The following is a 72,089-nucleotide window of genomic DNA, read 5'->3' on the forward strand; positions in this document are numbered from 1 at the left end:
ATGCAAAGCAATAACAGGATTTTTTCCGTTATTGTTTTACATTTAGAGTAATGACGGGATTTTCCCGATGGCTAGGGCGGGAGTTTCTCAATTAAAGAAATTTACTGACAGGATTTCTTTAAGCTTATGTGACCTCTTCCAGCATAACCCCGTTGTTGCATAATAACACCAAGGCAAAACAAACTTATTTCTGTCAATATGTAATATAAATACATAAAGCAAAATATCTAAACCCAAAAAAACCTGGTTTAAACCAAAAAAGCCTAGTTTAAACTCCCCCCGAAAAACGGGTTTTTGGCATTTTCAAAAACAACCATGGCTCTTGCCAACCCTTCTTACTTTTGTATATAGGAGGTTAAAAAATCTTATTATATACATTGGTTAATCCTTTGGAATTCATAATGTAAATATGTTGAGAAGTAAAACTGTTTGAAATATCTTTTCGAAATTCATGGTTTATTTTCGAGGTTTTATATTATTATCGGTATCAACCACTAATTAAATGACTTTTTGTGTTGTAGAGAAGCGAAACAAAATCTGATTTATCAATTTAAAGCAGATTTGCAAAAAAGCCCAAAATTTCCCAAGCAAAAAAGCGAAGCAGAAAAAACCGAGTTTTTTCCAAAAAAGCCGGTTTTTTCCGAGCCCTTGCATCTCTAGTTATAGGTGGTCTTTGACCGTAAGGTCACAGACAGGATCTCCAACAGAGCCCCGTAGCAGGCTAAGCGGCTGAGGTTAGGATTCCCAGAAAAAGCCCTGTAGCAGGCTAAGCGAGGAGATAGGATAGGCTTAGTCCCGTAGCAAACTAGGGGCCTGGGGTTAGGTTACTCCAAGAGTCCCGTAGCAGACTAAAGGAGGGTCGCCAGAAAACTGGTGTCGAGTTGCCTTCGTCCATCCAATTTATAGGGTCCTTTGGGAGGCGGTGGCGCTGCTGCTCCGATGTCGTCTTCTGCTCCGTGGGAGGGGCCAGAAGCCGTCGCCTGCATGTGGTTATAGGTCCATCTGGTGGGAGATCCTCTTGCCGAAAAATGTGGTGGTGTTCGTAAACACTGATGCGTGGAATTGTTTGTTTATAACATCACATAGGATATTACAATATACAGAAAAATCGGAATTTCGAAGGGGTCTGGAGCCCCAGAACCCACCACTTGCGTACCCCTTCATGAATAGGCCACGACCTAACTTAGGTTTCTATCATGTCACTTTCGTTAAAGGGTCTATCCTAAGGGAGGGATGGGGTAAGTCAAACTTCATGCGAAAACTTGAGTACTTCATGAGTTTGTAAACTTAAGAAGATAAAAATTAAACAGACATTAAATCGTCGGTGAAGCAGCAAAGTGGCGTAGCTTGATTTCTAAGATTTTTCAAGAGAGCGATTAGAGGTTATTTGTTAACAAGACGAATGGGTTCATTTGGTATATCCGGTGCTATACCTCTGGAGCCAGTGGAAATTCAGCCACGAACTTTTGACAGGTAACAAAGGAAATGAGTCAAACACGAATGGTAGTCACAACTTAAAAATGCATATTTTCGAGATATGTCGGAGGCCCCTTCACCGAGATATGTTGCAGGCTCCACCGGCAGGGGGAGGGAAAATAATATGTCCATAGTTTTCGGGGTCGCTAGGCTGATTGGTGAAATTCTCAGTGCTGTTAAACTCCAAGTTCAACCCCGAACCCCTAGCAGCTCCAGGAGGCTGATAGGAGTCAACATGTAAAAGTAGTCTAACTGGATTGATATTACTGTCGTATCCATAGTTTTCGGGGTTGTTAAGCCAATTGTGGCAAATGCAATGATATTTAAGCACAATTATAGCCCCCATCGCCGTGGGAAGGCGGTGAATAAACTTACAAATTGATCCAGATTAGTGTCGACTTTATGGTTTTTTGATCGCTAAATTGATTGATGACCCCGTCAAGTTGAATTCTAACATTAAGAATCCTAAGCGGGAAGAAAGTTTTAAAATTTCTGCCAAAGTAGATTATCTAATAGCCTTTTATCATTTTAATTTCATCAAATGCCTATGGGTTCAGTATTTTGTTACACCTATTTCCACTGTGCAAAGAACAAGCATTCCAGCTAGTATTTAATATAGGCTTGATATAATGTAGGTCTTGTGTATACTACAAAGAACTATAAAGTAGATGGCACCTCCCCTTCAAACTTTCTTATAGGTGTGACGGGGGTGCACTGGAATAAGTTTTTCTAAAGGCCGTGCTCTGTACAACAGTTATATGAATAGCAATCGCCCCCACACTCTGCTTATATGAACTCCCCTGATTTCTTCTGTATTTGGTTTATGAGTTTAATATCCATTTCTGGGGCGACTCTGTATGAAACATGAAGATACATCTTCCTCCGCGAATATAACCCGTGACTCTTGTATTGACGGGACGTACACTGACCATATAGCTGTGCGGACAAGACAATCATCTTCAAGATTTTTATGGGTATAAAATTGATTAGAAAATACTGAAACTCAGGGGTGGACCAATTGCTCCCCTGCTTTCCTATATCTATATGACACCCTTCTACAAGGGAGACCAATACTTCTTTCGTAGTTACTGGTATTACTATTAGAATAAATAGTAAGATAATGTGTGTGTGTTTTTTTAACAACTGTTTTGGCTTTTAATAAATTTATGTGAGAAGAGGTTGAGAAAATAATAATAATAATAATAATAATAATAATAATAATAATAATAATAATAATAATAATAATAATAATAATAATAATAATATTAATAATAATAATAATAATAGAAAATATGCTTCTCTTAACAGCTTCAACATACACTCGTAATAACATCTTTGATTAAATGTGTATAGTATTATCTGTATCAGGAAAAATGGAACATTCTGCACATGATTCGAAACAGTAGTCATATTCTGTCCTTGTATGCTTCCACTATTTCACTCACAGTGTGTTTCGTAGTGGACGAACACCGTGTGCGTGGGTTTCCTCGGCGTTGTTCCGTTTCCTCCCACTTCTTCATCCCACCATCTCCCTCATTTCTCATCATCACCGTCTCCTTTAGCCTCGGTGCATAATTGTGGGACGTTCAACTGAATATTTAATTTCATTTCATTTCACTCATTCTAATCCAGGCCAGTAGCCAGCCATAAAATGTAGGGGGTGGGGGGCGATCCAAACATATTATAGTTAATCAAACAGTAATATCTACTCTTCCAATCCTATCGTGAAAGTTTTGGGGGGGCAGTAAAAATAAAGGGAGGCCCTACCCCTAGCCCCCTCCCGCCGTAGATACGGGCCTGTTCCAATCTTCTTTCCCACCGTAGAAAAAGAAAAAAAAACTGCCTGCAATGCCTCCTCAAACGATAAAAATAGTTTGACCACTTTTGATAAAATGATGAATAATATTGGAGAACCATATGGGCTATCGGAATTCCTCAAATTACCGAAACAAAAAGATTCGATTCAGAAAAGAACGAATCCTTTCTTGGAAGAACCAAATCGGAAACCTATTAACTCGGAATCATTCAACCTTTCGAAACGAGAGGATTCGATTCACAGGAGCGAGTCCTTGTTTGGAATGAATTGAAAAGAATGGATTCCAGGAAAATAACCAAACTGCCCATCTCTAGCACTTTCCCCCGACAGAGCAAGTAAATGAAAAAATAAAATTACATGGAAAATTAAGCAATTCCCTATAATATTAGTATGTCAAAGTGTGTAAACTAACTAATCAATCAATCTTGCGATAATTTCAGAATTTGACGAATCATACTAAAGTCTAAAAGCAATAAAAGAAACTAAGAAAAAATAAATTCAAAGGGGAGATAAAATCAGCTGGGATTAATTTCTTGCCAACAATATTACTAATAATACTAGTAGTAAAAATAAAAATGTTCTAAAATCCTCTTTAACAGTTGCATATTATGAAACTTTATACAATAAAGATGAATTTTAGATTTAGAAATTTGCGAATATAAACCGTAATTCCTCTGTAACAAGTTAATTATTGAAATTGTAATTTAAATATCTTTAAAGACTAAAATTGTTTCCTTTTAAATAAATATGATTTATATTCAGAGCTCAGCAGACATAGATAAAGAAGATATATAAAAGGTAGGTTTGATACAATGTACCTGTCAAATCTGACTAAATTCAGTAAAACTTCCTTTATAAAATTAACGAAATTCTATGAGTAAGTACAATGAGTAGAAACATAATGAATTCCTATATACTTGCTTTGCATACTCTTTAAGTAATAAAAATGACTGAAACATAATGTTTTCAAAACTGACAACAAACTCTAAATTGTGTACAATTTAAAGGGATTTTGATATACAAAGTGATCAGAGGTGGTAATTTCTAACCCAGACCCTGTCCCTACGTAACGTATATTCATACCCCTAACACTATTTAATTGCAATCATTCTACGAACCCACATAAAAAGAAACCGCGACAGAACATTTCTTAAACACAATTTCAGAACATTTCCGAAAAGAAAGGAAACAAAAAAGACTACCGAAACTGAATATGGTTTCGTCTTTGTCTCCTAGGCCTACGGTCTCGTAAAGTATCACAAGTAACTGTTGTTGACTCAAACTCCCGGTCCTCTTTCGATTTAATTCAAATAGCAAGTTTCTCGTGTGAAACAAGGCGAGACACCCATTCGAATTCAATCATATTTTGGAAAATAAAAATGTAATATCCGCTATGTGATTTAGGACTCTTTTTATGATACGCTGCGTTGTAGGGTTCGGACCAGATAACGAAAGAGCAAGAATTACTGGTATTTCCCTTTAAATATAATGTTTACCGTGCCGTTACGATGTAAGACACGCTTTCGATTCCCGGCGGGAGCTCATGTGGTTCGGATTCCACGTTAATCAGTAGGTCCACGTCTCATATAGCCTCGCTGCTGAACGGGACGTTAAACTCAAAATCACCTCACCTCACCTCACGCTTTCGATTTTTCTTATATTTTGGAAAATAACAGTGTGATACCCGGTCTGTGATTTGAAGCTTTTTTGATGATGCACTGCGTTGTAGGGCTCAGAGCAGATAACGAAAAAAGCAAGAATTACTTGTATTTTCTCTTTCAATATAATGTTTACCGTGTCGTTACGATGTGAGACACAGTAGAGGTATCTGTAAACGTCCTTTTTTGACCTTGAAAGTACTTACACTTTTGGTACATACTGTCGTTGAAGTAATGAATATTGTAATTACTCTAAGTACTCTCATTGAAGTAATAAATGTTTTAATTGAACTTGAATTATTATCGGTACTTTAGGTACAATTACTGACATGTAATTACGCATGTTGTTCCGAACTTTAGTCTCATTACTTCGCGTATGTAACATTGGAAATATTTAGTTTTTGTACTAACAGTTTCATTACTGTTATTTTTTTTATGTATATATGTAACCTTGTAGATATATACTCTCATTACTTGTATATAACCTAGCATTCCGCGTATGTAGTTTCATTCTGGACTGTAATTGAAGTATGAAAGTGTTGTAATATACCCTTTTATTTGAATCAAAGTTGTGATATTACGTTACATACCTATTGCTTATGATAATAATATACGGCTGAAGGAAACTTACTCATCCTTTATACTCACCCTTTCCGGATGTGCCGTGCGGAACTTTCTTATTTGAGAGTGATTAATTTTCATGTCCAAACCTGCTTAGTTTAACCGCTTCGTACTCTCTTATATTTATTTGTGGAATTGGTTTTTATTAGTTATTCTTCTTTGTAATTGTCTGGTAGGAATGATCGTATTTTATATGATCTTTACGTAATTCCAGAATTATTTTGTGCGATGTTGACCTCTTGCATAAATATATATATTTTTTAAATGAAGAATCATTTCGATTTGTATATAGAATTAGAATAAATTGTTTGAAAAATCATATAAATGAATGAGTATTATGAGGTTGAAATAAATAAAACAATATTTTAGAAGCTTCATTTTTTTATTAAAATTATATTGTTAGAAAGTAAAAAAAAGGAATTTCATATGTAGTTATTCAAACAATGAGTCTTATTATGAATCATTACGTTTATGAAGTATATAAGTTTAGTAATTAATATTATACAATATGTGTTTGTCATTTACCATTATGAGTACAATTTAAGGTACATACATTTGATATTCAATATATATATATATATATATATATATATATATATATATATATATATATATATATATATATATATAATATTTTTATACAGTTGGGGAATAATAACAAATGATACAATACACATTATTTTAATACATGAAAATGTCCATGTAATTTTATATCATATACAAAATATTATCAAGTTGAATCAACAGGTATGATCATCACAAACGTTTACCTTTTTTTCTAAAATTATATTTTCATTGGTTATAGATCATAATTCACGTATATAAATGCATTATAAGTCACTGAGCAAAGTTTAACTTTTGTATCCATAGGGTAGTGTTCTATAGTCTGTTTTACTGTGAGAATTTAACCGACGTCTCTTATTGTTTACTACTCTATGCATTTTAGTTTCAGGTCTTGTAACTATAGTAAATCCGTGCTTACGAGTAATCTTACGTGGATTCAACAATGTTTTACTTTCAATTTTTTCCTGTACTAAATCATAATAATGCTTAGAGGTAATTACTTGACGTGCCCTAGAATCTAAAGTAATTTCTCTAATTTTATACACGTAATCGAACTCTCCAGTTTGAATATTTTTCATTCTGTAAGCATAATTCTTTGCTCCACACCCTATAAAGACATCTATTTCCCACCCTTCTGGAACCTCGTTTGTTAATTCTCCTAAGTAAGATCCTATCGCAAGCTCGGATTTATCATATCGTGGTTGAACAAATATAATACTATCTGTGTCACAGTACAGTACGTTGTTAGGTCCAACGGAGGTCAAAAGGTCGTGAAGTTTAAGCCTTGCCCATGATGTTATGAATGCTGCAAGGACAACATTGGAAAATTTGTTTGGTTTGTTTTCATTTTCTCTGTCTTTATATGTTACAATTAAATGTTTCTCTTCTATAGGTATTACAGACTGCACCTCATATTGTGGTGCATATAGATACGACATAAATTTTTCGGGAGTATCGACGATTACAGATTGTGAAAGATCTGTTCTTTGCCCCCATTTCCCGTACAGCGAATTCAAAAATATTTTCGAAATATATCTTAATCCGGGATTGTACTCTATGTTCTCATAATTTAACTGTATTCCCTCATGCCTGAAATATTCTTTAATGTACTCTTCCTGTTTTTCTTTTGTAGTGCATTCTGCAGGAAAGCCTGAAGCTTCCTGTTTCATTTGAAGGAATGTATTTACATAATTACGAAACAAACTATTTGAATGCCCATCTTCAGACCCCATAAGCTCAAATTCCCAAATTTCTTTTATTTTCAGTATTTTGTATCCGCATTTCATTGCTCTATGTAATTCAGGGGTACAAAACGTACTTGTAATGGCACGATCACTTTCACAATGTGTACATTCGTCATTACTATTTTCCTGCATGCATGATCGACATAGACCAAATAATAATTTTCCATTCCATGTGTAAGGGAGGATTGGAAAATATAAATCCGAAGGTGGAAGAACAGTACATTTTACGAGACCATGGATCTTCTCAATGTCGGGAAAAAATGGTCCCTTGTGAATGTTTGGCTTACCTATTGGGAGAGGCTTACGAGCCATTACCCAAGGGTAAAGACTAGTGACATCTAGGTATGAGATAGTTTCATCATCATTACATTTATGTAGTGCCTTACAGCATTCTACACGACCACCATGGAAACTTTCTTTAGGGACAAGATGATCAACAAGATCATCACATTGATCTTTAATAAAATCTTGTATTGCTTTGTCCGATTTTACTTTGGCGTCCCATTCACATTCCCATATTTCAATAACATTAAATTTTCGTCTTTTTAAGTACTCGATTTTTGTTATCGTTGATTCATATCGATCTTGCATGGTTGTACGATGATTTGAAGATGAATCAAGACTTGTATGACGAAGATTAGCATAACAAATTTTACACCCATGCCAAAAACAGCCATTAAATTCAAATACTGTGTTTGTTTCACTCTCGTACCCATCGACTTTGTATTTACCGAACCGTCTTTCCAATCCATTTGCGGAATATTCGATTTTTGTACCTCTGGTACGTTCCATATATCGTAACCACTGCAATGCTTTTAGGCTTTGTCGATCACGATGATCAAATCCAAGGGGTGGAATAATTGGAATAGTATTTTCCGGTAGATATAATGATCGATAAGTTAACATTGAAGTACTTGCAATTGTGCTAGCAGAGATAAAACACTGGAGACCACGAGTTTTTTCCTCTATTAGATCAGAGAACTTAATCACTGCCTCCGCTAAGATTTTAACATCATTCCGGCAGTAATCGAACATTTCCTTTTGCAGATCGTACTGCATGTTGTTTTCTACGCATTCTTTGTGCCAACTTATTAATTCGTTGCGTTCTTCCGGACTTCGTGAATCTGGGTCAAAGTAATGTAACTCAGGAATCTTTCCTACATAATTTTGGTTTTCCTCTGTATTAAATAAGTATGGAAAATATCCCTTCTTTAAATTTTGATTTAACCCTAATGTCTTTGAGAGTGCAGATAATTTGATACCCATATACAGGAAAGTATCTCTAAAAATAATTTTATTTGCTAATCTCATCTCAATGATTTTGTGTCCCTGTGCTATTATTGAAGGTGAAAGATTTTGACTTTCAATCAATGTTTTAGCAGCGAAAATCATATCATACTTACTGCCGTTATGAGATAATACTATGATTAATTTAAAGGCGGGCCTATCTTTAAGCACGTGACGTATGAAGTCTTCCATGCTCTTAAAAGAAAACTCGCGGTTTCCATCTTTATTTCCGCATTTTACGCATGGATCATCTAAGGATTTGCTCTTGCAATCCGAACAAAGATGCATTACATACACTAAATTGACAGTGTGTTCTTGTTCACTTTTTTCATTCTTATCGAGTAACATCGTCTCTACATCAAATATAATATACAAAAATGTATTTACATAAGTCGGTGTTACTTTTTGAACGAAACATATTTGATCCCGCTCAACGTGTTTATAACATGATTTGCAAAATCGTTCATCACATGTATGTGCAGATTTTCGTCGCCGAATATCATAAAGAGCAGAACATTCAACACAAACTTTGACATTGTCACAAACACTTTTCCCATTCCCAATTACACTTTTGTGATTTGTATAGCATTCTTCAGTAGGAAACAGTCTGTGGCAATCTGTACATTCCCGTTTTATATTGTCTGAGGAAGACACTTCATGATATTTCTCACAATACGTACATTTGTATGCACATTTGTGATCTTGTACATGATGATAAGATTCTAAACAATGATAACAGTATCCTTGTTTCCCCAAAAGTGATCTGATATTCGTAATCAACTGATAATGTTGATCTTCATATAAAATGTAAATTTGCTTTCCAGCGTGGATCCCAGGATATATTACATTAAATTCTCGAGTCATAGCATTTTTCTCATAAACAATAACTTGGTATTCTGGTAACAGATGATTTTGAAACTTTTTCACGTCATCTAAAGTACATCCATTCTTATTTACAATATCTATATCTACAGTGGAACACAATTCTATTGCTTGTTTCAACAAAAGTTTTTGGTTTGTCTTAAGATTGTACATTTGTTTACGATCATGATCGGCCTTCGCCTTCCCAAGAATAATGCTCTTGGGAAGACAGTACACATCTTTTTTCATAGTAATCACATTTCGTTCTAGGAAAGTAATTAAATCACCATATTTCTTAGTACCAAGGGTTCGTCCTCTTCCTTTACGAGGGTCAACGATATGTACTTTAAAAGTAACTTCATTTGCGAAAAGAAACTCTTCGTTACTTTTGAGCGTCTTCTCTACTATAGAGAAAAGAACATCAGGGTTCAGTTGCGCTTTTGGACGCCATGACATGTATATGGGTTTGTTCAGATTGCAAGCAGAACTTTCAATAGTTATGCCAACATACGTGTCATTATCAACTTCATTAAGGGTATTATCAATAACGAAATCAAATAGGTTCCGAATATGCGTTTCGGGGTCTGTGATTCCTTTATCAGCACGCCGAATTGTCACTTCTTTTCCTTGTAAACCAAAGTAAGAATAGTGTTTAGATGTAATTTTGACAACATGAAATTCAGATTGTTTACCACCAGTAGCGTACAATGAAGATGTTGATGGAATCGTACCAAAAAATACTGTGTCTGATGTAGGACTAGATGAATTTACAGTGTCCTTCATATATTCAACGAAGTCGGATAGACTTAAACCAGAAATTTTATCATCCGATATGAATTGCATTACCTTTTCACGCGCTTGATCCCTTATTTCTCCATGTTTAAAAAACCCAGCTTCATGGAGATCAATAATATCTTTTGCAGTCTTACAACTGTTGAGGACAACATCTTGAGTTTCATAGTAGTGAATATATAACGCACGCCGCAATTTAAAATATTTAAGATGTCAACTCTAACACCAGTGGCATGGCATCGCGTCACAATTTCCCATGAGAAAAAGACCTCTTCAGCGTCAAAGTAGTCTCGAGCCTCTATGAAATCCAATATGGTATTGATTGTACGAATGGCGTCCATCTGTAAGAATAAATTAATCACTTACTTAAGAACAATATTTCAAAACAAATGGTAAGCAAGAAATATATGCTATATTAATCAAAATATTTCTCAAATTCGTAATGGTAATAAGAATTGAACAGTAATTAGAACGATAATAGTAATTAAAATATTTAATACAAAATGGAACAAGCTGTAATTTTAATCAAGTATAAGATTTGATGCAAAATAGAAATGTATGTCTAAAACATCAAACATTTACTTACATTAGTACTTGATACCCCTTTCTTGATTCGTAATGACAGGGAATCTAATAAGAAAAAGACAAATAATTTGTTGTTGTCGCTACATAATAATAGCGTTTAGTCAGAACATTAACATACACTAATTTAAGTCAATTCTCTTAATTACTGTATCTGCTTTATCTTGTTATATTAGATTTCTGATTTACGTGTAGAATTTAAGCTAAACACTGTATCAGCTGAATTTAAGCGTAACAAGATTGTATATTGACAGAGTATCAGCGAAAGTTCTACGATACAAAATGAGTTATTTACCGAGGATGACTGAAGTATCGGGAAATGCTCCTGAACTTGCCGATAAAGGGTAACTTTGACGTTCGGTGAATTACCAAGTATCACGGAATATAGAGTAGATACTACTCAAGCGCAGACATATACTGAAATTTCAACAGAGATGTGTCACTTTTATACCATCACAAGACCCTAAAATATCCGAACATTCCCGAAGTTAAAACCCGAACATTCCCGAAGTGAAAACCCGAACATACCCGAAGTGAAAACCCGAACATTCCCGAAGTCAAAACCCAAACATATCCGAAGTGAAAACCCGAACATTTCCCCAAGTGAAGTCCCAAACATTCTCGAAGTGAAGACCCAAACATTCTCCAGCTGAAGCTCCGAACTTTCCCGAAGTGAAAACACAAACATTAACGAAGCGAAGATACAAAATTTCAAAAAGGAAAGTTATTATCGAAGGTAATGTTTTAAATACAAAGTTTATAAGTCAAAGTAGTTGAAGTTTACCGAAGATAACAAAAGTATCGGGAAACGGACCCGTAGTCTCCGATAAATTATAACGTATTTGTTCCCGTAAAAATGCTATATGCACAATAAATATGTGAAATAGAGAAACACCAGATGACATATTCCTAATTAGTATTTATCATTCTTTAATTTAATTATAATAATAGCATTTTCAATTAAGTTAATAATAGTTCAAATTGATTAATACATTTTATTTTTAGTTTCATGTGGTTATATTCTGTTTCCTGTAAAAATGTTTCTGATTTTATAGAAAATGTTTTATTCTATCGTAAACAAAAGACAACACGAATAAAAAATTAAATGTACATTTAAAATGTAATTTTTTACACCTTTATAAATATAAATTGAAAGATAACTGAACTTCAACCAAATTAAAACAAACAGTTTAATACTAACAAAATATAAGTTATGGTTAACTGTAGTGACAAAAGTTGACTACACAAACGATAGTAAAAAATTGTTGTCAACGTTGTAACATTAAATTACTGAAAATTTTTTACACTTAGGGAAATTAACGTATATTGTAATACAAAAGATAAAACCCAAAAAGTTAATAGAAAAAATTGACATGAAAAAAAATGTTCAAACGAAAAGGGACTATTAAAAATGTTATAAAGTTTAAACAGAAAACTTAAAAGCGTGAAAACAAAAATGTAAAGTATTAGTTAAAAGAAAAAATATTAAAGATGTTAAAACAAAAAAAAGTAACAGATAAAGTGAAACAAAATTAAAACAAAAAAATAAGAAGTGAAAACAGAAAATGTAATAAGAAAAATAAGTTAAAAGGAAAAAAATGTAAAAACAAGAAAAGTTGAAAAGTGAAAATAGAAAAATTAGCAGCAAAAAGTTAGAAAAGTTAAAAGTTAAAATAGAAAATTGACCTTTATTGTACACAAGAAATTAACACTAAGAACATATAATAATAGTAATTAGTATAACAAGAAAAGTATTGTAAATCAGTTGAATGAAAAGACAAATTGTTAAATTTCATTCTTAGAAAATAATACTTGAAACTATTTTAGTTTAAAAAAGTTTAACTACATTACATGTTTTTAGACAAATCTTATCGGCAAGTTAACACATTCATTTTAAATATAAGTAATTTTGTATTGTGTTCAAAATCGAAAGATTTTTCATTTGTTTTGAAGTTACGAAAAAAATAGGAATATAATTAAATTTGCAACTACGTTCGGAATATTACTTCAATTGAAATGCTGTAATAGTTATTACGGAAGGTTATTTACCAGTAAGAAATAAGTATTAAATTAAAGACATTTAGTTAAATGTTAAGATTTAAGTTCATAGTGTTGCTACAGACGCTAAGAAAAACTAGTAACTTGGAAGAAAAATATTTTTTTATCATTTACCTATGAATTTCCATTTTTGACAGAATTTTCCGTTGATAAATTTTATTTGTAAATTGTACAAAATAAAAGTATCAGTACTGTTACTTACCAATCAATTTAGTCAAATCGTGGTTACAGGGAAACTTGATTAGAATGCAACAATCGAATATCTGTGTGCAACACTGTAATAGATTCAAAGATTATATTATGACTTCATGTTCTATTTAAATTACAATTATCTATATTTGTCTCTACCTTAATTTTATTTATTTATCATTAAAAAATAAATTTCTAAGTTCTCTTCCACAGTCTACCCTCTTCTCTTTATTCTCAGTTAATATTCGGGTGTTCATATTTAACTGTTTAGTAATCCTATGGACGAGAGTGAAAATATTCAGTTAAAGCTAAGTCAGACAAACTTTCAATACAGTTGCAATTCACTGCTTTGTATTGTTCTGGGTGTAATCATCAAAGTATATTTCTTTCAGTTTTACTCAAGATTTAGAAAGGAAGTAGCAACTATGTATAGTACAGGGCGCTGAAGAAATGAATTCGAAAAGCAGAAACATTACTATTAGTTTCTGATACATAGTTTGTGCAACTACAAGGTAGTGCTTTGGAAGTTCCAATTAATTATGTAACAGATTCTTGCTTAGATCATAATGATGTTCTCTTTTCTACTTTTCTCCTTAGTCATTAGATTTTCTCACTATTATGCAGTTTAAAGATATATAAGTAAAACATTATCTTAATTTCTGACCTTTATTTTATTGAATTATTGTTTACGCTTAAATAACATTTGTCATTTTCTTGGTCTTTGTAGCGTGTAGTAGATTAACAAACAAGTTTATCGCCTTATTTAGTTCAATGTTTAAATTATGACTTATTTCAGCATGTTATATAGATTACTCCAAACATAATTACCTTTGTAGTAATTACTCAATCACATGTTTCGGTAAAACACTATTCATAATTCAGATAATAGTAGTAATAGTAGCAATCTTAATGTTAGATGTAGTAATAAATACAATTTTGAGCTATAACAGTAAAACATTTTAAGCGTATAGATACATTTCTATGAATAAATGTATCTCCTAAGAATGTAAGAATGTAATATTTTTTTCTAACAATTATTGCACAAGAATATACTATTCTTATTTTCAATACATATATTTTATAAGATTACCATAAAAATAGTGTTGAAAGAAAAGCATAGCAGTCAAATTTATACAAGATATATTAAAAAGTTATAAAGATCAACCATAGAAATATAATCATGAAGAATATATATATATAGTACCAATAATATTCCTAATAAAAGGTATACAAGACAATTAAAATGCTATTCATATGCTTATGATATGCTAAAGAACAAGGAAAAATAAAGTGATGTAATCAATCATTGTAATAGAATTATCTAATAAGAAAGGAAACTGTTCTACAACTAATCAAAAAAACAAACGAATGTGTAATCATAAGAATTAAAGAGTATGTGAAGAAAGAGGTACAATGCATAGAACTGAACGAATTAGCTTCTAAAGGAATTCCAGCACAGGGCATTTGCAAGATACGCAATAAAACATCAAATATCAACGTAACTGAAAAAGACGGAGACAGAGAAGGGAACGTAATCTTCAATATCAGATTCACACAGTGACACATAATTAGTAGAAATTAAAGAAGACGAAAGGATAAAGAATGAAAAAGTAAAACGGTCTTATATGTATAATATGTCAATTTACATGAAGATGGTAAGTAAGAAAGAATGTCGACAATAACGAAACGTTCACCAATGACTTCCATTTCTCTATGCAAATATATTATGGACGAGTTATAATTGATAACATTGTGCGTCAATGATCTGGTCATCTTTTGATAATATATAAATTATCTCACACTATAAAAGTTTTCATCTCACTACGTTCATCTTAAGATTTTCTTTCCCGTAACCTATCGTATTGTTCTCGTCAACTTTCGCAACGATATAGCGTATGGCATTCTGTTTTCCCTGGCATTATACAGTCTCTTATTATACAGTTTCTATTCAAACAGTTTCTTCTCTGAAACTGCCTGGTTTGCGACCTAATTCTCTTTATTCTTCACCACATCCATAGTTTCAACATTGTACTCTCTTTCACGTACTAGTTTTCATATCACACGAACCATTTCTCATTATTCACGGAAGCACAGAATAAACTTCCTCCTAAAGGGTTCTTTTGCCATTTCTATCCTTGCTTTTATTCCACGTTTGCAATGTTATTATTACCTATGTATGAAAATCAAGTCATTTGTAATTGCAATGGACAACGCTCATACGAGAATTATAGTAAAAAAGTGTAAAATATGCAACTGAAATAATAGAAAATATAGTGAATTAAGTCGAATATCTGAAGCTTTTTAGTATAATCATGTATTATATGTGTTCAAAATTATATTAGAGGAAAAAAGGAATATCCAACAATACCTCCTATCGGTATTTTTAATTTAGTGCCCTCCAAAAGTGTGCAAGCAGAATTATTACTATGCCTCTTTCAAAGAAAAAAATAACGGAAAAGTGGTAATCGATTTTTTCGATCAATTGAAGAGGCTGTGTTACCTTAAGAGTAGAGCACTCAATTCTAATGCGTGAAACCCCCTGCTTCCATACTAGTATACATCAAATGGTTTTTGTGATGGCGTGTGTCCCTCAACTATTTGTTTTAATTCTCAAATATCCCACAAATCATGAACGTAAGAATAAAACTTCAAGATTTTATTGTACAGTCGCGCTTTAGAAAATGTATCCACAGAGGACAGATAGACACATATATGTATAAAACATCAATCTATCTTTTGTAAGCTATATTCTGTATGTCACAGTGTTCCTGAACTCCAAGTGTATTCTAATATTCAAGGATTTTAAGGTACAACTCATCACTTCCCTTACTGTTACATGTTATTTAACTTAGCTCCTCTCATTTGTAACTCCAACAATAAGTGATTTCAAACCAATTTGTGTCTTATCACATACTTAAGTAATGTATATATTTATTTTTCACAATTAATTTCAATTATCATCTTATTAAACGCTTGCAGAGACATAGGTTTAGAAGTGAATGCAGAAAAAACTAAATACATGGAAGTGCGTCAGGACCGGAATACAGCAAATTATGGATGCGTTAAAATATTAAATAATACTTTCCACATAGTGGATGCTTTCAAATATCTAGGATCAATATTAACATGCGCAAATCATATTCACGAAGAAATTAAATGTCGACTAAAAGCAGGGAATTCGTGCTACTATTCGGTTCAAAATCTCTTGTCGTCGCGAATTCTGTCGAAGAATTTGAAGCTTAAAATATATAAAACGATAATCATGCGTTATTCTGTATGGTTGCGAAACATGGTCACTTACTCTGAGGGAAGAACATAAACTGAAAGTATTTGAGAACAAGATCCTGAGAAAAATATTTGGACCCAAGAGGAACGGGAATGGGGATTGGCGGAAACTTCATAACGAGGAACTACATAATTTATACGGTTTACCCAACATTGTTAGGGTCGTCAAGTCTAGGAGGCTTAGGTGGGCGGGTCAGGTAGCTAGAATGGAAGAAAGTAGAAATGCTTTCAAAGTCTTGACTGGAAGACCGTTCGGAAAACGACCATTAGGAAAACCTAGGCGCAGATGGGAGGACAATATTAAGATGGATCTCGCAGAGATTGCAATACCAAGTAGAAACTGGCTGCAGTTAGCTAAGAATAGAAGTCAATGGAGAGCTTTTGTGAACGCGGCATTGAACCTCCGGGTTTCATAAGCCATAGAGTTAGTTAGTTAATTAGTTATTTCAATCATCAAAATAACCTTGTTTCAAAAAAAACTTTATGCTAAGTTGGCAACTCTGTTACCCTGATGATAATGCAAAATATGTCAAGTATGTCGGACAAATTCTAAACAGTTTTTTCTATTTACCACGGTGCACCATGTTGTTATCCTAATAATAAACAGCATGTCTCAGTCTGTATATCACATTAATAGACTTCACTATATGCCCTGCCTGCATAACTGGCAGCCTTTATACAATAGATATTGTTACCGAATTAAAACTACTATCCTTATTGTAACAGCAAGGCGTCTCAGTAACTCAGTCACGATAATTTCTAATAGGAAGGTTAAGCCAATAGTTGTTATTATCTGAGCTGCCTCGTATCTGACGGCAAACATGACGTTACTGTACAGGAAATTTACAGACGTCCTACAGAATTTCAAAGCTAGTAAATCTTGCCATAAACTTAAATAATATAATCAATATATAAGGCTAATTCTAATAATAAGTACATTAATCACACTATTAGATGCCGTTACCTGCGCTGCCGAATAAACGTTTATCTCTTATATTCCGTAACAAAAAAGGTGTCGCTACCTACCTTGTTTAGATGACACCAAGTTGTCCCTGACGTACACTACCTGTTATTACATATATATCTCCTCTTATTGGTCACTTCTCATACAAAGTCGCTCGGCGAGAAACAAATATGTTTTCTATATTTAAAAAGTGCCTTTAAACCATGCAATCAACGTGATTAATATTAGACAACTTATTATTTTTGGTTCATTTTAGCCACTGCAGTACGCAGTATTAGTACTGTGTACTAATTTCATACACAGAATTTCAATGAAGAGAATTCTTCGTTAACTAATACCATATCATATTACAATTACTTTTACATTATCCCCACCTAAAAGTTCTTGATCTAAAAATCTATGACCTAATGCCTCAATAAAATAGTATGGTTATGTCTCATACGTAATGTCTTCCTTTCATCCGAAGAAACATTATGTCTGTTTCCCTCTACCACTATTATTTCTTCCCTTCATAAATTACTTATAAGTATTGGCTTTCATCTGTCTACTTTACCCTAAAACCTAGATATATAATACTAGCGAAACAAAATAATCTCACTGATAATGTTAGTATAAAAACGTCCCAGCCTGTATGTCACATCCGCACGTAAAATTACATTCTTGGTACTAATTCTTGTTCTCCATACTGTCTAATATATTCCGATAATTTAATGGCTAGCATGGGCGCTTTTCGTACAGGAGGTCCAAGTTTGATTCACGGTGCTTCTTTCATATAAACCATAGTAATCGTTTTACTTTTTAAACTATTTTCGCATCTTTCATAGCCAGAAAGTGTAACCCTAAGACGTTAAAGTAAAAAAACCATATGCTCTATACATACAAAAGGCGCTTGTCCGGCATTCAATTAATGAAACTGAGACGTGACTTTGAGCAAAATAACATTTTCAAATACTCTCCTCCCATTTACAACACAAAATTCCTATCTATTAGTTTACGACCGCTGTAGATCACGAGGTGAATATACCGTATTTTAGTTCACGTAACGGTTTTAAACACGAATAAATCTTCTTTGTGGCTACGTGGTTAGCGCACGCGCCTTTGGCGTGGTGATTGAATTCCCTGGTGGAGCTCAAGGATTCTAATTCCACGTTAATCAGTAGGTCCATGTTCCACATAACTATGGTGCTAAAAAATGGACACTAAACTTTAAATCAAATACGATTATTTGTACCATCAAGGAACGATAAGAAAAAAATCTAAATTTTCTCATAAAATGATTACAAAATTATCACATACCAAGCTTTTATTCAGCTCCTGCATTTCACAAACTGAGCATTCTTCTAGATGCGCCTCAAAATGAAAAAGGTTGGAAACCACTGACATATGCTAACAATTATAAAAATATTATTCGTCACCGAAATTCAAACTTATGTTCAGTTCAATAATACTAAAGGTAAAAAACAAGCAAAATTCAAAGCAGGTGTAGGTTACTCAGTTCCTTTCCCCTACTATAAATGTTAATACCACACAAAAATAATAAACAATTAAAACTATATTACATAAATAATCAGTTTCCCACATCATTTAATGGTCTTTTCATATAACACTAACTTCTTATATTCTGAAGAGATGCTAGGGTCCTATGAACAAGAAAATAATCTCCTATTTATTATAAAATGTGTCCGTTTGTGTGTCTATGCAACTATTCTTTTAATATGTAAAATAATAACTACGCCTCGTCCTGACGGAGAGATCCAAACAATCCAAAATTCCTTGCTATTTTTCTTATTGTATTTGGTTTTCGGCGCGGAAGATCCTGATTCGATTTCCGGCAACGTCACAGGTTGTGTTCAATTTTAGTGCCATATAAGTAAAAAACTCCATCGAGAAAAAAAATTTAGCGTACGGTTTTCCACGTGGGAGAGCCCTCGTGGAATCCAAGTTCGAATTCAAGTGCAATGACCAATATTGAATCCCTGTAGCTTACATATTACATTACACTATACATTAGTTAATTCATAATTCCATAAAAGTACACCGAGTCATATGGTTTTCAGTGCCTGAAAATTGAGGTTCGATTCCCGGTAAAACATATCCCTCCCCTATATTCTTTCTAATACATTCAAAAAATAGTACTGTGTTTTACTTGTATTTCATTTACAATATCACTTCTCATATGGAAAGAAAACATGAACAAGTATGAAACAAGAAAAGAAACACAAAGGCAGTACTTACAGATAAATTCTTCTTCTCTGTTAACGTCTATAAAATACAATCCACCAACTCAAACGCATCGTGCTTTTATTTCTTCAAATGAAACCACTGGATTTGCATCAAAGTTTATATACCAACGAAAATAAATCCAGAAGATTCTACGAAATTCTAGAATGATTTTATTACTCTCACTCTCCGAGACTCATATATTACATCCTCTGTGTCGCCCAACGTCCCCTGCGGGCACTTAAACAGATGGTGGTCTCTTTTCTTAAAGAACCCTTGTCGTTTTGAATTAATTTTCCTGTCGCGTTGCAGTTTACCTGATCTTTTCCCAAACAATTAATCTTTAAAGGATTCCGTTTCAAAAAAGTCTATCAAAATCAAACGGTTGACATTAATTATACACTTCAAGAACCATGAGTGAATTCTTTACATTATTAATTACTTCCTTTATATTAAATTGTCCACCCTACCCAAAACTAAATTAACATTATTTTCTCATTTAAACCCAAAACAATTTATTTTCAGTAACTAATGTTGTTTTCTTTAAATCTGTCGCTATAATTCAAAGCACTACAAAGTCTGCCGATTCAATTCATCTAATGTCACACCCTCATTACAAATGCATTTACTTATCACTTTATATATGGGCGAGCTCTGTTTAGACATTCAAAATGTTACAAAGTACACAAAAATAATTAATCAACATAAAGTACAAGCACGGCCAACCATTTCGTTCAATTTCCTATTTAAACCTTTATCAAAAAATAATTCATCCTGTCACTTTAACATGCTCTACAAAGGAACGCATACAAAAAAAAGTGAACAAAAAATATGTAGGTCGTTATTACGTAGGCAAAATAATGAAACTACAGTCCGGTACAGCATAAATACATGTTAGTAATTGTTCCTAAAGTACCGGTAATAATTCAAGTTCAATTAAAACATTTATTACTTCAATGAGAGTACTTAGAGTAATTACAATATTCATTACTTCAACGACAGTATGTACCAAAAGTGTAAGTACTTTCAAGGTCAAAAAAAGGACGTTTACAGATACCTCTACTAGACACGCATTCGATTTTTCTAATAGTTTGAAAAATAAGAGAGTGATACCAATTGTGTGATTCTGGGATATTTTAGTGACGCGCTGCGTTGTAAAGCTCAGAGCAGATAACGAGAAAACAAGAATTACTTATATTTTTTCTTTCAGTATAACGTTTACCGTGCCGTTAGGGTATGAAGCACGTCTCCGATTTTTCTCTTATTTTAGGAAAACAAGAGTGGAATCTCCATTCTGTGATTTAGGACTATTCTGATGATGCACTGAGATGTAGGGTTCAGAGCAGATAACGAAAAAGCAAGAATTACATGTATTTTCTCTCAATGTAATGTTTACCGTGCCGTTACGTTTTGAGACATGCCTTCAATTTTTCTTACATTTTGGAAAATAAGAATGCGATAGAAACGGTGTGATTTAGGGCTATTTTCATGATGCCCTGCGTAGTAGCGTTCAGAGCAGATAACGATAAATGCAAAATTACTTGTATTTTCTCTACCAATAATAATGTTTACCGTTCTGTTACGATGTGAGAGACGCCTTCGATTTGTGTGATTCTGGGATATTTTGGTGATGCGCTGCGCGTTTGGGTTCAGAGGAGATAACGAAAAAGCTAGAATTACTTGTATTTTCTCTTTCAATATAATGTTTACCGTGCCGTTACGATGTGAGACACGCCTTCGGTTTTTCCTGTATTTTGGAAAATGAGAGTGTAGTACCCATTGTGTGATTTTGGACCAATTTGGTGATGCGCTGAGTTGTAAGATTAACAGCTGATAAGGAAAAACCAGAATTACTTGTATTTTCTCTTTAAATATAATGTTTACCGTGCCGTTACGATGTGAGACACGCCTTTGATTTTTCTTATGTTTTGGAAATTGAGAGTGTGATAGACATTGTGTGATTTAGGGCTATTTTGATGATGCGCTGCGTTGTTGGGTTCAGAGGAGATAACGAAAAATCTAGAATTACTTGTATTTTTTCTTTCAATATAATGTTTACCGTGCCGTTACGATGTGAGACATGCCTTCGAGTTTTCTTATATTCTGGAAAATAAGAGTGTGCTACCCATTTTGTGATTTAGTTCTATTTTGGTGATGCGCTGAGTTGTAGGGTTCAGAGCAGATAACGAAAAAATAGAATTACTTGTATTTTCCTTTTAAATATAGGCTAATTTTAACCATGCCAATGCAATTGTACTGAAGTCTTGATTATATTTAGATTTTGAATTAATAGCCCTCTATTGCGGTTTTTTTAGTGTTCGTTTCTTATTATTTTTTTCTGTTTCGTTTAATTTTTTCATAATCATTGTTGTGGTTATGCAACATTGATAATTTGTTAGCAGATGTCTGCCAAAGTAACTCCGGTACAGTAAACTATTTTTAATTTAATTTCCTATTAACATAATTCTTATTAACTCTTCACTAATATTGTTATTTTTATACTGCATAAGTACCATCGTGGGGTCTGATTTAACCCCACTGTTTGTTTTGAAATTAAAGTATGTTAATACGTATTACCATTGGCAGTTATTGTGGACAGTTTACTAGTGCTATACTTTAACACTAGAACGGCGGCTGGGTCATTTTTGACCCATTACGAACTTTACGTTTTAACAACTTTTCTATTTTCTTGCGAATCGGATCGAATTTTTGTGACTTTTACTCTTTCTCTTGAAGAAATATTTGTACCAAGTATCACTCTTATCCATACTTTGCCTTTTGAAATAACAAACAATTATACTAGAACGGCGGCGTGGGTCAATTTTGACCCAACTCTTTGGTTAGTGATATTTTGTTGTATTGTAGCAACACTGGTGGCTAGCGTCTTGCGACCGTTCTTTCTCCTTACACTCTCCCATTCCACCTCGTGTTCAAGACCAGCTTCTCAGCAATTTTGTCAGTTTAGTTGGAGTTAGTAATACTTTAGAAAGTCTGTTGATTAGGAAAATATCATTATTTTCGGGCTGATGTGCTATTTCAAACACTCATTATGAGCAAGAAACTGATGACACTGGATGAAATACTTGCAAATTTCAATTACACAAGTGAAGCCGAGTCTGACCCTGAATGCCTTGATATTTCTTCAGATGCCGAATAACAACGAATATGATGATTCGATTGAAATATTGAAAGAGGAAAGATAAGCACAGAAAACCACATTTCTGCAAATAAGCGTCGTAAAATAGTTAAGACTATTATTATTATTATTATTATTATTATTATTATTATTATTATTATTATTATTATTATTATTATTATTATTATTATTTTAATTATTATTATTATTATTATTATTATTATTATTATTATTATTATTATTATTTTAATTATTATTATTATTATTAAACACAAATTATATGTCTTACATCGTAACAAAATATTCATAATAATTTCAATCATTTTAACAAAAGAATTTGCAAACAATTTGCATGCTATTGTGAAAATATATTGCTAGTGTGTTTTGTGTTGGTATCACTATGTTGAAATGTTTCATGAGAAGACGTTTATAACACAAATAAATAGTAATAAATAAACCACAGCCATTTTCGATCCACTATTGGATGAGGCTTCTCCCCGGAGGGAGGACTTGGTCTACTGCTCCCACGCTGACCAGACGGGTTGGGATAAGGTTCCTATATACCAGACGGGTTGGCAGAAGAAATCCGAAGCTCTCATTGTGATCGCCACTATATGGCCGCCCAGTTGGTCTAGTGATGAACGTGGCTGAGCACGGATTGAGGGATCCCGAGTTCAATTTCCGGCGCTAGCAAGAATTCTTTGACTACTAGCCTGTGGCGTAACCAGAAATTTCAAAGCTACCGAAACCAAAAAGTTTAGAGGTCTAAATGGGAGACAACTTACTTTCTCTTATGTTTGTATAAATTATATGTCAACCAAAAAAGTAGAATATCTAAAGAAGTTGTTCGAAAGAACAGGTAGTTTACCATTCTTTTCATGTCAGAGCTTTCATGATTAGAACCTCGCAAATCTTATTTATAAAACAATCACTCTATACTGACTTTTTCTGGTTTGAACTACTGCAAGTTTACGACTGTGTATGCTATTTTAGGTTGTGTCAGATTATCTGTTTCCACAAATTCTAAATAGGAAGAGGAAAGTTATAAAATTGCATAGATGCGTATTACAACCATATTAGTAAAATATTTTTGAACAAACTATCTAAGAATAATATCTATCTAGGCTTTAGAATGATTATAATATAACATTACTATATAATAAACTGAAATTGTATATAATACATTCAATAATATCATTGTAATAATATTATATTCATAAAAAATAGCGTTTTGCCATTTGTATTATTGGCAAAAACATTTATCAATAAATATTAAGCTGGAGTTCAAAGAAGTTTTTTTTTTGTTTTATTGAATGGAAGTCGCGTTTTATTATCCAATAAATATAAGTGGTTTAGAAAACAAATATTTAATAAAAATGGAATGGGTCATTTTTGACCCACTCCCGCCGTTCTAGAGAGTATCAACGCCGTTCTAGTGTTAATGGATTTAACTAGTTTTGGGGACAAAAAATCTTTTCAAAATATTTTTGACTAATGGTCGTTTGGTAATAGATTACAAAGCGAAACAACATACCTAAATGAAATAAAGTTTCTTGTTATCGGAAAATAACAAAGTATGAAAATAAACTTATTTTCATGTAAGGAACGCATTCAATTATTATGCTGAGAAAATGTAACTTGTCATTCAGAAAAACTGACAGTTGATGCTTTTGTGTTTCATTAGTTGCTTGTCTACAGGCCCGTATCCACAGGGGGACTAGGGGGCCGGGCCCCCTAAAATCTTACTGTTCCCTCTAACAGGGACGTACGCAGGAATTTATTTCGGGAGGGGCCTAAAGCGTTTTGGGGGGGACAAATACAATTTGAGGCTAAATTATATGAAAATTTGTAAAATTGCCCCTAAAAGTACATTTACGAAAAAGTCGAGATTTCAGGAGGGGACGGATCCCCAGGACCCACCCCCTGCGTACACCCTGCCCCATAAAATATTCACGGTAGGATTGCAAATGAACTACTATAATATAGTAATGAACTATAATATGGTTGTATCTGCCCCCTAACTTCTACCGCCCCCCTCATATTTTTGGTCTGGCTACGGGTCTGCTTGGCTACTTATCAATACACACAATGTTTAGTCTTAAGGGGCCGTACACTCAGAGATGGGCATTTTTGCTAACCCTCACTCACCCTTACCCACAATTGACTCCCTCACTCTCACCCTCAGCCACCCTCACCCTCAGTTGACTCCCTCACAGTCACCCCAGCCATCCTCACCCTCAGTCGACTCCCTTACCCTCACCCTCAGTCGACTCCTCCACCCTCACCCTCACTCAACCTCACCCTCAATCTACACTTTCACCCTCACCCTCTGCCTCCCTCACCCACAGTCGACTCCTTCACTCTCATCCTCACTCACCCTCACCCTCAGACACCCTCACCCTCAATCGACTTCCTCACCCTCAGCCACCCTCTATCAACTCCCTCACATTCACAGTTTCTCTCATGTACTAAATAAAGAATACACTGAAAAAAAGGGCTTGGTCAGGAATACCAAATTTGTTTGGTCAGAGCATTTGGTCACTTTTTTGGTTAATTTAACCAAAATTTGGTCATTTTGACCAAACGTGTTTGGTCATGAACACTATATTTTTTGGTCAGAACATTTGGTTAATTAATTTGGTTATGCGAACCAAATTTTAACTGATTTGGTAATTATTTGGTTTTCCGGAACAAAATGTCTATTTACAAGGTCACATGTGTTTATTTGCATTCTGGATAAACATTTCGATTACGAAAGTGTGGATCGCAAAAATAAAAATACACGTAGAACAATCATAAGGGACACCACTTGGAAGTAAAAGAACTGTGTTTAAATGAGTGTAGTGTGCACTATACAACTTTCTCAACGAAGTCACAGTGATGTGAAGTGAGAAGTAATTGTTACTTTTCAACGACGTAATGGATCCATGATATAAATTTATTAAGAAGCTTGAATTTACCTCAGCTAATCGACGTGTTTCAAGGTAAGTGTACTTTTTCGTATATATTACTTTTGCTGTTAGTCCACATGTACTTATTCTATTGGCTGTAAATTTGGCGTAACAAATACGCCTTGGGTAAACTTTACAATGCACGCCCCAACTGCGCATCGATATGTAGAACCGCTTTCAAAGGTGTAGTAGATTAGAGTAGGGTAGGATACAGTAGAGTAAGGTAGTTGTACGAACGGGTTCGCTTAAGGTTAAGGAATTTTTAATCAATTTTCATAGAATTAACAGAGAGTAATTTCTGGTTTCAAAGTGAGTTTACCGCCCGGAGTGGGCATTATTAAGTTAAACCTAGGCCCTTACATATAGATAAAGGGGGTATTGACGACACTAGAGCAGGGTATAAAATTGCAGGGGCAAGAGTTGGGGTAATTTCTATTACCACTAGATACTTCCGGAAAGGGGTAAATAAAGTGACACTAACGCTAGTGGTTTGCAAAATAAATTGGTGCATTTATAGTTTACAGATGAACAAAAATCTAAAATTTACGGAAGAAATATGGGTTATTATTTAGTTTCTCCTCCAGATCATTTGATATTGACTCTTACTTACATGGTAGGGGTTACCATTCGTTATTTGTAAATGTAAAGTAGTCATGAGTATAAGTACAGTGCGAACGTATAGCATAAAAACTACACATAAAACACTAACCAACTTGTGCTATATGGACACTGAAAACCATTTATGCTATCGAACAGAGTCAGAACAGAAGCGTAGCAGCGGGGGCCCGACAGTTAGAAACGATGTGCGTCCGTAGGGAGCAAACGCGTCAGCGACGGTGGGTATTCGCATAAACGAGGTAGTTTACAACGGCTTATTCTAAGTCATAGTACTGGGTCCTGAGCCGTCGATGGATTTGGGAGAGATACTAAATGTCATCCAAAATATAGAGCATAATTTTGAAAGAACATTTCATGGAACGCAAATATAGAATCCTTACCTTTGAAATCGATATTTCTTGTGAAATACGCTGATAAAAGCGTGCATTTTTACTTTCGGTACACCACTCGAAATAATTGTTAAAAAAATATAATTTTCACTAATTTACTTCTTACTGACCCCTAAAAGACTTACGCTGGGCGACATGAAAATATCTCACTTATTACAGGTAAATATCGATGGCCCCACCGGAAGTAATTGTGAAAAAATCACAGTTCTTTTACGATTTGCGTATAAATAAAACTTTCTGATTGCCATAAATATACAGTGCATAAACGTATTTAATAACTACAATGTATTATTAATAGTATGTATTTAATAACTACAAGTGAAAATACCCGGATTCGATCTCATATAAAATTTGATCTAGGTAAACAGCATCTCTGCTCCCAGTTTAAGTTCCTAATCATAATTTGTTTGTATTTATTCCGTCTCCTTTAGCCTATGAAGCTAAACCAACTGTTGATATATGGTCGGGAAACATTTGAGTACTTTTGACGAAAAGATTTGAATGAAAAAATCTTCTCGATTTTCTTTCTTTTCTTTTAATGCGTTTATCTATAAAATTTATATTTCCTTGGAGTTAGTAAAAATAGATCATACTAAAATACCAACTTTCGTTTCTTGTCACACCAGGTCGATACACTTTAGTATTTGTTAAACAATAAACCCAAAGATTCGCGTATATAGTAATGGTGTCATTTCAAAAGTGTGTTCTATAAGAATAGTGCAATTTTAGAGCTGCACAGAGCTTATTATGTTTGAAGTGAAAACACCAATGCTGCTGGAGCTCCTCGTAAGTTAATTTCCTTAGTTTATAGAACAAACAGACTTAAACGTAATAAGGGACATTGTATATTTTAAGCAAAATTGTGTTTCTTTGAATATCAATCACCAATAACTTGTGTAAGGAATACGTGAAAAGCAGAAATTCTCAGTTTGATTTCTAGGCGTAATTATTATTTATTTATTTATCTATATATATAAAAGAGAACGCACAAATCCTTTGTTCCCTCATCACGCTAATACGGCTGAACCAATTTCTTTTATTTTTGGGGGGTTATTAGGATTTGGACCCTAGATGGTTTTTATCATATCACTTTAATTTTTAATTACCAGTGTCTTGAGATAATTGACCATTCAAGTGTCCATAACGTACAAATCCTTTGTTAGTTCATCATAGGTAAAAATAAACGTATTTATATGCAACCCGCATGACCGTGTCACTCGGCGGGTTAACATAAATGACAGGCGATATAATGTTAACATTTACTGCAATCTACTATGGTAAAAATTATCTAAGTAACAAAGTTTATTGCGTTCCGGGTTGACCGCAGCGAAGCGGGGTGAACGCTGCTAGTTTATTTATATAGTTATGTATTATTAAATATGGTTATCCTTCAACATAAGGTAATCAGCTATTAATTTATACAGAAATGCAAAATTGAAATTCTATTTCAGTGAATTTGATTAAGTGATCTTGAATGACGTAATCGTACATATAATGCTGTTTGTTTTTTCCTCAGAATCTTGAGACTTTTCTAAAACAGAGCTTAACAGGCAGGAAAGTTTGCAATGAATATCTTCAAAACAACAAATTGTCTGCTATTACTAGGAAGCAGTTAGTTACAATGTTATTTGATCATTTTATGGAAACGAATGTAACTCTTTGCAATGAAATATTTCAACATTTGGCATTACAGATAAAGGAGCTGTTTCCAACGGAATTTCAGGTATGCATATAGCTAACTAACGTTTCAGTTATTATATAGACACTTTATTCACATAACTTTCGATCTATGTTACTGCTGGACATTTGAATAGCATAACTTCGACCTTTTAATGTGGGAGAATGAGTTCGACGAGAATTTGGAGAACTATTGAAGCAAATAAGGTGGGGAAGCAAATAAGCTGACTTTATAGGGTAAATTTTATGCTGAAAATCTTAAGGTGTGCTTTGTAATGTTACCAGTCTATGTGACAATGAGACCAGAACAGTTTATCTATTCCCCCCTCCCAAATATATATATATATATATATATATATATATATATATATATATATATATATATATATATATACATGCGAGAATACCCCATGCAAAATGGAGGGTTTGTTTGTAGAAAACGTATGCTATACTAAAAGTGGAACATCACATAGAAGAGTATAAATATGATAAATTATTCTGTAATTGTCTGAAATGTTTCTTATACATAATTTAATTTATTAAGGTTATAATTCTAAATCTTACAGTAACAATGTCTTTTTTAGGAAGTGTATTATATTCCACCGAAGTCACAAGATCCAAATTAAAAGATTTCAAAAGGAAAATTCGTTGACAAATATAGAAATACACGCAAGTCGTTAAGAAAGTTTGGCATTGTTGCAGAGTCTGGTCCTTCAACAGAAAAGCGTGACACTGGAACTTCTACGCTAGATGGTAATGTTTAAAATGTAATCTAGTAAATGATTTATTCATCTCTGATCATACGTTTAAAAATGAAAGTAAACCTTTGAGTTTTATGTCCCATAGTTATGCCAGGTAGACTAAAGGAGATGATGATGATGATAAGAAATGAATAAAGTGGGAAGGAACGGGAGAACCCCGAAAAATCCACGCAGACGGTGTCACTTAGCGCGATTTGGGATCAAACAAGGTATCTCACACGTCAGAGGTGAACGTTCTACCACTGAACTACCGAGGCCCCGATCATACTTTAAAAAGTGCCAATGATTTATCTATTTTGTGCCAGGGTTTGCAAGAACCATGTTTTAAAAAATGGTTTAGTTTCGTTTAATTCTTTTTCCTCTGCTAATTGAACGTATGGAACACATTAATATAAGTCGATACTAACCTGAAAATACTCCTGTAAGATTAAAACGTGGTTCTTCAATGTTCACATGTATTCCTGGCAAAAATATCGAGTGCCTTTCATCAGGATGGCTCAAAACTTAAAGTGTATATGCGTTCAAGCTCAGTTCAAGCTGAGTATTTCAATAGTATAAAGTAATAATGGGACTGTGTAGATATTGTTACTGTTTACAACATAAAACTACAGTCGAGAAATTTTTCACCTACTCTTCAGTTAAGCAACCAACTAATCTATTAAGGATTAAAGAGTGCACTATATTAATCAATACTAAGATTCTGTGTGTTTCTATTTACAAGACTGAACAAGTCCAAATTTTGTATGCTTAATCTTCAAATCCTTCATTACAAGAGTTACTCTGTTCATAAGAAATGATAAGTAGCATTTATTACTAAATATTTTGCGACTTTCTTCGTCGTAGATAGTCATTATACTTATATAGTACCACTATTACGTTATACCATTGAAGTACTAAGCTAGAACATGTAATTTACATAAGTTCTACATATTTGAAGAATTAAACCATTCTGATGAAAGGCATTCGATATTTGTGCCGGAAATATAGATTAGCATTTGAAGGCAATTTTCAAGTTGAGCTTCACAGGAACAGTTCCAGAACAGTTTTTTTTTTGTAAATATATGTATTTCTTTTTTTCTTTATTATATATTACATATGGATATAAATACTTGTACAGAGGACTTATGAAAATTAAGACTCATTTTAACTGATATTTGAAAAATATAGAAATTTATTACTAAGTTTTTAATGTAATACAGATCTGTTTGGTAAGTTTATTCTTCTCTTTCAGAATGTGGCATAGATATTGAAAACAGCTTAGCGTGGTTAAAGCATAGTGTCGAGCCCTGGCAGGAAGTACTTGATCTTTAGAAGAAAACGTTGAAAGTTCGATTCAAGCAAGAGGGCAAAACTGTTCATGAAATAATTTCAACTTGGCTAGCATTGAAGCAGCCTTTGGGCTATACATTGGTAAGTTTCATTTAATTAACCTTCATTCTGTTTTACTACTAAGGACTGTGTTGTTACTGAATAGGCCATAATTTACAAGCATTAAATTATTCTTTGGGGCTGAGAACACTCATATAAAATCTTTTGCTTACGTCCAGAAGTTGATTGTTTCATAATGTACATTTTAGAACAGAAGTTTCCTTTAAAATTGTGTCGCATTTGTACAGAAATTAGTAAAACCCTTCAGGATAAAGTAATACTAAATATTGAAATGACATATACTAGTTTAGGTATTTGTATGTCTGAGCTAATAGACCTTAGTTCTCATAAAACCATAATAAAAATATATATAAATGATGGACAAATAAATTACTTCTTTGTCCTCTTATGTAATATCTGTTCATGAATGTTGAGATATGTTGAAGCAGGTCTGAACTGCCTGTGGGTTGGTGGTTGTCGGTTCGATGCCCGGTAGGTTTATAATTGTATAAAAGTAATTCAGATTCAACTACAAATTATAGATTCCCTCCTGTGTAGCTCCGGTGATGAAAGAGGATAGAGACAATCTATGAATCTTGAAAGTTTTTGCAGTTTCCTTTTCAAAAAGTGAATATTTTGCATTGTATTCAGATTGCATGTTTAAGGAACTAAAACATGTCTTTTTAGCTGGAAATAATTTTTCTTGCTGGTTCTTTGTAACATATTCATCCCCACACATGGAACACAAAGTGGGAAAGTATTAAGTTCAGTTTACTAGCAACTCGATCTTGCTTTGAACAACTAGATGAAATGCTCAATTGCAAGTCTGAAAACAAATACTCTAAACCTAAAATTATTGTTTCCATTTTTAAGACGCATATGATTAAGTGGCCATACATTACGAACAATTGCACTGAGTATACCTTGCAATGGAAAGAAAGGTAGTCATATTCAGTAAGATAAAAATTGAGAACTGAGTTCTTGCAACACGATGTCACTTGTTTATGAAAGCGAGATCTCAGAAGGACAATACTTACATGACTGATAAACAATCTTTCAACCAAGCATATACGTACAGCAATAGAAACTTTGACGGTGATTTTTTTAATGCATAAAGTACTTTTCGATTCAATAAGCCTTTTTCTCAGTAGATGGCAAATAGTGGTTTTATTGTCTGATAAACGCTAACAATATTGTAGAATTTTCTTCACTTTGCCCTTTGACAAATCAATATGAAACCCTAGTGGCCTTATTTCAGCATGTAGAACCTTGGCTTTACGTTCGGAAGCTTCCGGGCTCAAATCCGGTCTTCGTGAGTGAAATTTCCCTGGGTTTTTCCTCAGTCATTCCAGCAAATGCCGGGATGGTACCTGTAATATTAAGTCCAGATCAATACTTTCCCCATCCTTGCCTAATCTATCCGAGTAAATAAACCTTTGTTTATATTAAGCAATATAACCAAAAACCATCATAACACGACGAAAGCCCGTGATGCCACAACCTCAATATGGGTCTAACTGGCAGTTATCGTCAATGTAACATCTTCTTGCTCTACGTGTGTGGCTTTTGTGGTCTACTTATTTAAGCTAGCAGGAAGTCAATTTCCTCAAGATGTTGGACAACACCAGGGGAAAGCAGGTTGAATTTGAACCCAAGTCCAAGTCCGTAAAAGTGCACGCTGTAACCAGTAGTTTGTATTGAAATTGTTAGAGTTAAGAAATTTCATTTATGCACTTAAAGGAAGTTGTGATTCTTATAACAAATAGATAAAATACTGACTGAAAGGTAAAATAACAAATGGTAAGGAACACATGTTCGTGGAAGTCATCACTGAGTTTATGTAACAATTAATGATATAATGTTATCAATGTAAATGTTTTAATACAATGGAATTCCATTTCCAGATTGATCAAGATAACAAAGACTTATATCCTGATCATACACCCTTGTTCGTGAAATGGGATTCTGTCAGTAAAAAATTGGAAAAACTAAGGAAGAAACGGCTACATGACGCTTCAGCAGTCGAACTTTTAAGTCTGTTAGACACAGAAATTGTTACAGAAGGTAATATTATTTTTATGTTTTTTTATTCTTCCTTTATTTCTGTTTCATTAACTTGAAATTGTAATTACTTGTACGAATGAAGTAGATTTTTCTATCTGAATCCAGTTTTATTGCAACAAGTATGTTGTAATGATCATATTAATAGTTATACATTGGTTGTACACATACGATTGTAGCGTAAATTAAAGTCACTTGTGCCTTTCAAAGTAGTATAAAACTGTTCCCGCCAATAATTCCCCCCCCCCCACACACACACTCTTCAAAGACACACGTTGGAAAGAAAATTAAGGTTACGCCAAGAACCCTGTTTTCGGAGTGTGAAGCTGAGCTACGACGTTTCATTACGTATGAACAAATACGAACTCGATACATTTATTTAATAATAACCAAAATAGTGGCCTCAGTGGCTCAGTGATAGACCGTTCACCTCGAGTGCATGAGGTCCCGGGTTCTAACCTTGCTCCCACCAAGTGAACTTTGTGGTGAACAAACACTGTGTGCGTGGGTTTCCTCGGGGTTCTCCAGTTTCCTCACACTTTCTTCATTACACCATTTCATTCATTTCTCATCACAGTCTCCTTAAGCCAAGCCGGCATAACCGTGGGGCATAAAACTCAAAAATTTCATTTCATTTTAATAACCAAAATCACTTACTGAGGATAAATGTGATCTGTTCTATATTCTCTGTTGGTAAATGCTAGTGAGGAAGTTCTTATGTCTATTTGAGGACACGTTGTTGAGTTTTCGTAATTTAGTAGCTTCTGTCCTTGTTTGAACGTATCGTTTTTGCAGTCAGATATAAATAGCTTTAGAAAACCTTTGCAGCTTTTAAAGCATTTAATAGCTTTTAAAACATTTGCAGTATTAGTATAACTTACCAATTTTTTAGCTTCAAAATAACATATATTTATAGGCACAAAATGCATATGTCATTGTAAATGTGCAATAAATAATGCTTTCAGACTATTGAGGAAGCAGAAGTGTCGTCGTTCTTATATGTAAGAAAAATTATTTAAGTATGTAACAGTTAACTTCTCTCTGATTCCAACAGGTAATGGGTGATGTTCAACCTTTCATGGAAACGAGAGACCTGCAACATTCGTTGAGTGTTCGTTATTGGCAATTACGGAATAAGGAGCTGCTTTACATACAGCTACGTTAAATAACTTTCGTCTGCAATATAGAATTTTGTGTTTCCTCCGAAAATGAACTCTAAGTGATTTGGCCTCTTCAAAATCGCGAAAACAACCTTCATCAATACATCTAAAGACTCCATTGGAGGGTATTCTGTGTTTGAGCTTTAAATGAAGGATAAGTGTTGCTACTAGCATAAAATTTGATTTGCAAATTGAACAAACAGGCATTGTTACAAACAATTACATATAATTCATTCAATTACGTATAACGCATGGTACTGAAATAACATTTGTTTAGAGAAACGTGATTCAAACAAGCATAAAAAATCAGTAGTTGTATCTGTTTCGACCACTATTATTTACAGATATTTCATATCAGTTAAAAAAAAAGAACAATCATATCCAACAATAGTGTATCGTCTGTTTATCGTGTTTATCTTCCGCTTTTTGCAGAAGAAGCCAAAGATGTTCCCCTTCCTTAGGGTATTCTGCGTTAAACACAAAAAAGTTTTAAAACATATGTCCACACCCTTTAGCACGTTGTCTAGCTCAGTTAAGAATAGTTTATAATTTATTTGAAAGATCTTCAGTGCTGTTTGCTGGGAGTAAAATTATAACTTTTCTCACAGTTTTTTACCTTCTTTGTTATAAAGATTTATATTTGGCCTAAAAATGTTATTTTATTTTCACTAACTAGTTGATAAATGTTAATATCATTGTTTAATTTTGAATAGATTTATATTTGGCCTAAAAATGTTACTTTATCTTCAGTAAACAGTTAGTTTTGTTATGTAATTTTGAAAAGATTTATATTTGGCCTAAAATGCTATTTTATTTTCAGTCAGCAGTTGATAAATGTTAATATCATTGTTTAATTTTGAATTTAATATTTTTGTTTAATTTTGAAGTCTGTATGACTCAGTTGCTATACTCAGTTATAATAAAATTCTTGTGTAGAAAAGTATTGTATGTACATGCTTTATATCCTAAATTCGTTTATGCTTTATATCCATGAAAATGTACATGTATTGCAGCCGCTCCTGCGAACATTGCTACTGATTATCTTAAATTGGCCCCAGTTACGTAAATATGTATTTCCGCCCAAAGTCGTAGATAAACTTTTTTCTTGCATTAACATTTTAAATACGTATGCGAAGTTTTTCAGCAACTAGTTTCTAATTTATTTGAAAAATCTTCAATGTTGTTTACTGGGAGTAAAATTACAGCATAAGTTTGCTTTAAGTTCTTTAAGTTTTTTCTTGAAGTTTTGCATTTGATCTAAAAATCTTACTTTCAGTACTTTAACAGATGTTAATATCATTGTTTAATTTTGAAGCCTGTATGACTCCGTTGCTGTTTTTTTTTACGATTATTATTTACAGTAAAATGATTTTGTAGAAAAATGTTGTGTGTTAGCAAAATAATAAATTCTTTATATATTAAATAGTTTTATCTTCCTCAAAAAATTGACTTGAAACTTTGTGTACATATACATAGAATTTTAAATTTACATGTATTCGTGTACATATTTCGTATGTTGCTTCAAAGTGTATATGAAAATCTTACTTTTGAAGAAGTTCTTAATAACTAGAAGCAATAACTTCCAACTTTATATGTGGGTTACCGCAAAAGTCATGGCAACTTTTTTTTCCTTTCTTACGAAAATGTTCACGCATCAAAAACTTCTGAAATATCCAAATGGAAGGCTAGCACATATGTAAACGTTACGTGTAAGGTATTGTGTAAACATACACATCTCCATCAGAATATAGCACTAGAGAAAACAAAGTAAAAATAATTGTTCGCATTATGGGATGTGTATTTCTATCCAACCTATACGTAATATTTACATATGTACTAACTTTCCATTTGCATGTTTAAGAATTTCTTGCTTTGTTACCATTTTCGTTAGAAAAAAATTCGCATGAATTTTGTGATAACCCTCGTATTATTTTCAGTTTAGTACCTATAGCAACAGTATTTGGTAATTGCTACCAAATGGTTTGGTCAAATTCACTAAATATGGGTTTAGTATTTACAACCAAATTATTTGGTTCCAAGAACCAAATTTCGTTCATTTTAACCAAATTTTTGGTATTCCCAACCAAATCCTACTTGTTTGGTCATTATTTGGTCAAAATTACCAAATGCATATTTGGTACTGGTAACCAAATAATAGGTTCCTGCAACCAAACAATTCGTGACCAAATGATTTAGTGCTGGTGACCAAGCGTTTGGTTGGCGCTATATTGACCAAACGATTTGGTAACCAGCACCTATTTTTTGGTCAATTTGACCAAACCTTTTTTTCAGTGTAAGTAAGGGTTAATATGATTCTCACCCAAGTGATTGAAATTTATGTATTGTAATATACCTAGAATTACATTATATATTTCATATACATGTACAGCGGGGGACACTTCTAAATGGTACACCTTAGCCGTAAATCTCCATATGGCTGTACCATTTAGAAGTGTCCCCCGCTGTACATATACATGTATATATATATATATATATATATATATATATATATATATATATATATATATATAATAGATGGCCATTTTGCATTAGGATCGCTCGCGCTCGGGTTCACCAAGACAAGAAAGAATATCAAAGGGTCGCGGACATAAGCTTACTGAACATAAGCTCAATGGCAATAAGCTCACCGGGCATAAGCTCACCTTTGTTAATGCAAAAGCAGACAAAAGTTCCCCGGACATAAGCTCACCACTAATAATATAATTATATTATAAGGAAATTAATGCAATAAAGAATACTATAATGATAAATAAATACAATTATAAGTTAACTAATTTAATTGCAAAGGAAAATAAACCTAATTAAAATAAAAGAAGCAACTGAAAAATGGCAAACAGAAAATATGACAAAAATGAAAACAAGATTTTGAATATTAATATGAAGTAAATTTCGAATATTAAAATATAAATTGAAAACGGATTTGGACAAACAAAAGAGTATTACTTCCTTTTACTCCCCTATGCTGAAACTTTCGGTGTAGGAAATTTTGCAGCACAGAAATATTGGTAAACGAAATTTTGGTGAAAGGGTGTCTCTTTGTTATGTTTTTTTTTACTATAGCTGAAATGAACTCAGAAATATTTAATTTTCCTTTAGAAAAAAATGAAATGAAATCTTTTGGTTTACGTCCGACGATTATGCCGGTTAGGCTAAAGAAAACGCATGAATAACGAATGAAATGGTGGAATGAAGAAAGTGGGAGAACCCCGAGGATACCCACCCACAAGGTAGTTGTACACCACAAGGTTTACTTGGCGGGGACTGGGATGGAACCCGGGACCGAAGCACCAGATGTGATTGCTCTACCACTGAGCTACCGCTCTCGCCCTTTAGAAAAACGTATGATGGGTATGAAGAGGTATTAAAATCTAGAAGTTGACTAGTACTAGTCCTAATTCAGTAGAAAATAGAGCTAGTAATCCTATATATCAGTTGTCAGATATCAGAATAAAATAATAATGATGTTGCAGGATTTAATGTGTTAAACGTGGGTTGACTTTGAGGAACTTGTAATCAAATGCTCCAGACATTTAAATCTGGGCTTTGACTACTAGTAGGCCTACCTTCTCAATAGAAAGTAGGCTATATGATTAACGTCATATAAGAGTTATCCAGACATCAGAATAAAATATTAAGAATGCTGCAGAGTTCAAGTCTTAAGGCTGTTATTATACTTGCAGACCAATACTCATCAAATGAACATCTTTCTTATTTTATTTATTAAGAATAAAACAACAACTTATGAACCAAAAGAAAAACCTTTGTGTTAGTAAATAAGAAAGAGATTTCTTTGAGTGTTAGGTTCCAAACACGACGACAGCACTACGAAGAAAGGCCTAAAAACATCTGATTATGATGAATTCGTAAAAAAAAAAGTCACAAACCAGAATCACGAATCCCGTTAAGTAACCACATTATATTATGTAAGTATGCATGCCTAATCATGAAAATATTTCAATGCAGTGATGAATTGTCCGACCAATAAGAAAAATTTGGTTCCAAAATTTCCAGGGCAAAAATTACGCATAGTGTCGTCCATGCTTAACACATTAAACTTGCAACATCCCTATTTTATTCTAATATCTGATAACTGCTATATAACATTAGTAGTTCTGCTTGCTACTGAATTCTTAGGCCTATTTGTAATTGTAGTCAATGTCCAGATTTTAATATCCAGGGTATTTTGTTACAAGTTCCTCCAGGTCTGCCCACGTTTAATATAACACAACTCCCAGTGTTGCCACAGTCCCATCTCTGAAGTGGGCTGAAAAATAGTACCAAATTGAAACAAAAAGGGCTGAATTCATCATTTTATAAAGCGTAATACATGGCTCTATAACAGGAAACTAAAAAAGGTGAAGTTCTAGAACCCTCCCACTCCCCTCTTTCAAGAGTGCAAAGCAAGAAATTACTCTTTTTAAAGATTGCTTTTTAAAAACGTCCAAATAGGAGTAACCCGAACAACCGTGGAAGTAGATGAAACTTTTATCGCACGTAGGAAATTTAACAGAACGCAAATTAATAGGGAAAACAGTTATCATTTTCGGTATGTATTGTAAGGAAATCAAACGCGCCTTTATTTCAAAGTGACCAATAAACCAAAAAAGTACGAGGGTGGTTCAATAATTATTGTCCCTGACCTATAATGAGTATTATTTTTCCAAAAAGTCTCCTTTCATAGTAATGCACTTCTTCCACCTATGCTGTAAAGCCACCATGCCAGCTTCAAAGAAAGTGGGCTGAGCCGTGAGCCATTCCTCCACAGCTTCAATAACAACAGCATTTGAGTGAAACTTCTTCCCCTTGAGGTGCTCCTTCAACTTTCGGAACAAATGAAAGTCACTAGGGGCGAGGTCGGGTGAGAGAGAGGATGTTCCGACACATCAAACCCAGCAGCATGGATTGCGGCACAAGCAAGATGGCTTTTGTGGGCCGGGGCATTATCTTGGTGGAACAGCGTTGTTCGCTGCTACATCCCGCACCGTTTTTCCTTGATTGCTTCGTGTAACTTAGGGATTAGGGCTACATAATAGGCCCCTGTGATAGTGTGTACAACCTCCAGGTAGTCAATAACGAGCACACTCTTCGCATCCCAAAAAATTGTGGCCATAACCTTGTGTGCTGATGCTTGCACCTTGAACTTGCGTGGGGGAGGCGAACTGCTGTGCCGCCACTCCATGCTCTGTCGTTTGGACTCGGGATCATAGTGGTGGAGCCACGTCTCATCCAATGTCACAAATCTATCACATAACTGTTTCAGGTCTGCCCCCATAACCTCCAAACCAGCCCTTGAACATCGAACTCTGTCTTTCTGATTTTCATGAGATAACATTTTGGGTACCCATCGCGCTGACACCTTTCTGAATCCCAAGTGTTCATGCGCAATGGTTCCATTGAGCCTACAGAGATGTGCATGATGTCTGCTAACTGTTGCACCGTGATTCGTCTGCCTGCTATAATCGTATGCACAGCATCAGTGTTTTCTGGGGTGCATGCTGTTGTTGGAGGACCAGCACCAGGGGCCTGTTGACAGCTTTCCCTGCCGCAATGGAAGTCGCTGCACCAGTTCTTTACCACCTGGTACAAAGGAGACGCATCACCCAACACACTGATCATGTCCTCATGAATCTCCTTTGGGCTTAATCCCTTTTTCTGGAGGTACTTGATGGCAGCTCGTCGTTGTTCGGTTTTCTCCATTTTTCAAGCTAGGTGCCACCTGTCACACCTGAAACGACAAAAAAGAAATATTAATACTCGTATAGCAGCTATGGTTCTGAAATTTAGCATATAGGCATCTAAGACATTAGGCTACAATATCCCTCACCAGCCATCCCAGCTCAAGTATTTTAAATATACCGGGGACAATAATTATTGAACTTCCCTCGTATTATGGCCATATACACTGAGAAAAATCCATTCTCCGGAAGCGTTATATTGTACAAATATACGGAATCCTCTTGCTTACTACAGAAATCAATATGTAGCATGCTACATATGCACTGCCCTTAGTTGTTACACCATGCCGTTGCAGGATGCCTGACATGTAACAATTTTCCGTATATCACATGCGTATACTTATGTTACATTCCTCAGCTATATGTTATATACGTCCACTTGTATGTGAAATCCTGACCGCCTATATTGTTTCATATGGAAAGTACGTATAGATGGAACATTTATTCGAAAAGTATTATAAAACATACGTGTTCAGTTACACGTCTGCTGTACGTTGTCCAAAAATTACGGGAATTACGCATGTAATCTAGCTTTTTAAGTACGCTACCTACATTTTCCCCTCAGTGTATGAAAAAAATATAAAACTAGAAACAAATCAATCATCGAGTTTGTGTGTAAATAGTACGTAATAATAAAATATTAAAATATAAATTATTGCTCCTTATTGTCGCTCATTTCACGACCGAAGGAGGATAATAGACTGTAAGAAGAATAGAAGGTAAGTAAACTGACATCTGTAAAAAAAAAAAAAAAAAAAAGTAAAACCGGTCCAGGCACGATGGATGGGAATTCCAAGCTGGTTACCCACCGTCACTAACGGGTGTCCGCGGTCCGTCGTACAGGGTCCTAGAACCTTCCCTGAAAGAGATCAAAAGAAAGAGATGTAGGGAAAGTCTTACTGACACTTTTGAAAATGTGACAAATATTTGTTAAATGGTGCTAAATTGGGTAGAATAGTACTAACTTTGTCAGAAAAGGGGCTGAAAATGCCAGCGTGGTACCAACGGGCCGATGAATGACAAAAAGGGCTGAATTTGGTACAATTGTACCAAGTGTGGCAACAGTGACAACTCCCCAACGTAATTTATTTGACACCTGATAAGTGGTATAAGATAGTAGCTCGATTTTGTGCTTAGGAAGTAGCCAACGCCTAAATTTCAATATTCGGTGAATTTTATTAAAAGTCCCTGAAATGAGCTTATGATTGCTATCGGTGAGCTTTTGTCCGCCCCTGTAATATAAGACTACCGATGAGCTTATGTCCGGTGAGCTTTTTGCCAGCGACCTAATGTCCGACGGGCGGCGGTAATTTTGTCACCAAAATATTACCATATAGGTAATTTCGTCACCAAAAATTTTGTCACGATATTTTCGTCATCAGTGTCTTTTAGAACATAATACAAGTACAATGAATGAATCGAAAAAGCTTTTGAAATTGCTTTCTTTAATCTTCAACTGAAGCAAGTCGTAGTATATAATAATAATAATAATAATAATAATAATAATAATAATAATAATAATAATAATAATAATTATTATTATTATTATTATTATTATTATTATTATTATTATTATTAATAAATAGTTATATATTTTAGATATCGTATATGAGATAAGAGATAAAAGCTTCCAGTAATTCTATCACAGAAATAGATATCATATAGAAAATTTTGTCACGGTTATTTTTTCACCTTTCTTGAACTAAGTAGTGGCAAAGTAAGTGACCTAAACAGCTTACGTTATTTTAATCAAACTTGGAAAACAATTCAGTTGGTGTTGAACTCTGCAAAATTTAAGTTTCGGGTACTCGAGGCAGGAGCAAGCACCAGTACAAGAATATAGTGCCAGCTTCAGCAAATGTTAAAAGCAAAGGCAACGTGGGGAACTAATGGGTTTATATATCACTATTTACAAATATTAAATTTCGCCAATATGAAAATTTCAGAACAGAAAATTGCAAACAAATTTGACAAGATATGCCAATCCTTTCATTTTCCCGCCAACTAGACGAAAATTTGCATCGCTCTTGTACCGTTCTCCCAGCCCAAAATCTTGGACCTTCCTCCACATTAACTGAGTCATGTGAAAAGAGTTATCTTTTCTAGAAGCTATTGAAAGAAGAAAGTAATATTTCAATTCTGATTAAACAATGACGAATTGTTATTGGATATATAGGTGAAGGAAACACATTTATATAAAGGAAGAAAAACATATAAATATTTCTAACAGTTTCCTTTAAATATAGCCTTATGGAACTATTGAGAAGTGAAACATGGATGGTGGACGGAAACTTTTCAATGGCTCCTTAAAAAAATCACGCAGGCCCTATATGTTATTTGAGGTGAGACTTCCTTTACTAGGTGTATGGCCTAATGCAGAGCAAGACACATAATTCATATGACGAACTGTTTCGTGCGGTGTTGCATCAGTGCAGTGAATTTAATGAATACCCGGACCCTGTAACTGTGGTTATGGATTTCGAGATAGCGGAAATGCAGACTGTAAAAGCAACTTTCGGAAACGCAACTTTCGGAAACTCGTGAACAACATTACTTTTTTCACCTGACTCACTCAACGTGGAGGAAGGTGAAAGGCATTTTTGCTAACCCTCACTCACCCTCACCCTCACCCTCAATCAATTTCCTCACCCTTACCCTCATTCACTCTCACCCTTTTCCACCCTCACCCTCAGTTGACTCCTTCATTCTCACGCTCAGCTACCCTCAGTATCAGTTGACTACCTCACCCTCACACTCAGCCACACTCACCCAGAGTTGATTCCCTCATATTCGCCCCAACCACCCTCACCCTCAGTCGACTCCTTCACCCTCACCCTCAATCCACATTTTCACTCTCACCCTCAGCCACCCTCACCCTCAATCGACACCCTCAGCCACCCTCACCCTCAGTTGATTCCCTCATAGTCGCCCTTATACACTCTCACCCTCAGTTGACCCCCTCACCCTCAATAGACTCTTTCACCCTCACCCTCAGACTCCCTCACTCTCAGCTACCGAAATGAGGGTGAGTGAGGGTGAGGGCGGCCCTCTTGAGGGCAAAAATGAGTGAGGGTGCCCATCTCTGGTCCACATAGTACGTAACGCTTTTTTTGACCAATTTTTATGCTCTCCCTCTCCCTTGTCACAATTCGTAACGCAAGGCTGAACCCCTCCCACGTTCGTTACGTAACACCTTTGGATTTTTGTTTTTTCACCAGTTTTGCTTATTTTGGGAGTTATTATAACAAAAACTATTTATAATGGCAAAACTTTTTTTTTACAAAATGCTTTTATTCTGAATATATTTGTAGTGTTTTTAGCCAATAAATCAAAGTACCGGTACGTATTAGAAAATGGTAGGATGATAATAATATTTTAACCCCATAAGATTGCTTAATTAACAGGCCTAATTCTTCAAAACTGCATACTGTCGTTTTCCCAAGGATATCACACCTCTCCCTTTCGGTCAGATGATGACAATGAGGAAATTCTGACAAGGAAGATGAAGGTTGTACAGGATCTAAAGAACTAACATCTTTTTCAGAGATCCAGGATGATTCGTGCATTTGAAGTTCGCCAGTATCGAGGATGCAAAGTTCCCTTAATCGTCGACCACAGACTCAAAGTAGCTGCGCATGTGATGGAGCAGGGACATCTCATTTGTGAACAAGCTTTCCAGCATCTTTTTTGGACTTCAGTTTACCTCTTTTCATATTCTTCTTGTCCTAAATCAGTGCGAGAATGCGAATAAACCCAATTTCTTCAGAAATATTCAAATTCAAAAATCAAAAAATTTAGTACGAGATAATATCCGATGAATTAGGTTTTTTAATATCTTATTTTGATGTACAAATCCTGGATCGTTCCATCGCGGAAAATATCTTATAATTTCACGACAAAGCACTTCGTCTGCTTCCTATGCAAAACTCCTTAGAAGAATAGAGTGAGTAATGATTCAAATCAAATGTTTCAGATAATATTCTCAGAAATAGCAATACGAGTGGGAACATGAGGGAATTTTCAGGCGGTGGTTACGATCACGAACAACTAACTCCGGAAAGCGTGTTCCCCAAATCCAATGCTGCGATAGCCACAAAACGGAGTTTTATTGTATTGTAATACATGCTGGATCGCCACCATCTATGCTGATGTCTAGTGCGTCTTCGAATCTCTTCTGTATGATTCAATTTATAGAGGCTATAGTTGGCAATTTTCCAAAACAATAGAAATATATATATATATATATATATATATATATATATATATATATATAAATGAAAGTGACTATGTTTGTAACTTATTAACTTAACCACTCGACCGATCTCGTTTAAATTTTCAACATAAATGAAGTTCTGACCTCCCATGCTTTTTATCATTTCACTTTGAAGGTGCAATTAGGGAGAGGGGAGATACATAAAAATCATTGAAAACGACCGATGTTACTGTCAAATGCATAGTTTTCGGGGTCGCTGAGATTAACAGTGACACTTTCTATGCTGTTTAAATCCAAATTCACCCCGCAACTTGGGCAAAGGGGAGGATGGCATATACAAAATGTTCGAAAAGAACCGATATTAGAGTCGAGTCTATGGTTTTTTGGGGTCGCTGAGATGAACAGTAACACTATCGGTACCGTTTAAATTAATATTTGGCTATGCAACATGGAGAAGGGGAGATACATAGAAATGATAGAATATGACCGATATTTGTGTTGAAGCCATGGTTTTTAGAGTCTGTAAGTTGATGGGGACAGTTTTGGTGACCTTTATATCCAAAATGAAACGTATTCCCCTCGTATGAAAAACGGGTATTTTAGCTAATTTATAAAAAAGAAAAGAGCTGAATAAAATTATTTGTTAAATGATTGCATATAAATCTGAGAATAAAAATAAAAAATACAGCAGAAAAAAGTGCTACGTAACGAAGACCTAAAGCCCCTCCAACCCCTTGCCACTCTTCGTAACGCAGGGCCTAACCTCCTCTTCCCCTTGCCGCGTTAAGTAATTTGTGGACGACCACTAAATGTGTCTTAATCACATATCCATTAGACACAGAAAAAATATACACACTTTCGTTGTTCTTCTAACAGTCAGTACATATAGTGATTTTTCGTAATTGACCCTTGTGCATTTCCGGTTAAACATAGAACTAATGTACGAATGTTTTTTGTCATCAATTCGAGGAGAAATAGCACATCTCTACCTTCTAGCTGAAGAATGTGTTTGCGGACGCTCTTCATTGATGTTCCCATCAGTTAGTTGTAACAATGACTGCCGAAGCCTGCGAGGAATTGTCTCGCATTCGCCGCTTACTTTTAGGTGATCTTGAATGAGAGTCATGGCAATACTCTTCGTGAAGTCTCGTCTCTGCATATTTCTTGGATCTTTGGAAAGATGGTAAAAGAAACAAGGCTATTTAAGCATGAAACGCCCAGTATTCTGTAGAAAATTGCAACAAATTACCTTCTGCACGATCTGCCAGTTCCGAGTTCTGCACACATCTCTGTAACACTCCCCAAGAAAACCACAGAAAAAATGTAATGCAGAAAACGTGTAGCGCAAGTACTGTCATGGGGATAATTTCAACCCTAGAGGTCCTAAACCATCGAAACAACAAAGCGCTTGGACACGAATACCTAGTCGCTACGAGATCTCAAGATCAGCTGAAAAAATGCAACCTTTAAGTTGTACGACCCACGATTATGCCGGTTAGGATAAAGGAGACGACGATAATGAGAAATGAATGAAATGGTAGAATGAAGAAACTGGGAGGAAATTGGAGAACCCCGAGAAAAACCACGTACACCGTGCTTATCTTCGGGAGGTTCACTTTGTGCGGGCTGGAATCAAACTCAGGATCCCATGTACCAGAATTGAATGCTCTAGCACTCAGCCACCGCTGCCCCCTAGCAAGGTCAACTGAGAATGGACGACTGAAGCCTCAATGAAACAATATATATATATATATATATATATATATATATATATGTGTGTGTGTGTGTGTGTGTGTGTGTGTGTGCGTGTGTGTGTGTTTGCTGAGGTAAAATTTGATCCCACGATAGTAGTTACGAGATAAGTATATAGTGATAACTTAGGAAAAAGATAACTAAAAACTTAAATTTCTTAATAAAAATAACTTTGTATACTGTAAGTTTATATAATGCAGCAGCTGAAATGCGTGGGGCAGAAGGTATGAGCAAATTGATCACCAATCGAATGAATCTGATCCAGGGCACAGTAAACTAGTTAGGCCACTGAGCATATATCTTTCTTTCTATTCTCTCTACATCATGTCTGGAAATGAATGTTCTGATAAATAGGCTGCAGCGGCGATTTTAACAAGCAAGTCGATATACACTATCAATGATAAATGTTATGACCTTTAACTTAATATATATTTAGGTCAATAAATCGAGGAATTTTATATCGATCTTTTGCCCCCCCCCCTTCCTCTTTGAAAAAATCCTGCGGGCGTTAGTGATTATCATGCTGTTTAGTTACTGTATTATATTTTGCTATGCACGGAATATATACTTCTGTGTTTTATATAATAATAAGAACCTTATTTACATTTTTATGGTCCTTGCTTTACGACAGCGAAACATATTCACGTCCAGCGTATTCAGTTTGTATTCTCAAATAATGTCAGTGAAGCGTATGAACTAATTCACGCACACATTTAGGAAAAGTGTCCTGCGAACAGGTCGTGTTAAATTCCTCAAGAGTGAAAAGCGCTGGTAGCACTTACTAGCTCAGTAGTTAGGGCTCTGATTTTCAAATTCAAAGTTTGTGATTTCGAGTCTAGGTCAGATAGAATAGAATTTTCTTTTCTGATTTAATTCTTAAAACGGAACTGTTTCTCTCATCCCTTTATCTCGTAATCCTAGATGAAGATGATTGGATGCTGAAATAAATATACTAGAATATAAGAAAAGAAAGATAAATTACGTGATTCCTTTTCCAATTTTTAACTATATTTTCACCTTTCTAGGACGTTTCTGAAAGTTTAGATTTCTAGAAATCACTGTCATTATGTTACGTGTGTTTAACTCGGATGTTCTAATTCCTGTAGTTCCTTAGTGAATCATATAAGTCTTACAGGTGTTGTATCTTTTTCTTTCTCTTCTCTCTACATCATGGCTGGAGATGAATGTTTTGACAAATAAGCTACAGAGGCAATTGTAAAAAGTAAAACGATCTACGCTATCAGTGATAGATGTTGTGGTGTTTAATTTAACACGTAAGACAATAAATAGAAAAACTGAGAATACGAATCTCTTCAGAGATGACTGTGCATTGATGCTTCAAATCTGTGATTTTACTTAATATATCTACATTATTTAGCTAGTCAAAATAAAAACTCTTCAAAATTAATCACAAATTCTTATGCAACCATCAGACACAAATATGTGAGCATATGTATTTGAACACCTTCCATATTAGCATATTTCACACTACGATTTAGCAGGCGTTTCCAGGTCATTTCTTCAATACCTACGCAGTAAACAATAGTGATGTAAATTGCACAGATTGCTTTACTGAGTCAGTAACTATTTCTTAACCTATAAAACATTCATTGAAAAGTATTTTAAATTCGGATACATTGACCCAGGAACTAACTGAAGGATTCTTAACAGTGACGATGGCAATTTTAACTAATTAGGTGGGAGTACGGGGAAGAACAGAAAAATCGAGAGACAGCAAAATTTTGAATACGAAAAAGATAATTTTATACTACTTCATATAGTTCATAATAAATTTGTCTGCAGGGGCAGACGTCGTCACATGGGACGGACGCTTGTCCTCCTGTTCACCTCTGGTGTTGTCACTGATTCTTAACTTTCACATAATTCGGGGTATCACAAACAAGTTAGGGCATGAAGAGAGGAAGTTCATCGCGAACGAAACGTGTGTATGCAACTTCTTCTAGGAGAACTTATAAGAGTAAGACGGAAAATTAGGACAGATAACATGCTGTACTGAAGTTAGAGGTTCATATGGTAGTAAGTGCAATAGTGAAATACAGAGTGAGTTTTGAATATATATCCTAATATAATACAAATTTATTTTTCATAATATCTTACTAGAAGTTAAACCCCAAAATCCACTTGCATACTCCACAGTGTAAAGCCGGAAAAGTGTGATTATAATGTGACAACTTTGTATATATAATTCCACGTTGCGTAATAATTACGGTCATTCATATACTTTGAATTCTGTCAAAGTATTCCAATGCAAAGGTTTCTTCTTCCTTTTCAGTTCTACACTCAATATGATTATGATGATTTGGCACTGTTCGCGCTAATTTTTAAGAGTGTTGATTACATCATGCAATTTTTATTTACTTAAGCAACAATCTTACTAAAGTTCGCGATAATCACTGATATATATATACATACATATATATATATATATATATATATATATATATATATATATATATATATATATATATATATATATATATATATATATTCATCCTCACGGCATTGTCAAGGTTCTATATTTGTATTTTACATTTAAAGTTGCAACCGGGTGTTTCTGACTGCCGTATTCGGTAGCCCGATCATCACCCCTGTTCTTCGCGCGCAGAGTCATTCGAAGAACTGAAAACGTACTCTGTACACAAACAGATAATGGTTGTGAACTCGGAAAGCCTGGTACTTCTGCTTGTCAAGGTCAAAAAGTGGGAGAAAAATTGATGTGTAGAATGTAAAGAGGGTTTAACAGTGATGGGTACTTGTAAGAAACATATTCATTTGTAGTTCGTGCACATTCCGCCTGTAGCGCTACTGTGGCACAACGTATATGGTAACTATATAACTCTTGTACACCGCTTGTAGGTCTATTGGCGTAAGTGACGACCGAAACTATGGTGTCAGCTCTGACTGCGATAAGGCACTACTGTGCTAGTTTTGCTTTTCTTTTTTGTCCTTTGTCATTTGTGAGACGCCAACCATGTTGTTTTTGCTTGTTGCACGCGCTGAACGGGTTCCTGCGGAGCGAAGTATTTAGGAAGTTAACTACATATTCTTGTTTGGCGATAAAAATATGATAAGTACTTTGAATTATAATACGGTTTTAAATTCGTTAACTGTTGAAAAAAATACGAAAATAAAACTGTACTTGTAAATGTATATTAGTCGAGGACGAAGCTACTGACAGTGTTGCAGGCACGTAGCCAGGATTTCGTGAAGTGGGGGAAGGGGTCCGTGACATGAAATACTGTGGTCATCATAAGAGGGGCTCGATCACTCTAAACTATTTTACTGCAAAATATATTGGTTCGTTTAGCCAACATTTCGTAACGGTGAGGGGGAGTGACATGAAATTCTGAAGACCCAGTACCTCGATCAATATAACTATTTTACTATCAACATATATTGGTTTGTTAGGACAATAAAATGAGGATATGTTGGCAAGTATTTTAATAACAAACTATGAACAAATTTCGAGCAAAATAATAGAAAAAGTATTGAAAAAGATTTTGCAATATTTACGTTCTTCTCCTGTTTATTCAAATATAATAATTTTCCTTTCGTTATGACTTCAATTATTATAAAAAGTACATACTGAATACTGTCTTGTAAACTATCTTCTAATAAAATAAAGAGTTTGTTTGTGTGTTTGTCTCTGTCTGTCTGCGTGCGGCCTGGGGACCAGACGAGTGGACCGAGAGTTACCAAATTTTGGTCAGGGCCCAGGCCCCAGATCAAGACAATGCGATTTTTTTTTCAAATTTCGAAGCAGTGGGGTCTCAGGGGTCTTTTACCGGAACCGGCTTGGGAACCAGACAAATTGACCGAGCGTTACCAAATTTTAGTCACGAATACCTTGGTCAAGGCTCCAGACCAGAGTAAACGTTTTTGTCGAAATTCGAACCAGGGGGTCTCAGGGGAGCGTTTACCGGGACATGTAAAAGTAGTAGAAAATGACCGATATTTTATTATTTATTTATTTAACCATTTGTCACTCGCGCTGTTGGAAAAAAGCAAACAGGGGAACAAAAAAACTAATGATTTTTACGAACGGTCGCATTAGCGGAGCCACCCTCACTGCTATTTCTCAAGTGGTTGCTCCCCCTCTTCCACCTAAAAGCTCGCTAACGTGCTGCAATTGTAGTAGCTTCCAGTACAGGTTGAGGAAATAGTTTCGTCTGTTTGCTTTTTTCAAACGCGAGAGTTGTTCCGTGATAAAAGTAGCAACCATATATTTTTATTGAGTTTGAAATTTTCCAACGCGGGATCGTTAATATAATAATTACTGTTTATGAGTAAAGTTTTCTTTTTCTAAGCAATATCTCGCTTCTTGAATACAAGTGAGATACAGAAGTGGCTTGACAATACTAATGTGAGTCTTATGTTAACTATTGTAAATTAGTGGCTGCTGAAAGTGATGCAAATTTTAGTAATGAAAAGGCGAATGAAGATTATATTGATCATGATAGTGAAGCAGATAAGAACAGTGTAGATGCAGACTCAGATGTAAACGATATGGATGTGAGTTACAGTTACAGTGAAAATAGTGAAGATTGTTTCATTGGGAAAGAAAGAAAAACAAAATGGAAGAAGCAACTGGCTGCATCGGAAAAGACAAAGTGCAAAAACATTGTGAAAAAGTTGCTAGGACGGAAACTTACTGCTAAAGGTATCACTGAGTAAATTGATTTTTTTTAGTTTATCGATATAGCCGTGATTGATAAAATTATAAAATGTACTAACAAGTATTCGGAAAAATAACGAACAATTTTCGACGCAGAACGCACTGCAACTATACAGCAACTTCAAGAGCGGAATTAATGGCTTTATTTCGACGTCTTTATTTGATTGCCATAAAGAAGGGAGAAGGTGATGATGTAAGATCACTGTGGGCATGTGACGGAACAGGAATTCCAATCGTAAGAGCAGCAATGAGTTACACGAATTTTTTACTGCTACACAGGGCATTAAATTTGATGATTTCGAAACCTGACCTCAGAGAGGAGATATTGACAAGCTATAGATATACCACATTGACTTGACACCTAGTCTTCTGTTCCAAGCGCTGCTCTCGGCCGAAGGAATCCACTTCCTTTCGCCAAGGCTCTTTCGTTTAGCAACAGCTGAACCCTTATTCGCTCAACGTGTTTGTGTCGATAGTTTGATCTTTAGTTCACATTTTTGCCACGGATCAAGACATTTTAAGACCACTATAGCAGCAATTCAAAATTTTCTAAGTAATTTTCTCAACAATTGCAAACATTACTTCGAATAAATGTTACTAGATATATTGTTTGTATCTCAAAATGTCAATGTTGGAAAAAAGCAAACGCCCGAGTAGTTATGTTACTAAATTTTGCGCGAGTGACAAAAGGTTAACAATCACCAGATACAGCTCAGAGGCCATTTTGCATTGAATATCCAACAACATTAACAATGGAAAGGATTTGGGGAGGTATCGCCCAGGGCCAATTTAGTAGGTGTCATCCCGGCATTTGCCTGGTAGGACTGAGGGAAACCCTGGAAAACTTCAGTCAGGATGGTAGGCAGCGGGATTCGAAGCCACGACCTCCCGAATGCGAAGCCAACGCTCTACCACTTGACCTATAAATGTCGAATTCTTATTTTCGCGGTCGCTGAAATCAATGGTGAAACTCCAGTCGCATTAACTTCCAAATTCACGCTATTCGGCTCCGGGCCGGGGGTCACCGGAGGGGGGTGAGATACCAAGACATATAAAAGTAATCCAAAATGACCTATATTAGTGTCAAATCCATAGTTTTCGCGGCCGCTGAAATCAATGGTGATACTCCCACAGGTGTTGACTTCCAAATGCAGCCCCTGTGGGAAACATGTGTATATTCAACTAGTTTTACAATATATGCGTTCCTTTCCCTGTTGAATCAAATGCTAACAGAACTTTCTTTCAACATAACTTTTTGTTTTTATTATTCCTCAACTACTGTCGGTTCCAAATGACAGGTTAAAGGAGGGACAAAAAATTGTCCTTGAAATGACATATTTGATACTGCAAGGATGCGATGACGAAAAGTTATGATTAAAAATGTCCACGCTGTTACACAACGGCACTTACGTTTTCGAAAGCTTGAAATCTCCCTGACTAGTAGCATGAATTCTGAGAATTCCGTAACTTTTCTTGATTTTTCAAATTCTCTGACTCTTCCAGAATACCTCGCTTACCTCGCCAACATATTGCAAGTAATACAAATCTCCTCATAAGAAAGAGTAAGCAAAAGCTTCCTGTAGTTTCCTTTTTAATTTTTAACGCTGATCCTTCTTTTTGTCATTTCATTTTGTTTTAACCTTCCTTAATTTTTTCATTTCTGGTCTCGAAGGGGAGTCCGGACACCCCTGGCTACGTGCCTGAGTGTTGATTACAGATTTTCTCGTGGAAGAATTTAATTACACTATAGGTGAAAAGCAGTACGGCAAAAAGACATGAAATTCATATTGAGCACGATAGGAGACAATGTTCATTTCAGATTTTCCAGTGCGGGGGGATTGAATAAACGATGGGTGAATACAGTACTGTGAAAATTCTGGTAACTCAGATTGAGCACGCTCGAGAAATGCAATAGAGGGAATTTCGAAGCTCTAGGCCGAAGATCCTCCTCTGTAATCATCACTGACTGCCATTTCAATAATGTGTTTTATAGTCTTATGTCTGTGTTCCCATCCTTTCCCTCCCCCTCCAACTGGATACTTGATACTTTTTCTATTCCAAAGTTTTGTGCTAGTTTTCTGCCGAAACCTTGAGTTTTGAACTCTCATCGGTTTCGAGTTAGTTAATTATTTTAGTTTAGAATTCCATTTCTGCATCGAGATTATATGAGACGTAGACTGAAAGATTATGATGAAACTCAAACACAGTAATCGTCCAAATTTTGTAAGAGACTCCCACTGGGAATCGAACGTGGAACTACGAGCACGAAAGGCGCGCGTGCTAGCTATTAGAACACCGGAAATGGCGTCACCATTTTTTAGTCTCTTCAAAATCAAGTTGTATTGACATTTTACAAGTTGTATGTACTTGCATTATAAGAAACAAACATAAATTAAAATTATAAGAAAATCTTCATAAAATCTTTATAAACGTTTAAGAATATGTCGAAAAGGCAAGAAATTTCTCAATCTCTTTCCCTCGCATGTCGTGGTGCTATTTAAAAGTATACTTTAAAATAATAAAAATAAAAAAACTCTACAGTTGCACCTACATTATTGGATGGCAAATAGTTTTTCTTAATGCATACGTTTACATTAATTAAATTCAAAAGTTGCATTCTAACTTCTTTTTTAAATTGTATGAAAAGTACCACTATTCGTCTTAGCACTAATGAGAACTATGGATTCGCCTTTAATATCCGTCATTTTCGATTACTTTTAAAATGTCACTCTTCCCGATTCTTCATAGATGAAATTGAACGGCATGGAAACAGTCATTATCCATAAATGAGTAACTTCAGAAGCAATGCTGTCGTCTTCGCTCTCTCCAACATCTAGTTCATTTTCACTTTCCTCGAAATCGAATCCTCAAATTGCGAATCCTGGTTGTCACATGTATTTGTATTTTTTATCTTTTTCCCCATTGAAGAAGAAGGATTATCACTAACATCAACGGATTGAAAATCGCGCTTCTTTGAACACGAGAAAGACACCGAGCTTGAGAAGAAATCGCTAAATTTTTTGGACATATTAGCTGAACAAGCACCGACCGCCAAGACTTCTGAACGCAACAGAGATCAACTCAACAATGCTATAATAAGGGTTTTTACAAATCTGTTTAATGCCACACGGGTAAGACATGTGGTACATTGCTGTAAACAATTGCAAGTTGGAACCCTCTCATAAGAAGCTATCGCGCCAACACAAAGCAAGGGTGCCGATTTCTCTGTAAATTTGGGGGGGGAGGCATTCAGATGCAGAAGGCATGCATGAGGATTTTAAGACAAATTGAATTCAAATTATGCCAAATATTGTATATTCATAAATAAAATGCGGGGGCGCACATGGGCTTTGGGGGAGCCCGGGCCCCCTTGGGCCCCCAGGATCGGCGCCCTTGACACAAAGCACTACTCTCCTCCCGCTCTTTCTCAAAATGAGACAATAGATAATACTGGCCAGCTCTGTCCATTATTTAGTTGGCTTTTTAGAAATCACTTTTTTTTTCAGTGCAGCACATACAAACATTGGCATTTCAATAGCACGATTGTGCGTGTGTGTTAAACTTCAATTCATTAATTGCGACTTTTGTCATCATTATATTACTACAAGTATCTGTCTTAAAATCATTGTCCATTGCAGAGTTAAACAGAGTCATAGAACCTATTACATTACAATCGAAAGTAATGCATATTGCTTGTGAAGTACAGGATGTCACCTTCAGTGCCGGATTTGCGTATAAGCTAAACAAGCTATAGCTCTCTTGGGGGCCCCAAAAATTTTAAAGCAAAAGTGGCTGTAATGTCATTTCCAAATAATAAGAAAAAGCAAATAAGATAAAACGCACATACAACAACGGTGTTCTGTACTGTTATGTATTAAGTAATAGGGCCCTGTTTTCCAACCCGCCTGCAATGGGATTTCTGTTGCCCAGCCCCGCTTATAATGGGGATTTTGTTTCAGAGCCCCATTTGTAATGGGGATCCTGTTTTCCAGCCATTACACTTAGCTACTTTGATAAGACTTCACAGCATAAGTGATACAGTATCTTGTACGCGGATAGAACTGTAGTGCTACCCTTTCTTGTACTATTTGAAATTCGACAAGAAATTGAGTCTGGTAACAGTGGATGCTTAAGAAGAAGGCATGAAACGACAAGCTCGCGAAATAATAGTAAAATATAAAGGAATTACAGCCCTAAGCGGCAATAATCTTTACATCGCAAAATTATAGCTATTTTATTTCGCTGTACGTAAGTATGAAAAGTAGTTTGCAGAAGTATTTTCATAACTTTCAGAACTTGGCACTGATTTTCATAGTGATCTATAGAGTTGAGTTGATTTTGAGTTTAACGCGCCTTTCAGCAGCGAGGCTACATGAGACGGGACCTACTGATTAACGTGGAATCCGAACCACATGAGCTCCCACCGGGAATCGAACCCGGGTCTCCCACGCCAAAGGTGCGTACGCTAACCGCTTAGCCACGGAGGACCTCATATAGTGATCTATAGAGTGCAATAATGGATCACTAAAGGCAGGGGTGGATCCAGGGGGCGATCGCCCCCTAGAATTGAATATGTTTTTATTTTAAAATAAAACCTATCCTAAGAATTTTCACCTTTGTATTATACACGTAAAATAAAATCTATTGACTTCGAACGACTGCTTCCCCTAAACATTCCGAATGCATACGTCCCTGACTAAAGGAAAGAATAGGAGCACGAATCGTAGTGATTTCATCCATTCGTTCAAGGCATATGAGTCGTTCGTTTGTATATATTAACAGTATTTTATGTATTGTTACGTTCAGAACTGCCCGAATTTACCTTGTGTAAGTTAGTATGCAACAGGCTGAATCCATTAGGTTATCGGCACTAGTTACTACCAGTGGCGTATTCACGATTTTGTTTCGGGAGGGGCTTTGCTAACTTTCGGGGGGGCTTTGCCTGGAAATGTGAAAATTCTGCAAGATATTTCATATACTTTATATACTAAGTGATTTCGGGGGGGCTTAAACCCGGAAGCCACCCCCTAAATACGCCACTGGTTACTATATAGCAAGGCAAGGTACCAGCATCTTTTCACGTCGCAGTAAAAAGATGCTACCTACATTTATAGGCCTTCTAATAATTTTAGTGCAACAGTTAGGTTTTTTAACGATGTTTTTATGATTTTCAGCAAGAGACGTATCTAGCCAGGGGCCGGAGAGGTCTACGGCCCCAGGTTTTTGAATGACAAAAATAATTGAAGCCATTACTTACATATTTTTTGAAAGTTTTGAGTAAACTCACGATATATCTATCATAATCTGGGTTTTAGTTGCCCCTTCTCCAGTTTTAACCTTCTAAGTTCGCCTCTGGTTCCAGCGAATTTGTGTCGTATTACACGTTGTGTAATCTTCGAGGGTTGCATTCCATTTTGAGTTACTCCAGTAACCTGACCTCGAAAAAGCTCACACGATTAGTTGAGCTTCAGGCAGTAATTACCAACCCTGGATGATATTTAGACTGTATTTACTTACACGGATCCCTGGAAACGTTTCAAACTTTACCCAACTGAATAGGAACAACTTGAAATGAGAAATGATGCGGTCTCCACATATTGTAGAAGCATGGCGTGGAGCGTGGATCATAGTTGGTGCAAAAAGATCGGCAAGGGACTTTATTGGTACCAAATTAAACTACCGCTAATTTTACAAATTTTACAGTTTTTCTGTAATGTATTCAAAACAGTAAGTTAAGTTAACGAAATATACACGAAAACGTATTTACTCAATAGATATGTATTAGGTCCATAAATTACCATATAGCATATATTCAAACAGAAAAGGCGAAATTTTGTCGCTGAAAAAGAATGCTAGAATAAAATTGGCCCCATTATCTTCAATAGCTTAGGGCCCCATCAAACCTAAATCCGGCACTGGTCACCTTTATTATTCTCCTTCTGTTGCAGGGGTGTCATTTCAGACTTCGCTTGAGGGGGCAAGAACACCAACAACATAAGACTTTCACAGTTTGCACCAGTATATTAGTAGACAATCGATAAAGTATATGTATTCCTCAAAATCTTGCGGGGGGCAATTGCCCCCTCCTGTCCCCCTTAATGACACCCCTGTTCTGTTGGGGTGGGCGGATGGGTGGGCGGTTGCCCACCCCCGACCACGCTTGGCGCTGTCCCTGCCTTGCACTTTATATATCAGGAAGCATACCAATTTCAGTTCAAATACCACGTTTCATGTCTTCAACTTTACGGGATCCCGAGATATAAACATCTTAGTATAATAATAATTGTAATATCCACCTTTATTCTCTTCCAAACCCTTTTCTTTCTTTCTAGATCACAATCAAAAACGCTGAAATATGTATCTAATTATTGGGATTACAGAGTAAGATTTATAATAATATTGTACAGTTATTTACTCTGTCCGTTACCCCGCACGAAACTCTTGAACGAAACTGAATTTGACTTCTGTTTTTTGCAATTGATAGCTAAAGTAATTATTTTTGAAAGAGTTCGTTAGTAGAGGATCATAAACCAGGAGGTTATGGATCAGAAACCAGGAGTGGTAGAAATCAACCATTTTTGCTTTTAACGTTGATCCTGTAAACCAAAAAGGGTAATAGATAGCAAGAAATGGTTTCCGGCAGTCGATTTAGCATCCCAAGAATACCTTTTAACTCCATCCTTAATACTGTATTGAAATAGAAAGTGGCAGAAATAAACAAGTTCCCGCTTTAACATTGAATGGAAAAAACTGTAATATATAGAGAGAAGCAGTTTTAAGAAATCGACTAAAAGATTCCAAGAACACCTTTCATTTCTATCCTTAACACTTTGATAAAACTAGAAGCGGTAGAAATCAACAATTTTCGGTTTACTTTTCATTACTGTGGAGCAAAAGCTGTAATAGATAGCGAGAAGCTGTTTTCGACAATCGACGGAGCATCCCAAAAATACATTTTGTCTTTCCATAACACTCTAATAAAATCAGAAATGACAGGGTGTCCACTAAAATTCCAAAATTTCATGACCTTTTCTTTAACAAACCATTAAATTTAGTAACATTCTCAAAAGCGCATTTTAGTGCGACTTGGGCCAATTTTCACGCACGTGATAGAAGCGTGCTTTACTTGTGATTTGGTAGCGTCTAAAACTATATGCGTTTTTGGTGGTGAATTTTGACACTTTATAGAACAACATTTACAAGTATGTACTTATATTTGTACAGATAAAATGAATCGTGACCCAAAAGCAAAATTTCTTGACTTTCATGACCATTTTCTGATTTCGTGACTTTCTTTGATCCTTTTCGTGATCGATAGACACCCTGGTAATCCAGTATGACTTCCAGGTTCAATGTAATATACATAGAACATGACCTATAAGAGACAGCGAGAAGAGTTTTTTTTTAATGAGTTAGTGTTCTTAAAAATAGGTAGCGTTCTTAAAATACCATATCTTCTTTTACCCTGTAATCAAACGTAATTATTAGAAATCAACCACTTCCGGCTTTAACGTTCATCGTTGTACAGTCTTGTTCAAGAAATCTTGACCACTCACCCTGCTATGAAAGATGATATTCTTGCAATCGCAAAAGGAAATTATAATGCTGTGGCTCTAAATAAACTTCTTAATCGACCAAACAAAATTCACATTTATTTGATTTAATTCTAACTATAGGTAAGACCACAGGCCTTTTCAAAGAGAGATGAAAGGTAAAGTTTTCTTGAATAAGACTTTATATGACAAACGGCAATAGATAGGCACGGTTTTTGTATTCGATTAAGCGCCCCTAGAATATATTCTATCTCCAGTCTAATCACTAGTAAATACCACTAAGTGGTAGATATCTACTACAACTTCTGGTTTCAATTTTAATTGAAAAATACTGGGTGGTCCTGTTTACTGTCTTTAAGTAATTTTGTTTTAAATGAGAAGTCCTAAAGCCAAATTTCATGTTCACTTTCAGAGATTCTGAGATACCGATATGCTATTACATGAGTAATAATTCCTATTCTCACCTTTTCTTTCTCCTTTATAATAAGATATAAAAGAAATGGTGAAACATGTGTTAAATTATTTTAAATTGGAAATCCAAATACAAAATTTTAAGTTCAGAGTCCTATACGTATCGGAGATGAGGGTATCTTATTAAAATAACTCCTCTTTTCGTGAATTTTCAAAAATTTTTCTTACTGGTACCCCACGTCACAAATCCTATGTAGGTGTAAATTCAAAGTTTCTAGGTAGTCCTTAGAGCAGTGGCTCCTAATCTATGGGTGCGAGTTTCTGACAGATGTAAATTTAAAATTACAAATATTACGAATGTTGTAAAAAAAACATTAAATTAAATATTTAAAAACGAAATAAGTATTCTGTAAGAACTGTGGTTTCATTGACAAAACTGGTAAAATATAATATTGCACTGCACTACAATGCTATGCAGGAATCTTGCTGGAATAAATATAAATTTGTGAGAATATGGCTATTATTATTTACTATTATTATATGCAAGCCCGTTCTTCGTACGGGTAGAATAGGTTTATGGGAAATATTTGAAAGTTATATTTGATCACTCTTTCCCCATTACGTAACTTATTTGAACAAAAGTGAAATAAAACCCCTAGGTCGACCATGTTCAAAAATGTGTTTCATACGATGCATTATTTATTGTTTGCAAGATATCTAAATTCTCTTCTGCTTTTACGATTCTTTTATTTCGAAGTGAGTTGATAAAATAGAAATGTCCCACATGCTCAATATATTTAAAAATTCATTTCAGGCGTTTCAAACACTTTGCCACACTGTAACCTCTTTTGGAAGCAGAATTTTCGAAAACGCTGGGGCATGTCCACATGATGACCTCGTTAAGTAAAAAGTTATATACCAAGTTTAATCTCCTTGGCTTGGAAGATATTTAATTTTCGCCGTATATATAAACTCCTCCACCCTCTTAGGATACGAATTTTAATGAAACTGACATGGTTAAGAAATTGCTTCAGCCAAGTGCTAACTATGTTCTAAAATTCTCAATCATTTTTGATGAGATGAGACGGAAGTGGAATTTCCTAGAACGCTGGGTTGCGTGTCCACTTGTTTTTTATGTTAAATTTCATCTTCATACATGAGAGATTTGAAAGATACTGTATTTTTAGTAAATATTTTAGACCTTGACTCCTCCCCTTAGGATACGCATTTCAGTGAAAGCGATATGATGAAACCATACTCTAGAGTAGTTCTAAATATGTTAGTAATTCTCCTCGAACATTCTATGATGATGAGACAGCGAACGCCGATTTGAATGTCGAGAAATAAGTAAATTAATTCCTCCCTCCTTCTGCTTAAAAGGATAATTTTGAAAACTCTGAAATACGTATTCCATTCTTTTTAGTTCAGAGTTGGTTTACGAAATTTCACATTACGAATTTAAGCGAATTTCACATTTCATGATATTTTCTGAATAAATAGTGGTAAATTTTAATATTATGGAAATCGTCTCTTTTCTCCATCTTTAAGAGGGGAATTTCCGGAAACATACGTTCAATTATTTATAGTTAAGAAATCAAAGCCAAATTTCACACCTCAAACGTAAGCAAATGCAGAAATTTTAATAGGTAGACACTATCCTCCATTCTCATCTTAGGACAGAATTTTCGGAAAACCTAAGCATGTATTGGTTCGTTTCTAATTGAGTTTAATTTTGAAATTTCACGTCTCCAATATAAAGAATTCTTACATTTATCAAGAGGGTATTATGATGGCAGTAGAAAATAAGAATGGGAAGGTAGTCAGCGAGAGAAATGAGGTCATAGGAAGGTGGAAAGAATACGTTGAAGATTTATATGAGAGTAGGAATAGACCGTGTAGCCTAAATGCTGAAGTAGAAAATGAAGTAGGCGAGGATGATAAAGGATTTAGTATTCTTACGGATGAGTTTGAAAAGGCTATATTCGAGATTAGAAATGGAAAGGCAACTGGAATAGTTAGCATACCAATCGAATTCATTAAAAGTATAGGAGACAAGGGAAAGAAAGAATTGTTCCGACTATGCAATGAAATATATGAAACAGGAGAATGGCAAAAAGACTTTCTGAAAACGATCATGATACCGATGACTAAGAAATTGAACCCAAATAGATGTGAGGACTATAGAACTATTAGTCTCATATCTCATGCAGCTAAAATTCTGCTCCGAATACTGAACAGAAGGTTATATGAAAGAACGAATAAAGAAGTTGAGGAGGAGCAGTTCGGGTTCAGAAGAGGCAAGGGCACAAGAGATGCAATTGGATTATTAAGGGCGTTCGGTGAAAGATTTATAGAAAAAGGGAAAGAGGTGTATGTTATATTTATTGATCTAGAAAAGGCTTTTGACCGCGTGAATTGGGAATTGTTGTTGGGAGTTCTAACAAAGATAGGGTTGGAATGGAAAGATAGAAGACTAATAAGAAACTTATATATGAACCAACAAGTAAGTGTTAGGACAGGGGAAGAACTGACGGAAGAGAGTGCAATTGGAAGGGGAGTTTGACAAGGATGCTGCCTGTCGCCAGCACTATTTAATGTCTATCTAGAAGAGATAGTGAAAAAGAGTTTACGTAATGATGATGGCATTTCGGTAGGAGGTAGAATGATTAAATGCATAAGATTTGCAGACGATATGGAGCTTGTTGTAGAATCTGAAAAGAAAATCATTAAAATGTTAGAAAAAATGAGAAAGGGCTTTGAAGAATATGGGATGAAAATAAATGTTAGAAAGACAAAAGCCATGGTGATAGGAACGAAGGGGTCTGTGTCAAATATAAAAGTAGGAGGGGAGAAAATAGAACAAGTGAATAGTTTTCGATATCTGGGTAGTATTCTTAGTAATAACATGAAGTGCGAACTTGAAATAAAAGCAAGGATAGGAATGACGAAAGAAGCTTTAGGAGAAAGAAAAGTCTGTTTTGTGGGACCTTGAATAAAGAGTTGAGAAAAAGATCATAAAATGCTTCGTGTGGGGTGTTGTACTGTATGGGGCGGAAACGTGGACATTACGTAAAGGTGATGAATATCCACTGGAAGCCTTCGAAATGTGGGTGTGGAGAAGAATGAAAAGAATTAGTTGGGTCGAGCGGATAACGAATGAGATAGTGTTAGAAATGGTGGGTGAGAAAAGAACACTTTTAGATATTATTAGGAAGAGGAAGAGAAACTGGTTGGGACATTGCCTAAGAAGAGATCGTATCATGAGGGACGTCCTAGAAGGTAAGTAGGCGGGAAAGAGAGGGAGGGGGCGAAGGAGACTACAATTAATGGATTATATGAAAACAGAAGGATCATACGCAAAGACGAAGAGGTTAGCGGAAGACCGTGGAGCATAGAAGCTTCTCAGCTGCGGCAAGTGACCTGCCAATAAAGGCAGAATACCTATGATGATGACATTTATCATTTTCTAAAAATAAATGAAATAAAATACAGTTGAAAAATTAATGTTATACGAATTACTCCTTTCTTTTTTAGGTCCGGAATTTTCAGAAACTGTGAGAAACATGTTCGGTTATTTTTAATGGTTAGTTTATATGCCTAGTTTCATCTTCCTTACTTCAGGAATTAGCAAGATACACTATCCCATTTACTCCCCTAAGGATACATATTTCCAAAAATTATTCTTTATACCTTGCTTTCATCAAAAAGAGTATTCTTGCTAATTATAGCATTATGGCTTGGTCAATAATGAGTAACTCACTTATGCTGTCTTATATACAGTATAGGTTATTATTATTGTTATTATTTTTGTTGCTATTACTGATGATTTGAGAATGCAATGCTGCAAATAAAATTGCAGAAACGGTCAAAGACATCGCGAATGATGTAGGCGTGAAGTATGTAGGGTTTAAGAATGTGAGCGCTTGTTAAAAATGTTGGAACAATTGCCCTAGAAGATCCCAAAACTTTAATTTAGAAAACACAGCGTCTTGTATCATTTCCTACTTTATAACACTGCAACGAATACTCTATAAGAACATTGTACTTCTGTAAAATTACCTCGCTGAACAGTAGTAAATGAGCACCGAAGGCTAACATGAAATGGAGGATTCACACAACTAGATCCGCTTTTTCTTGAGTTAACTAAACATTAAGTATAATACCGAAGTAGCATTATAGATAAGTGAGACTGTAGAAAAAATGAACCTTTCCTCTAACAGTTAAAAGAATAATAGAACATAGACGCGATAATAATAATAATAATAATAATAATAATAATAATAATAATAATAATAATAATAATAATAATAATAATAATAATTCAATTTCTTAAAAATAGTATTCAAAAATAGATAGAGGAAACTGCAGTCTGGTAATAATTATATGGAACCAGATTAAAACGTATTAGCTTTTCTCAACCCACTGAGGAAGAGAAAAGTTGAAAGTAAGAGATGAAATGTAAGAAAGGAATAGTAAGAAGAAGAATGCAATTGGTCGATGATTTGAAAAATTGTATCAAATATTGGGAATAAAAAGAGGAAGCTGAAGACCGAGAAAGGTGAAAGAAGAATTTCCAGACCAGAACCTAAGAAAACACACAACCACACTCACATCTCCCATTAGTCCCATTACCTGCCAGCAGGTAGAATACTTAATAATAATAATAATAATAATAATAATAATAATAATAATAATAATAATAATAATAATAATAATAATAATAATAACAGACCACGATAGCTGCTGCGACTAAGTTACTGCGCACGATAGCTCTTGAAAGAAAGCAAATTTTTATTTTATTTATTTATTTATTTTATTTTATTTTATTTTATTTTTTTTTTGCAAACTATGGGTAGAGTAATTATTTCGGAGGAGCTAGTTAATTGAAGTGATCCATAAACCGAAAGTGGTAGAAATCAACCTTTTCCAAGTTTTAACGTTGACCACTATAAAACAAAAACGGTTTTCGGCAATCGATTAAGCATTTCAAGTATATTTTTCATCTCCTTTCGTTACCAACCGAAAGTGGTAGAAATAAAGCATTTCCGGTTTTACGTTGAACACTATAAAGCAAAATGGATAAATAGTTACGAGCGGCTTTCTATAATGGCAAATCCTTCAGATTGGATCTGACAAGAGTTTACCGAGAAATAAATTACCACACGCATATCAAGCCCAAAACTTGGCCAAACTCGACCAGCAAATGTAGATATCTTAATTAGGTTGAGGGCTGCCCACCACCGAATTTTGTTCCGATTCGGCCAATAGTTATCAAGAAAATGCTGCTGGCTAATTAAGTAGTTATCGAGAAATAAGGTATGAAATGCAATCCGCGTCTACCTTGTTCTTGCCCGAGTTTGACCACAGAATATACCAGTACTTATTCCTTAGGGAATGGGCTAGTAGCTCCCAAAATTTAGTGAACATCCGGCTAGTATTTAATTTAAAAATAAACTCTAGTAAAAACCGTAAAGAGGATTTTATGTAATATGTTCTCAATTAATATGGATACCGCAATTTGTATCGTATTTCTTTCAGTTCTGGTATTAATACAGAGATTATTGTCGAGATGGAATACACTCTTGCGGTACTTAATGAATTACATAAAATCCCTTCTAGCTCTCCAATCTATAACACTCAATTTATAACCGGAAGTGATTGATATATGCCACTTCTGCTTTTAGTATAAAGGTTAGAGTCGAGATAGAACATATTCTTGGGACACAAAATTATTATAGAAAACCACTTCTCCTTATCTGTTATCTTTTCTAATCTATTGCAATCAACACTAAAACCTTAAGTAGTTGGATTTTGCTACTTCCGGTTTGGAGTTTAAAAGAGATAATAACTTACCTGTTCCCACAACGTTAAATTGATTCCATAAAACTGCTTCTCCCTATATCTTATAGTTTATGCTCTATGTAAATTAAATTGAAACCGGAAGTTATAGGTGATTTCTACACTTCCTTTTTACTAGGATGTTAAGTACGAAGATGAAAGTTACTCCTGGAACGCTTTATAGATTGCCGAAAACTGTTTCTTACTATATATTATCGTTTTCGCTCTATAGTGATCAACGTTGAAACAGGAAATGGCTCAATTCTGTTACTTTCAGAATTTACTAGCTTGTGAAATGTGAAGAAGGTTATCCTTGAAAAGTTTAATTGATTGCCAGAAACATCTTCTCGTTATCTATTATCGTTTTTGCTCTATAGTAATGAGTGTTAAAATCGGAAATGGCTCATTTCTACCATTTCCAGTTCTACTAGTATGTTAAGAATAAGAATAGAGATTCCCTTGAAACGTAAAATCGATTGCCCAGAACCGCTTTTCCCTATCCATTATCGTTTTTGTTTTTTATTGATCAACGTTAAAACCTGAAAAAATCATTTCTACCATTTTGTTTGTCGAATCACATCTATTAATGAACTGTCTCGAGAAAATCACACTATCTACTTATTGAAAATAATAATAATAATAATAATAATAATAATAATAATAATAGAAAATTCGCATCCTTTCAAATGTTATCTTTCGAAGTAACGGACGTATGTATGTACGTACGTACTAACATTACGATATTACAAGTTCCACTACGTGATCCTAATAATAATAAAATCTTAAAGAGGATCATGTTATATTTTGTGTAGTGGTTTGGGAACCAGAAGCTCTAGTATATTTATTTCATTTCCTATTTGAGTAAAGGGATCACTTCCGAGATGAAATACACTCTTGGAGCACTTAATGAATTACCAAAAAAAGCCTTCTCGCTATCCATTCTATAACGCTCAATGTTATAACCGGAAGCGATTGATTTCTACCACTTCAAGTTTTAGTAGAAAGATTAGGGTCGAGATAAAACATATTCTTAGGACACTTAATTGATTACAGAAAACAGCTTAACGCTAATTAGTTTCTAATCTATAGCAATCAACACTAAAACCAGAAGTAGTTGCGTTTTGCTACGTCCGGTTCGATTAGAAGTTTAATAGAGATGATACCTGTTCCTACAACGCTAAATTAGTTCCCAAAAGCAGTTTCTATAACTTATAGTTTTTGCACTATATAGATTAAATTGAAATCGGAAGTTATAGGTAATTTCTGCCACATCTTTTTCACTAAAGTGTTAATTATGAAGAAGAAAGTTATTCTTGAAACTATTTATCGATTGCCGAAAACTACCTCTTACTATCTATTACCCTTTTCTCACCATAGTGATCAACGTTAAAACCGGAAATGGTTCATTTGTACCAGTTCATGTTTTACTAGAGTGCTAAGGGTGAAGACGTAGATTAATCTTGAAACGCTTTTTCGATTGTCCATTCTCGATGGCTCATTCGTACCTCTTCCGGTTTTATTAGACTATTAAGAATGAAGAAGAGATTTGGCTATGAAACGTGTAATCGATTGCCAAGAACCGCTTTTACCTATGTATTACCGTTTTTGTTCTATAATGATCAACATTAAAACCGGAAATGGCATATTTCTACCACTTCCGGTTGGTGAATCTTCTCTATTAAAAAACTCCCTTGAGATAATCATTGTATCTTTCTATTGCAAAAACAATATAAAAATTCGCATCCGTCCAAATGTCATCGTACGGAGTAACGGACGGACGTATGTAGAAACATTACGATGTTACAAGTTTCACTACGTAATCCTAATAGTAAAAACAGTAAAGATTTACGTAATATTTTCTCAATTGATTTGGAAATCAGAAGTTGTAGTATATTTTTTTCACTTCCTAGTTGAGTAGAGTAATTACTGTCGAGACGGAATACACTCTTGGGCACTTAATAAATTTTCCATTCTATTCAGTTTTCGCTATATATTCTATAACACTCAATGCTTAAACTGGAAGTGATTGATTTCTGTCACTTCCAGTTTGAATAGAAAGATTAAAGTCGAATTAGAAAATTCTTGGAACACTTAATTGATTACTGAAAACCGCTTCTCGCTATTTATTACGGTTTCTAATCTATTGTGATCAACATTAAAACCGGAAGTAGTTGGGTTTTGCCACTCCCGGTTTATTTACAAGTTTAAGAGAGGAAACGATACTTATTCCCATAACGCTAAACTGATTTCCTAAAACAGCTTCTCCCTATTTCCCTATGTAGATTAATTTGAAGTCGGAAATTATAGTTAATTTCTATTGCTTCCGGTTTTACTAGGATGTTAATGATGAAGATGAAAGTTATCCTTCACACGTTTTATCGATTGCCGAAAATTGCTTCTTGCTACCTTTTACCGTTTTTGCTCTACAGTGATCAACAATAAAACCGGAAATGACTAATTTATACCACTTCCGGTTTTACTATAGTCTTAAGAATGAATATGGGAGTTGTCCTTGAAACGTTTAATCGATTGCCGAAAACCGTTTGTCGCTATCTATTACAGTGTGTGCTCTACAGTGATCAACGTTGAAACCGGAAATGGCTCATTTGCACTACTTTCTGTTGACTAAATAATCTCCGATAACGAACTTCCTCGAGATAATTACTCCATTTATCTATTTCAAAAAACAGAATTAAAAAATTCGCATTCGTTCAAAAGTTATCTTGCGGAATGTTACGGTAAGTTCCACTAAGTGATCGTAATAAATAATTCATACCTCCGACCCCGCCACACACACACACTAACTTATGTACACACGAAAATATATCTGGTAGTTCCCATATGCCTATGCCGGTAGCTGGAAACAGAAAGAGAGAGAGAGAGAGAGAGAGAGAGAGAGAGAGAATCTTATTGCACCTTCACACAGAAAGCGCAATTACTCAGAACATCAATTAAAAAAGAAAAAAGAATAGTTGTTAATGAAACTTTCAAAGATTGGTACTGCTGCTGCAACGTACACAATTCTTCCATAATGATTGATTCGTAAGATGATGTATATGGGGTTCTTAATGACAGTGTAATAAAATGCCTTCAAATTGACCACAAAATAAAAAGTTAAATTTCTCTCTCAAATTTTATAAAATCGAAGTCGATGGTCATTATGGGAACACTCTACAATAACAATATATGCAAACAAATATTAATATACTCCAAGCTTTCCACTGGATGCCAGAAAGCTTCGGATTATATTTGATGTCGTAAGCATAAGCAGATGTAAATATATATATATATATATATATATATATATATATATATATATATATATATATATATATATATATATATATATATATATATATGTGTGTGTGTGTGTGTGTTATTATCTTAGCCCTAACTGTTCGTCTAATGACTAGCGCGTGAGCCTTTTCTGTATGAGAGGTCGGGTTCGAATTCCACTTTAAACTTTCGGCTCTCAAGAAGAAAGCTAAAATTTACGTTTTCCTTCATTTAGTTTCGTCCTTCTCCCTATTGCTTAGGGCTGATCTCAAAACAGATTTGTAGTACTCTCTTCAATTACCATCAAGCGATATAAAATTTTGCAGATTATTTTTTCAGAATCGAGACCAGAAACTACTTTACAAGACAAGAGCAGACAGGAAAAACATTTAAGATAATCGAGACGGAACAGAAATAATTATTCAAAAACCGAGACGAGACGAGAGTTCTATAAAAATTGACGAGAAGAGAAAATTTTATTTGGGAAACACTGCTATATTTGGGATTGAATTATGGTACTCACATCAAATGTAAAGGCTGTAATACTGAGCAATCAATCTTCTTCCTCCTTAGTGACATGGAAGGCTTGATTTAATTACCGGGTACTGTTGTTCACGAGACAAGACGAGAAAAAAAGTTTTCTCCTGACGCCCCTTAAATTAAGTGTTGGATTCTCTTCTCGTTTTGTTTCTGGAAGAATTATTTCCCTTTTTGATTTATAAATGTATGCCTTAGTTTTTTTTTTCTAATTTTATGTAGGAATTATAAGGCCTCCGAGTCACGAGAGGTCCACTGAGAATGTAATATATCAACATTTAAATCATATTTATTATTGAAGTATATAATGTTCGTATCTTAACGAACTTACGTATCTTAAAATGTGAAATACTCTTCATTGTCCGTGCTTGTGGGTTTTCTTGGGGTTCTCCCGTTCCCCCTTTCTTCATTCCATCATTTCATTCATTTCTCATCATCACCGTCTCCTTTAGCCTAACTGGCATAAGCGTGGGACGTAAAACTGAAAGATTTCATTTTACTCCTCATTATGTTCGTACAACCGCTAATAATTTATAAATTTTTACTATGAAAAATGTAATGCAAAAACATTGGTATCAAAGACTTCAGTGAATTGTTGCCCATGAGACTTGATAAATATCTTAGACAAGAATTGTCGTTTCTCGTCTCGTCTCTAACTTGGACATACACCACTTGTCTTAACTCTTATTAGAACATACATTTCTCGTCTCGTTTCCGAGACGACACGAGAAATTTCTGTATTCTGCACATTACTTTTTCGCTTCTCCAAATACTCAATTTTTCAGTCACCTTTCATACCATTTGTTTTCATTTACTTTATTCATCAAGTATTTAAAAGTTAAACTGAATTTAAATATTTCTTTTTGAAGTATAATTTCATTCTAAACAGAAGTCTTTTAAACGAAAAATTCTCCATGCGATCTAGCATGATGCAATGATATTAGAAGAACCAGAAGTTTTAAATCCTACTCATCATCATAGGTATTCTGCCTTTATTGGCAGGTCACTTGCCGCAGCTGAGAAGCTTCCATGCTCCACGGTCCTCCGCTAACCTTTTCGTCTTCGAGTATGATCTTTCTGTTTTAATATCATCCATTAATTGTAGTCTCTTTCGCCCCCTCCCTCTCTTTCCCACCACCGTAAACTCTAGGACGTCCCTCATGATACAATCTCTTCTTAGGCAATGTCCCAACCAGTTTCTCTTCCTCTTCCTAATAATATCTAAAAGTGTTCTTTTCTCACGCACCATTTCTAACACTCTCTCATTCGTTTTCCGCTCGACCCAACTAACTCTCTATTATTATATTAAAATTTGTCAGAAATATAATTTCTCAGATTTTCGTATATAATACGTATGTTTCTTATTACAATTATTTTCCGGACAATAACAGTTTTAATGTGATAGGATTTGTTTTATCTCTGTTTCTGTCTTTTTAGCACTGAGTGCGTAACATTTAAAATTGTTATACAGGGTGTCTCAAAAAATCACCAACAACGTTTCGGAGCTGATTTCTGACACCAAGATAAGACAAAAGTATAGACCAACCTACGTGCACAAATGCTTCCTTTGAGTTATAGGCTGTCGAAAACGCGAACTTAGCTCCAAAACTATGAGACTTACCGTAGACGGATCAAGACTTAAGTTAGGATCTAACTATCCAAATATCCATGTTTCAGAATCGTGCGGTGCTTACGAGACATTTTTTTATAGAGGTAGTTGGTGAGTGTTTCAAATTATGTACCCGTAGCAAAATCCCTTGTATGAAATTCATTGTGGAAGCACCGCAGGATTCAGAAACATAAATTTTTGGATATAATATACACTAGTTTCTAAGTGAAGTCTTAACCCGACAACTGTAGGTCCCATAGGTTTGGGGCTATGGAATTTTAAAGTTAATTCTTTCATGTCTTCGACAGGCTATAACTCCAAAGGGAAGCATTTATGTATCTAGGTTTGTCTATACTTTTTGTCTTATCTTGGTGTCAGGAATCACTTTCCAAATGTTTTCGGTATTGTTTTGAAACACCCTGTATATATATATATAATATAATATGATATATATATGTATATATATATAATATATATATAATGATTCACAAAAATTCTGTAAAACGGCTTGATTTTATAAAAAAAACTCCAGTTTTCAGCTGGCTAACTCTGTCCAGCACATTCTGCGCCTGCCTGCCAGTACTTTGTGTGACGTCACTCGCTACGACGAAGTGCTTCTCTTGAGACTGTCGTGCCTTACCACAATAGAAAGCAAACAAATTTTCGCAAACTCAGCCACAGCTAGGGCAGAGATAGAGTGACACAGAAGGCACACAGCTCGCTTTATAGCTGCAAATACTTAGAGCTATGAGACGTGAGACCCATGGACAACCATAGTTTCTCTCTTGCTAGAAGGCTTTCAGTCAGGGAGACAACTTTAGTTGTCACGCACCTATCAAGGTCAGTTCCTGCGACAGAAGAAAACAACAGCAACATAAAACTACTCCCTTGTGTTTACTTTTAACGAATATTTATTACTTTCATGCAAACAGGTCAGTTAGTGCGTAGATTTAAATGACACGCTGTGTTAAGTATTATATATTCCCTATAAAGATATAAGTACTGAGAAGAGAAAACATGAAGCTATTTTGTTCTCATTTTCTATTAGCCAGTAGAAGTGTGTAAGGCTGTCTCAACACCATTTTTGCAGTTTGCGTAGGATTCACTTCCTCTTTTTAGTTGAACTTTTGGCAAAGAATAACTCCAGGACAACTCGTGGTTCTTTGATAGTGGCGTATTTTAACCCGAAGGATTAGGGAAATAATAAGTAATATAGACTCCGTTGCTCTGGAAACGGACGATGAAGGTAGTTTGTAGGAAGGTTCTAGAATCGATTTATGACACGCATCTACCTCTATCTATTTCAAAATATTGTGTGTTGTACAATATACATAATTCAATATGGCTGTCATGATGTACACTAACTAATTTAACGCTGTTTCTACACCAATGCCAAATTGAACATTTTATTTTCCACCGGCCATGTGTCTCTTTTTTACTGCCTGTAACGATAATTTTTTCTATTATATACATATATCAAACATAGCACTCCCTGTCCCAAACAGATGATGTGTCAAAAATGAGTCCACATTCTCATTTGTGGGAATATTCAAGCCTAGGTTGAAGTGTAAAATCGTAACCTTTTATATCTAAACATAATCGTGCGTGATATGCAATATGGCTGAATTCCCGTACTGCGTAAATTTAAATGACACGCTGTGTCAAATGTATATTCCCTATAAGGATATGAGTATTCAGAAAAAAAAACACTCCAAATCAATGCGTCCACCAATGTCGTTATTATTGTTCTGTCCCAATCCGCTGTATGCAGATCCACATATGCCTTCTCACAGCAACATTAAACTCATCTTTTCTACATAATATTTTTCATTCTATACTTCGATCCAGGGGTAGAAATGGAATTTTAGAACCAAGAAGAAAGTCAATAACAGATAAAGTTTTATTACGCTATGTCACGAGAATACAAACTCAGAAAGTCGGAAGTACAAGCAAACTTTGATGGAGAACAACTTAAGCGATAGCGATTGTTCCAGAACAATCAACAATATTCAAATTTAATATTTGTTACTAACAACTACAGATATTTTTCCTTCTTTTGCACAAACACTTCAACTTACCAAAAGGACATTATACACTTGTGCATGCCTGATTTCCACGCTTTGATCTCATGCTTTTTACACGTGGAGCGGTATTTACCGAGTAATTTTGCCGCGTGGCCGTTTCGAATCGTGCCTTTTTTGTTGCTGAGCCCTTTCGCACGGACCTGTTTCATGCTGGGCCGCTTGACTGGAGCCCTTTTGAGGTGGGATTCTTTCGACCCAGACTACTTTCACGTCGGGCTCTTAACTCGATCTTTTTTGACCCGGGAAATTTTGACGTGGGACCGTTTTGACTCTCGCCCTTTCGCAGCGGAGCTGTTTTGACCCGTGCCCTTTAGAGGCGGGTCCTTTTGACCTGGGCTCTTTTGATGTACGGCCCGCTCCTCACGGAACCCTTTCATCAGGCCCTTTTGGCGCGGGCTGTTTTAACTCGGGTCCATTTGTCCCGGAGATCTTTTGACTCGAGGCCCTTTTGATTCGGGCACTTTTCTCGCTGGGCCCTTTTAACCCGGAGAACTTTTAGACTGGACTTTCTTTTTTTACATTCGCTCAACCGCGTAACTCTAAGCCGGTGCCTTGAGCATTCAAAACGGCAAGGCAACATCATTGCGAATGTTGCTTAATTTTTGCTGGGCTCTCTAGACGCGGGG

This window comes from Thermobia domestica, chromosome 4 (genome assembly GCF_964235325.1).
Source record: "Thermobia domestica chromosome 4, izTheDome1.hap1.1, whole genome shotgun sequence".
In the NCBI taxonomy this organism is placed as follows: domain Eukaryota; kingdom Metazoa; phylum Arthropoda; class Insecta; order Zygentoma; family Lepismatidae; genus Thermobia; species Thermobia domestica.